The sequence below is a fragment of the Hakea prostrata genome, chromosome 10 (assembly GCF_041222555.1).
Source record: "Hakea prostrata isolate BN-2017 chromosome 10, UWA_Hpros_2, whole genome shotgun sequence".
Classification (NCBI taxonomy): domain Eukaryota; kingdom Viridiplantae; phylum Streptophyta; class Magnoliopsida; order Proteales; family Proteaceae; genus Hakea; species Hakea prostrata.
The window spans coordinates 24822145-24894233 of record NC_142609.1 but is presented as its reverse complement, the minus strand read 5'-3'; the positions used below and the strand labels follow the sequence as shown (position 1 = coordinate 24894233).

At 39.6% G+C, this 72089-nt stretch overlaps 3 protein-coding genes and 1 long non-coding RNA gene across 7 annotated transcripts; 2 read left to right on the top strand and 2 right to left on the bottom strand.

Moving 5' to 3' along the window:
- The first annotated feature begins 16213 nt into the window (after window positions 1-16213).
- Window positions 16214-21173, top strand: LOC149002343 (uncharacterized). Of its 3 annotated transcripts, XR_016170395.1 has the most exons (6): window positions 16214-16500; window positions 16572-17305; window positions 18240-18289; window positions 19412-19677; window positions 20395-20597; window positions 20683-21173. It is a non-coding gene; the product is annotated as an uncharacterized LOC149002343 (long non-coding RNA). The 3 variants fall into 3 exon arrangements; XR_016170396.1 differs by lacking the exon at window positions 18240-18289 and having other exon boundaries at window positions 16215-16500; window positions 20395-20556; XR_016170394.1 differs by lacking the exon at window positions 18240-18289 and having other exon boundaries at window positions 16215-16500.
- Window positions 21174-24594: 3421 nt separating this feature from the next.
- Window positions 24595-31016, bottom strand: LOC149002342 (eukaryotic translation initiation factor-like). Its single transcript, XM_089137746.1, has 7 exons — window positions 30447-31016; window positions 30245-30332; window positions 30038-30135; window positions 27009-27177; window positions 26742-26867; window positions 25046-25111; window positions 24595-24929 (listed from the first exon to the last, which is right to left on the bottom strand). Exons 5-7 carry the CDS (start codon window positions 26862-26864, stop codon window positions 24882-24884), a joined length of 237 nt encoding a protein of 78 aa, XP_088993872.1. The 5' UTR covers window positions 26865-26867; window positions 27009-27177; window positions 30038-30135; window positions 30245-30332; window positions 30447-31016; the 3' UTR covers window positions 24595-24881.
- A 2639-nt stretch (window positions 31017-33655) lies between these two features.
- LOC149002341 (cytokinin dehydrogenase 9-like) lies at window positions 33656-35750 on the top strand. The gene is made up of 5 exons (XM_089138692.1): window positions 33656-34360; window positions 34460-34587; window positions 34667-34927; window positions 35039-35301; window positions 35387-35750. Exons 1-5 carry the CDS (start codon window positions 33739-33741, stop codon window positions 35748-35750), a joined length of 1638 nt encoding a protein of 545 aa, XP_088994818.1. The 5' UTR covers window positions 33656-33738.
- Window positions 35751-36137: 387 nt separating this feature from the next.
- Window positions 36138-63782, bottom strand: LOC149002340 (uncharacterized). Of its 2 annotated transcripts, XM_089138452.1 has the most exons (3): window positions 63537-63782; window positions 53125-53271; window positions 36138-36623 (listed from the first exon to the last, which is right to left on the bottom strand). In XM_089138452.1, the coding sequence occupies exons 2-3, from the start codon at window positions 53153-53155 to the stop codon at window positions 36229-36231; spliced, it is 426 nt and encodes a 141-aa protein (XP_088994578.1). In that variant the 5' UTR covers window positions 53156-53271; window positions 63537-63782; the 3' UTR covers window positions 36138-36228. The 2 variants fall into 2 exon arrangements, with proteins under 2 accessions (XP_088994578.1, XP_088994579.1); XM_089138453.1 differs by lacking the exon at window positions 53125-53271 and having other exon boundaries at window positions 63537-63780.
- Between the last annotated feature and the right edge of the window lie 8307 nt (window positions 63783-72089).

Below are 72089 nucleotides of genomic sequence, written 5' to 3'. Positions count from 1 at the left end.
TCATGATTCATGAAGAAAACATGGTATGGTAGAAGAGGAACAACTAGAGATTGATAGATCATGGATCATGAAAAGAAAACACAGCAATTGACTACTAACATGATCAATATAGAAGATCCAAGGAGATCAAAATTCAAATCAGAAGTTAAACAAAGACTAGATCATGGTTTGATCATGATTCCTTCAAAAGCTTGCAATGATCATGGTTAAGATCATTGTTCTAGCCATTAATCCTTAGGATGATCATGAGAGACAAGTCCAGAGATGTTTGCAACAGAGAATGCAGCATCTCCTCTACTGTCTCAACTCAAAAAGGAAAGAAAACAGAGATGGAGGAGAAGAAGAGAGTGTAGACATACCTTTGATGCAAAAGGAAGAGTTTCGACGAAGATCCGTCAAGAAAATCACCAAGGATGCAAGGGAGATGACTTGCAGAGGTCTTTGGTTCGTTCCAAAGAGTTTGGAGGCAGCAAATACGAAGTAGACTCGAGATTGGACTTAAATAGAGCAAGCAAGACCTAATTGCCAAAGACAGCACTCATTGGTCGAGTGGATTGGTCAACTGGTCCAGTCGACCAATCAGTCGACCAATGCTGACAGCAATTTCAAAACAGGGAATTGAAGACCCAGATCAAATCCAATCCTAAAGGGGTTTTGCACACATAACAAGTGGCTTACCTAATAGGTAGAAATGCCTTCAAACCATGATAGAGAGCACTCCAAGTCCATCAACTAATCCGATCTTCATCAAGATTCAGTTTCCATAAATAGAACTTCATCTTCAACTCTCATGGATTCAAAGCCAGACACCAAGTCCTCCACTGGGATGGCCCAAAGCTGACTTCTTACTTTACTTCGGGTCACTGGACCTACAAATAACAAGGTTTCCGGGTCAAGGTTAGGGCTGGGTTTTACAAGTAGTCTCAGTCGCTCATCACCGGGGGGAATTGGGTCCTGCATCCCTCTCGGACAAATCCATGGTTGGGGGTTTCGGTCACCACTCTCTCACATCACCATTTGGTCTAAGTATTGGCGCATGTCAAGGTAAAGCCTAGCCCAATGCAAGTCAACTACTTAATCATATCATGTCAGTTCCAGATACGTCCATTCCTCCCCTCTCGGGATCCTTTCCGGTATCCTTCACACTAGAGTCACGGATATTACTCACCAAACTCATCAACCCTATTGGTCATCCACAAATGGTAAACAGGAAGCTCTCACGTCCCTCTCACAGATCATTTCACCGGTCTTAAGTGCCCGTGAGCCCAAGTCTAGCCATTTGCAACCCTACCAATAAATGGCCCCTTTCGGGTAACCGTAATGCAATTTATGTCCTCTCACGGAGTGGATACCGGTCTTGAGTGCCCACAAATCCACACTACTACCACGGGTTGTTCGGTCTCAATGCCCTTTCGAATCGGGTCTGATATGATAGGGACATCCTAGCCATACATCTAGACAAGTCCTATGTATGTCATCCAATAACCGGGAAAACGTCAATGGACACCTTCGGAAAACATCCCATACTATTCCCTCCGATGTCCAAGGACAAAAGCACTAGTAGGGTACCCCTCAATCCCAAGTTATACTTAAGCAATCACATGCCCAAGTTCATCATATCAGTTCACAAGATACAACATCATAATAAACGTTCAATTCATGACATTGACATAAGTCATCATACATCGAAATTGATAAACATGATAAGACATTGAAATAACATAATGTAAACACAAAGCTACTGTTGAAAGACATATGTAGCAAGTCTAACATGATAAGAATATGAAATAGAAACTATATTTACTAGGTTAAGAACACCAAGTCAAAATCCCATATCCTAAGTAATTACATCGGTAACTATCCTTACCTTGAATCGAAGAAGAGAATGGTCCAAGATTACAAGCAAGTGGCCCAAATAGTCTTAAAGTCCTAAACAAGCATATATGAAAGGTTAGAGAAGAAATCAGAACAATTGGAGATCAAACGAATCAGAACTAGGCAAAAGTTGTTGACAGCAACTCTATTGGTAGATACATTTGGTCGATAGTATTGACCAATAGTATCGACCAAATCAATTTTCGGACAGCAAGCTGGCTTTTTGGATTCTTGCCCAGATTTGGTCTTCCGGGTCTCGGATCGACACAAAACTTGGAGGATAGTCTAAGCACAACATAGGGGCACTAATGATCAAGAATTTAACATAATCCAATGGTCCATTTAGAAATCCCCAAATTGACATATCAAGGTTAAGAGATCATGGCATTGGCTACATCTTAATGCAAATTGGGGGAAAAACATGGGGGATTAGGTAGGGAATCATTTAGAAGTAACATTGAACTCATATGCAAGATATAGATTAGGTTAATCATAAGCTTCATCTCAGTTTTGGTAAATAAAGCAAGTTGGTGAGCAATAAATTATGGAAATGTGTAGTTAGTGATCATGAGGTGAATCAATCATAGTCATATCGTTGAAAACATCATTGTATGGGGTTTAGAAGGTTCATGGCAAGGTGTTTGCAAGGTTGCAGCACCTTGGTCATGGTCCCAACAGTAAAATAGAGAAAAGATGAGTGAGAAAGTGATTAGGAAAGAGAGAGTCATACCTTGAGAGTGGAACAAGAAGGTAGGAATGAGTGGTTGGCAATGATTGATGAAGAAGATGCTTCACCACTACCAAGGAGAAGTCCTTGAGAAGCTCTCCCACGTTCCCAGATGTTGAAAACGCTAGAATAGGGCTCCAGTCTCGAGGAATAATAAATAGAAAAGAATATTCCAGAGAATCTTTAAACTGGGTTCCAGTAAACTTGTTGGTCGATACATTTGGTCGATAGTATCGACCAAAACATGTTTCTGCAGAATTTTACAGAATAGTTCAGCAACTTTAGGTGTGGACTTGGAGGGCTATACAAGGTCAAATTGCATGGAGTTTTCTCCTACAGTTCACTCAAGAGGTTTAGTTTTAGGGAGTACCTTCGGATTATGCACAGGAGTCCGTTTGATATCTCAACTATCTCACTCTTCATCAGTGCGCAGATTCTAACTTAACACTGATAATGTGCTCAAGGAAGGAGCAGCATCATCAATGTCCATGTACTGGAGTTCCAACACCACGTCCTCAACCACCAGGGCCCACAAGTCCCTCCTACCACCACTTTGGGTCTTCGGACCTACAAACACAACAATGACCGGGTCGGGTCAAGGTTAGGTAAAAGCTTGATTTTACACCATGGCCAAGGTGCTGCAACCTTGCAAACACCTTGCCATGAGTCTTCTTTACCTCATGCATTGATGTTCTATCCAATCTTGCTATGATTTACTTACCTCTTGACCATTAACTATGCATTTCCATGATTTTGTTGCTTACCAACTTACTTTATTTACCAAAATTGAGATGAAGCCTATGATTAACCTTATCTATACCTTGCATATGACTTCAATATTGCTCCTAAGTTATTCCCTACCTAATCCACTATGTTTTCCCCTAATTTGTATTAAGTAATAACCAATGCCATGATTTCCAACTCTTGAACTTGATAAGCCAAATTGGGGATTTCTAATTTGACCGTTGGATGATGTTAATTCTTTGATAATTAGGGTCTCTATAGTGTGTCTAGACTATTCCCCAAGTTTCATATCGATCCGAGACCCGGAAGACCAAATTAGTGCCAAAACCCAAAAACCTAGCTTGCTGTCCGAGACTCTTTGGGTCGATACTTGTTGGTCGATACCATCGACCCAATGTATCGACCAATAAAGTTGTTGTCAGCAACTTTTGCCTAGTTTTGATTCGTTCGATCTCCGATTATTCTGATTTCTTCTCTAATCCTTCATATATGTTTGTTTAGGGTTTTAAGACTAATTGGGCCACTTGCTTGTGATCTTGGACCATCTTCTTCCCCAACTCAAGGTAAGGATAGTTATCGCTACAATCACTTAGGATGTGTGATTTTGACTTGATATTCCTAACATAGTGAACATAGTCTCTATCTCATGTTCTTACCATTTTAGACTTGCTACATATGTCTTATAACAGTAGCATTGTGTTCACATTTGTTTTATTACAATGCCTTATTATGTTTATCAATTTCAATATATGATGAATTATGTCAATGTTATGAATAGAATGTTTACTATGATGTTGTATCTTGTGAATTGATATGATGAACTTGGGCATGTGATTGCTTAAGTATAACTTGGGATTGAGGAGTACCCTACTGGTGCTTCTGTCCTTGGACATCGGAGGGAATAGTACGGGATGTTCTCCGAAGATGTCCATCGACGCTTTCCCGGGTTATTGGATGACATACATAGGACTTGTCTAGTGGTGTTTGGCTAGGATGTCCCAATCATATCAGACCCGATTTGGAAGGGCATTGAGACCGAACGACCCGTGGTAGTAGTGTGGATTTGTGGGTGCTCAAGACCGGTAACCACTCCGTGAGAGGACATAAATTGCATTGCGGATACCCGAAAGGGGCCATTTATTGGTAGGGTTGCAAATGGCTAGACTTGGGCTCACAGGCACTCAAGACCGGTGAAATGATCCATGAGGGGATGTGAGAGCTTCCCCTCTACTATTTGTGGATGACCAATAGGGTTGATGAGTCCGGTGGGTAATATCCGTGACTCTAGTGTGAAGGATACCGGAAAGGATCCCGAGAGGGGAGGAATGGACGTATCTGGAACTGACATGATATGATTAAGTAGATGACTTGCATTGGGCTAGGCTTTACCTTGATATGCGCCAATACTTAGGCCAAATGGTGATGTGAGAGAGTGGTGACCGAAACCCCAACCATGGATTTGTCCGAGAGGGATGCAGGACCCAATTCCCCCCGGTGATGAGTGACTAAGACTACCTAAAGAAGTATGGTGCTACGGCATAAAGCCTGTCTACCATAGATGATCAGCATACTTAGAGTAGAATCATATTGCATTATATGTCTCATATCATCTGCATTATTTTATTATTGTTATCATGTGGCTTATGTGTTATGGAATAACTACCTTGCTGAGTTCTTTTGAACTCATTCCTTTTCTGTTGCAATGTTGTGTTAGACTACTCAACAGGTGACTTTTCTGATGGTATGTTCCCCGAGGCGGACCCGGATACCCCATACTACTATCCGGAGGCTAGCTACCATGAAGACTTCGGTGACGGAACCGAAGAAGATCCTTTGGCGTATCAGGGTTAGCCCTAGGATAGTGTGGGAGCAGCCATGTTGGATCTCTATGGTCTTCATTTTTGAAGAGAACTTATTTATTGTGGAGGAGACTTATGCATAGCTGCCCACCCCCCACCCCCTTTCTTTTGTGCCTGTAAACTTGGAGGAATTGTAATAACTTTTGATTCATCATCATAACTTGAGATTTGTAATTAACTAGTTTTGACCTCACTTTCCGCTTGGTTGAAGGAGTGGATTCCACCCACTGCCATCTTAATTTTATCTGATAAGATATTTGTTTCTGCACTCTGGTTATCTTTGGTATCTCATTTTCGAATTCTATTATTATCAATTGTTTAGCTTGATATTGATTGTTCATGATTGTATTATCGTCAATGTGGGTGGTGTGGTCCCTGGACTATGGATCTTTGGGGTTGTGGATCACATCCCGGGTATGCCAGATAGGGTACCGGCTGGGTGGATGTGACAGTATCGCCCTGGCTCCCGTCATCTTCAATCTGAAGCTCAGAATTAGGCGCGGCTTCAAGCTCTTATCTAGGAAGAGGAGAATCTATGAAGTCTACAAGGTATGGATCCTCCACCACTAGTAACTCAGAAAGTCCCTCGGGATGGGGCATCCGGAGTTCATCAAACGCCAACAGGTCAAGGACTGAATGAAACTTCTTCATGTTCAGGAAGGTTGTCTATTGCAAGGCAAGCTTAAATGCCTAATCCCTTCCCTTCTTGATAGCAGCAACCAAGAGGGCTAGCTTTAGGTCCCCGAATTGAGGAGTGTCGAAATATTCCTTCAATACCTTTTGCCTCACCTCCTCGGGAGTACCCCCGATAGAAGAAGTAGCCTTCAAATCCTCGATCGTCTTCCTCAGCTGCTCGTTCTTCTTCAACGCCTCATCTAGCATGGTGTTAGCCTTTTCTAGCTCCAACGAAACTTTCCCAAGTTTCTTCCCAAGAGACTTGGTTTTTTATTTGTACTTTCCTCGGCTCTCCTTGAGCTCAGATTTCTGCTTCAGCAGGGATGCCACCTCCTCTCGAACCACCTCGAGCTCTTGCTTAGCCTAATGAGAACTATGGTTGGCCTGCTGACAAAGCTCCTGGGAGAGTTTCAACTCCTCCGACCAATGACAAGCCCAATCCATCACCTCAACAAAGCAATGGGCTGCCTCGACCAAGTATGTATGAAAACAACAAAAGATTACAAAAAATACAAGTATGGAAAAAGCTCAAGATGAAGGGGGCACGAAAATATACCTATATGCATCCGGGAAGAATACATCATCCCCGTCATCTTTCAAGTAATCCCGATAAAACGAGAGAGTGGACTTCTCGACCCAACGCTGAGAAATGGTCAAGTTTGCAAAGACTGAGTCCTGATCAGTCAAGGCCCATTGTGGGACAAAAGCACTCGAAGACCCGACAAGAGACTTGGGTTCCAAAATCCTCAACCTCTTGGTTGGGATCACCCGGGAAGAATCATCGATCAGGACACTACCCCCCCCCCCTTGGAGGGCGCAGGAGCAACCCTCTTCTTAGGACTTTTTGGAGGGGGCCTAACAGCAGCAGCGGAGGGCCTGATAGCAACAATAGTAGGGCCGAGAGTGGATCTCGGCTTAAGCGGAGGCTTCTTAGCCCAAGCGAAGGACATGGCCCCACTAGCAGCAGTCATCAACGCATCAAGAGGAACCCTTTGGGCACTACAAACGAAAGAAAAACACTCGGGTCACAGGCAAAAATACAAAGAAGCAAGACACAAAATATGCGCGAGGGGCTCACCTAGGGCAAAACCCCACAACTGTAGAACGGGCACATACTCCATGGAACATCCATGCACAGCACACAAGTCCCCCTCTACCCAATTTGTGAGATCCAGCCCAAACCTAGCTAGGACACCCTATCTGTTTTGGGTAAAGAAAGGTTAGTTTAATGTTACACTTGAAGTTAGACCTTGATTTCAATGTTCCATCTCCTTCTCTCTTTTCCTCTTCTTACTGTTCTATCTTGATGTTTGATTGTGGAGAAGGTGTTACACTACTGTAACTACCTATTCTCTAATCTCCTTATGTCTTAGAGTGAACCCCCAATCACTCTATGCATTCCTTGAAACCACATGGTGAATCTCTTCAATTCTTCATTTATTTTGATTGAGTTTTGGACAGCATGATCATTCTACTGTAGCTTCTTTCTAATTAATGTTTAACATGTTTGATCTTAGCCTTTACTTCTGTTCTAATGTATTTCATCTCTTTGAATCAATTCCCTTTTCTTTCTAGCCATTATAGCCTTCCATGTTGATCATTGATATAAGCATTCTAGTAAGTTTCTATTTTTGATTCCTCTCATTCTAGGATTAGTATTCTTTTGATTTTCTATTTAGTTATTCTTGCTGTGATTAGGAAGATGGTATTGCATCATTGCAAACACCTCTTCTATGATCTTTAAGGTTGTGAATCCATTCAATTCTAATGATGCTATGATTCCCCTATTTGATTTTCTACAAGGAATCATGGATATCTTCAAGAATGTATGCTTAATATTGTTTCTCTTGTGTGATTGATCCATTCTTATGATGATTCTTGCCTCTGATATGTTTTTGATATTCCAATAGAGTGAAGCCTTGTTCTCTCTAATTCTTCCCTTGAATCCATGGTGAGTTTGCTATGGAAAACCATGTTGTTTCCAATTTAGAAACTCATGTTCCCAAATTATAAAGTACTGATTTCTGACCATGGATGATGTCCAGTTCATGTTAGATAGTCTTGGTATGTTTTTGTGAGGCTCCCTTTCGAATTTCGGATCAATTGGACTTCAAACGAAGAAGTTATGACCAAATCAATGCATTCTGGCCTTGATGTCTCATTGGTCGATGGGGCCCAGTAGACCAATCAATCGACCAATGAGATCGTATTTTGCTAATTAGGTCGTGGCTGCTCTATTTAAGTCCAATCTCGGAGTTACTTTGTCTCCTCTACCTCCTAAACCTTGGAACGAGTTAGAGCTCCATTCCAATTAATTTCTCTGCATCCATGGTTGATTTCTTGCAAGAACTCAAGTAATCTTCTTCCTCTTGCATCAAAACGTATGTCTACACTCTCTTCTTCTTCCCCATCTCTGTTTTCTTTTCTTTTTGGGCTGAGACAGTAGAGTAGATGCTGCATCCTTTGTTGCAAACATCTCTCCACTCATCTCTCATGGTTTCCTAAGGATTGATGGCTAATATAATGATCTTAATCATGATCATTGCAAGCTTTTGAAGGAACCATGATCTTCTCTTTGATTTTCTTCTTGATTCGTCTTTCGATTCGAATTCTTATAGTCTCAAATCTGTTTTCTCGATTAGATTAGTGTACAATCTCTATGCTTTGTTTACTAGATTAGTAATCTATCAACCTTTGATTTTCCCTTCATGATCATACCATGTTTTCTTCAAAAACCCTGACTGTTACTTTTATGATAAGTTTTGTTTCCTTATTTGTATCTTTAGGTTTTGATCAATGATAGTGTTAGACTTGCTCTTTAGTACTAGTACACTGTCATTGTGGTTCATTTCTTGTATGGCGATGTTTCAGATCGCAAAATTCTGTTTTCGGATCTCGAACTCTGTTTTTGTATGCTACTGACTCAGTTAGTCAACTGATTGGTCAACTGGGTTAGTAGACCAATCAATCGACCAATGAAGACAGTAGCTCTTTTCTTTGTCTGTTTTGGTTCGTTTGATCTCCTGCCTTTTTTACTTCTTTCCTAATAAGGTATGTATACTTGTTTAGGATCTTCTTGCTAAGTTTAGAAAGATTCTCCTTGATTCTTGGGATTCTCTTCAAAGTTATATAAGGTAAGGAGGATTATTTCTATAATTACATAGATTGTGTGATCTTAACTTCTATATTACAATCATTCGGATTTGTTACCATAAATGGATTCTTTTATGGATACACTACTGATGTACTTACTTCAATTACAGTAGCATTACTTACTTGTATTCCTTAGTTTATAAATGTCTTTTATTGTCAATTGTATATGAGATAGATCATGTTATTGTATACTTTCTATTTGAGGAATTACTAAAATTGAGTATGATATGATTGACTGATGATTGTGACTGATTAGGTACGGTTTGGGATTGAGAGGTGTGCTTTTGACACTTCTGTCGTTAGACATCGGAGGGAATAGTATGGGATGTTCTCCGAAGATGCCCATCGACGCTTTCCCGAACTATTGATTTTCATATCTAGGGCTGTATAGCAGTGTTTGGCTAGGATGTCCCCGTTGTATCAGACTCTAGTCGGAAGGGTATTGAGACCGAACAACCCGTGGTACCAATGGGGATTCATGGGCACTCAAGACCGGTAACCAACCCGTGAGAGGACAGGAATCACATTGTGGGGGCCATTTATTGGGAGGGTTGCATATGGATAGACTTGGGCTCACGGGTGCTCAAGACCGGTAACCAACCCGTGAGGGGACATGAGAGCTTCCCGTTTACCATATGTGGATGATCAATAGGGTTGATGAGTCCGTAGTCAGGGACTATGAGGACTCTAGTGTGAAGGATACCGGAAAGGATCGCCAGGGGCGAGGAATGGACGTATCTGGAACTGAGTTGATATGACTAAGTAGAAGACTTGCATTTGGCTAGGCTTAACCCTGACATGCGCCAATACTTAGACCAATGGTGATGTGAGAGAGCGGTGACCTATAGCCCCAGCCATGGATTGTCCCAAGGGATGAAGGACCCATTACCAACCGGAGCCGAGTGACTGAGACTTTCCTAAAGTATGGTGCTATGACTTAAAGCATGTCTGCCAATAGAGACCAGCATACATAAAGTTAGATTCATACATACATTGTCTGTTTCATATCATATTGCATCATGTTATGTTCTTTAATCATGTGATCTATGTTATTGTGGATTTAACTTGCCTTACTGGGTTTCTTTCGAAACTCACTCCTTTTGTACCATATCTTTTGTTAGACTTCTCTACAGGTTCGGAATACCATGACGGTACGTACGAGGAAGCACAAGGTGATGAAGATGAAGACTGAAGAAGAAGAAGAGCTAACTGAAGATGTGGATTAGATTTCTCTTATTTCTTCTAGACTTTTATTTTAGTTGCATTAGCTTAGGGCTTTGCTTTAGATTTTGATCTACCTTCCGCTTATGTTTGTGGAGTATATTTCTGCTATACTCCACAGTTGTCTTTTGATTTGGTATCTTGTTATTCTGCACTCTGATATTCTTAGTGATCCTTCTGAGATCCTTTCTTGAATTTTATTATTAACTTATTAGAATACAATGATTTGTTCTTGCTTTTGATTATGTATTGTGTTAAATGGATATGATCGTTCCTAAACTTGATCTTTTGGGTTGTGGATCACTCCCCCGGATAATCCAGCTAGGGTATAGGCTGGGTGGACTTGGCAGGGTGTGACACAGTTGATATCCGGATGATGTTTGTCTCCTTGAGATTAAGATCAAACAGGGCATTCAATTGGTCAAGCTCCTCCCTCATCCTCTCCTGGAAGTCAGTGATAAAAAGGCTTAGGAGAAGAAGGACGAACAAACAAATAAAATTCCCTCCACTCTTTGGTAGTGGACGGGAGAGAATCCTGCTCAACAAAATTTCCTTGGAACTCAAGAGCCGAAGACGGTCTCTTAGCCAAGTAATACCAACCTTGCTGGGAATGGGGGCGAAGCTTGAAGAAACTGTGGAACAAATGGAAGGTCGGGACAATGCCCAAATTATAACAAGCCACAAAACCCTATGATGTTGCGCCAGCTATTCGGGCTAAGATTGGTTGGGAAAAGGGAGAAGTGATTCAAGATTTCTACAAAAAGAGCATGAAGGGGAAAATGCAACCCCCCTAAACACGTCAAAAATAAAGAATAAAAACCCCTCAGAGGATTATCGACCCAGTCATCTTTACCCGGGAGACGAACCTCATACCCCTTGGGAATATGGAAGTACGTAAGAAAGCGGCTTAGATCAGATGGAGTAAGGGAGCACAGGTAGAAATCAAGTCCCGAGGTCCCCTGCACGTAGTCCACATGCCAGGGTGTACACGGCTCGGCTTGAGCCCTAGCCAAGGCATTGGCACTTAACTTTTTTCTGTCAGGTTTAGGGGGAAAAGGACCAGGAGACCCACTCGGACGTCGAAGTGGAGGATGAGGAACGGAAACCCTAGATAGGGAATGATGCCGAGGCATGTCGTACTAATCTATATCCTAACAGGTTCTACCCCGTCCAATGGTGTCAACCATCACATGAGCTAGGGGGCTCATGTTACGGGAGGCATGCAAATGCGCTACACACACAAATGATCAAGTCAGATCTTTACTCGGGATATGCACCCAGCCGTTATTCGGTTATGTGATCGGGGTTCATCCCGATCACACCGGACGAATATAGTATGCTTCATTCACGCAAAGACCAAGAAGGTAAGAACGACACAAGCAACAAGTATATCCTAGAGACAACCGGGCATGCATGTAATCGAGCCCACAGTTGGGATTCTATCGGCTCTAAATAGGTAACTTATGCATTATTTAACAAGGACTCGCCCCTTGAGTAATACACAAACATTTTCTAGTGAATCCCTGAGCAGCACTTGCTCGGGACCTTAATCTAATCCTTGACTGACTTAGCCATCGGAGGTGGTTGCCCGGCATCCTAGTCAGCCCACGTCTAACCTCTTTTGCAGGTTTCACCATCTGCTTAGTAATCCGTCTAACCTCTTTTGCAGGTTTCACCATCTTCTTGCTTGGGAGATCACTCGAGAGTTAATATAACTAGGTCGGGACCAAGATAAGATCTGAGACACAACAATAAGAAAACTCAACAAGGGGGTTTGTTTAAAACTAACATTGTGTTAAGTATCGTCGAGGGGGGGGGGAAGAGATCCTTTGTAAAGAATAAATTTCAAAGAGAGTAAACTAATAGTCTATAAATCCCAGAAATGTACATGAAATTTTTAAAAAAAGAAAAAAAAAAAAAAAAAAAAGAAAAAGAAAAAGAAAAGAAAAAAAAAAGAAGAAGAAGAAAGAACTGAAGAAAGACAGATAAATACCACCACTTTCAAATCTCCCTTGGTCACTCATTTTTAAGTGAGACAACCCGGATTGAGCCCCTGTTACGTGCATAAATATCTTTGAAATTAAAAGAACCAAAAATATAAGAAAAAAATTTGAGAAAAAAATATGGAAAGAGATGAAATAAGAGAGAAAATAGATCATTTGTGATTTGTCGTGAAAATCAATATCTATCTACTCAACGAACAGAACTGATAATATTCTTCTTTATCATATTTCTTTCTTTCTTTCTTTCTTCTTTCTTCTTTCTTCTTTCTTCTTTTCTTTCTTTTTTTTTCTTTTGGTGTCTGAGGTTCATTCGGGCTAACTTGCGCACACCTTGATTACATCCTCAAAGTGAGCTTTGTCGTTCGCAAGGGTCGAACCCATGACCTGCCTACTGAGAAGTATGGATTCTACCACTCTACCCACCCTACATTGACTTCTTACCATATTTCGTTCATCCTACAATGTTGCAATTACACCTATTCTTCAAAATTCTACTGTTATCTCTCACTCACATAACTTCTTCAATACATAATTATAAATATTAAACCCAATACTAAATAGATTAAGTAGAATTAACATGATAATTAATTACCAAAATTATTATTATCTAAATAGAAATAACGAATGGAACCCAATTCCCATAATTATTTAAATAAAAATAACTGACTGAGGTACGTAACAGCTCCACTCTAGTGAAAAAGGATGAGTGAGTCTACATCCTTTGCCCATTGAGGTAGAGGAATGTACTCACCTCACACTTCTATCCCTACACATTTAGGAATGGGCTCACCTCTAAGAATGACAAAATAGATCCCTGAGAGAATTCAGATCTTTCACACACATGGAGAATAAAATTTTCAATCTACATAATTGGATACTTTACACATGTCTCATCTAAACTTAAAATCCTCCTTTTTAAGAAAATTCTAAAAATGTAAGAATTTAAATCTTCTCTTATTTCCTAAAGAGGAGGATTTTTAGATCAAACACGTGTTAAGCATCCAACTATGTGAATTGAAATATTCCACTTTATATGAGTGAAGGATCCAAACTCAAAACCAAAGCTAGGCTCCACTTCTAAACATACCGTGAAGATTGTGCAGGAACATGGTTCCCCACCCTCACAGCTCACGATGTGCAGTGCACATTAGACTGCTAGAGAGCAATGTAGCACGTACCAGGATCTGTGCCTATATGCAGCTATCACGGTCTACAACCATTATGTACTTAATACACATTATCGTACACGAAATCCATAGAACTCAAGCTTCCTGTTCGAACTTGATTTGTTCTACTTGTACCACAACAACTTGTATTTATACCATGGAAAGAAATTTCGCCGAAATATCGGCGAAATTCGCCAGTTTCGCCCCTGGAGAAACGAAACTAGGGGGCGAAACGATATTTACCAGATATCGCCGAGAAATCGGCGATATCTGGCGATATATCGCGATATTTCGGAAAAAATTATTTTTTTATTTTTTTTGTGTGTGATTTTTATACTATTTCTTGCACTTTTTAGACGATTTTCTCGTGATTGTATCACAATCTTACCAATTTTATCACAATGATTCAAGACTCAATAGTTAATGTATTAAATGTAATTTGGAAGAAAATCTATATAGAATAACTTATAAATAGAAAAACTTTTTATAGCAAAATCATCAAGATTAATGAGCAATCTTACCAACTATATTCTAGTGATCTAGTTCTCAAAAGTCAACATGCCAAATGGGGTTAGGGAAGAATATATACATGAAATAATTTATGGAAACAATTTACATTATGAAGATATTTTGTAATAGAATCGTCAGTTAATCTTTCCAACAATGTCTCGAATGATTTAGGCACGAGAAGGTAACACATTAAATGTGGCTAGGCAGGAGATTTAAATGGAAATATTTATTAAGAAATAATTTAAATTATCAAAGTCAACATGCCAAATGTGATTAGGGAAAAGTGTATACATGAAATAATTTATGGAAACAATTTAAATTATTAATGAATCTTATAAAAGAATCTTCAGAGTGATTTGATAATCGTTCCAATTATGTCCTAATGATGTAGGCCTCATAAGGTAATATATTAAATGTGACTAGGTAAGAGAATTTAAATGGAATAATTTTTAGAAATAATTCAAATTTACCACATATTTACATCAGATTAGGATAAGTATCAAATTTACCAAAATTATTGGTTAAAATATTCAAAAAATTGGGGGGGAATATTTGTGGGGGGGTGGGGGGTTTTTTTTGGGGGGTGGGTTGTTGGGGGGGGGGGGGGGGGGGGTTGTTATTTGTTTTTTTTTTTTTTTTTTTTAATAGGGAGGGGGGGAGGGGGGGGGGGTGGTTATGGGTGGTGGTTTTTTTTTTTTTTTTTTTTTTTTTTTTATGTTTTAGGGTTGGGTTTTTTTTTTTTTTTTTTTTTTAAAAAAAAAAAAGATTATTTTTTTTTTTTTTTTTTTTTTTTTTTTGTTTCAGTTGTTGTAATCCTTCAAAAATGGCCGGCAAATGATGGCACTATATACATAAGACACCATCATTTAGGTCTAAATTCGGCTCAATTAGAGCTTAATTTGGTTTAATTATCATTCTTATACATCCACACCATCTTTTTCATAACCGTCCTAGCCAGTCAATACTCTTATAATAAAGGTACGACTTTATTTGCAACTCTATTGTCTAAACTGGAGTCCATTACCCTCATTATAAAATTAAAAGAAGACAAAGCAAATAATTCTTATACATACATGCATATATAACAATTTTTGACACCCTTAGGGTCAGACATTAATTAATCTCTTAGGTTTTTTTATGGGAGAGAATGGTTTACTTGTTAACTTTCTTCTAAATCTTGAGCAACGAATGAAAGAATAGTGCAGCAGGAAGACAAGGAAGCATGATTAGAGTAGAATGTAAGTAAAATGGGGAACATGATAACATTAATGGATTATATATTAATCTCATAGGTTTCGATGATCCTAACAATTTTGTTTCCTCACCAACTCCTCGACAGCAAAGATTTGTTTAGTCTCCCTGGATGATGAGGAGGATGGCTGGTGAATTGTAATGTGGCATTATGGTGAAAATTTTTATCATGTGACATTTTTGTAGTTCATTTCAAAGTCTAAACCTATCCAAATGGCCATTTCTTATATTAGCCATTACCCAGATGGCATGAATCTTGTTTAGATTTCGAATTCTTTGAAATTACTTGTTGTAGACCCAAAACCATTAGAGGTCATGTATTGCTTCAGTCTTGTGGGAATTTTTCAGTGTAAGGATATTTTGGTCATTTTAAATTGAGAAGGGGGAGAAAAACACTTTGGTTATAATGCTATTCATCTTCTTCCTCATAATAAACACCGCATCTGTTTGGCCATAGACTTAACTTTCTAGTGAATCACGTAAAATTTTGTCTAATGTGTATGAAATCTTGCTAGGCTAGTGCCGCTGACGTGATGGTACTCGTGCCCAACATTGAATAGTAGCCATTCATTAAATCTTAGTCGCTTAAAACATGGTTCGTACGTTTCAAAGAATACCCAATTTCTTTTTCTCATAAGTTGGTTATACGTCCACGATCATGTCCGGTCACCTTCTCAAATCGATTAGTGCCAGATGAGTTGCAAAATTGTTTCTCATAGTATCTGTTATTATGGCTTGTCTTGGGTTTTAGCTTTTCTTTATCTTTTCATTGTTAGTTGTCCCCAAAAGACAAGTACCCATGCTTTAAATCTTCTTTACAAGATTCGCTGCAAAATCCAAGTCGAATAATGCTAATCTATCATGGCGTTTTGCTATTGTCAAGCGCAATTAATGCGCTTGACGGTTAAGCGAGCCGTCCGATCTAATCGGACGGCTCGCTTTATCTTCCCATTAAAATAATACAAAAAACTGAAATCCAGCTTTTTAAAACGTCGGTTCAAGTGACGGTTCGGTCCAGCGCAAACCGTCGGTTTAAGACGAGCGATTCGTATCCCATCGTTTTAAGTATTTTATACCTGATTCAAAATTTAACCTACGAATTCAAATTTTGAATCAAAATATACGGTCGAAAAACTGAAAACACAAAACCCAACCTCATTTCAGAATTATACCCAGCGTTTGCTTGAACCTCTGACGGAGAAGAAGAGAAGAAGCTTCATTCCAAGCTTTGCTCACATGAGAGATAACGGAGAAGAAGAAGAAGCCGTTGGGTTCTCGTTCCAGCGTTCTGGTCTTAAAAGAAGAAACACGAAATCGTATGTAAAAATTCTCTCCTAAAAATGCTCCTGGTTTAATCCCATTTCGAATGTCTAATCCCACATTTCAGGTTTGCAACGAAAACAAAAATCAATGGTTGCCTAGATGGGGATCGAAGAACAAATCTGGCGCAGATGTGAACAACAACTTACTCTCACTACAACTGGGTCTACAAACGGACGATGCGTCTCTCTTCAATCACTAGCTTCTGCAAGGGCTCTCATCTTTAATCTCTCAACATCCGAGGCGACAATTTCTCATATGCTTGAAAAATTAGTCCAATCTCTGCAACTCAACCGTGACCACTTCCTGCTTCCCCACGTATCTAATTAAACTCCTCTCAGATATTGCCCTCCATCACCAGCATCTCTCACATACCATAGCTGAAATCATCCATTCTTACGCGGTGGTGGGAGAAAATGCTTCGAAACTTACTACCCGACTCCTCTCTGCGCTTTTTACAATTGCAGAATCAAACGGAAACTTGTCATTGTTATCCACCAAATTGGAGCTTGGAGAGGGCATTGTTCGGTCGTTCTTTTTCAGTCCTTCTGTTACTGTTAGGTTGTGGTTTCTCTTCAATGTCGACAGGTTTCACATTCATCCACATCTCTTGGTTGCTTTGTTGCTTGGCTTTATGAAGGACCCCTACCCATTTGTGAGGGAGCTGCATTGTGTGTATTAGCCACTCTAAGCGAGTACACAGATGTTGAGGGACATGGCTTGATTGCAGGATGCTATGACATTGCAGTTGATCTTTTACTAGACAAGGATGAGTGCGTTAGGTTGGCTGCCGTTCGTAAGGTGAGACCAATTTGCTTCTTTTCCTTTTATTTTGTTACCTTGTAATGCTTATTACATGGCTTTTTCTTTTATGTTTATTTTTTGTCCATTCGCAGGTTGGCTTAAAGTTCTATACTTTTGTGCTTGTGTTACTTTTTTCTCTCTGCTTGAAGTATAAATTTTTATGGAACTTGCTGATTTTTCTTAAAATTCGTGTTATTGTGACCTTGTCGCTTTCTGCTTTCTGTTGTAGTGTTATGACTATGTAACCAACTCATCAATGAAATTCATAGAATTCTGAAGAATGTATTCAAGAGGATCACTGGCTTGATGCTTTGAATGAAAACAAGAAAAAACAAAAGTTGCCTTTTCCTGAGTCTGAAAGCAACACATGGCAGAGGACAAATGAAACAGCTGACACCTTTGGAACTTATCAAACTTATTCCTGAACCATAGCTGTCAGAGTACGTTTGTGATCATTCATTAATCATACGTGCTAGGTTGGAAAATCAAATCATACGTGCTAGGTTGGAAAATCAATCTTCCGTGTTCATATTATATCTTGGTATAATCTAGAGATTTCTGGAGATGAGTACCATCATGATCATGTTAATGGTAACATTGCTAATTTGCAAGTATGTTGGAAGAACAGCCTTGTTTCCCAATATTGCAGGTGAAATATCATGATTTGTATGGTGTAGGAAGGCTCTAGTGCATTTAATTTTGCCCTACTAAATGTGTTATTTGGTTGATTTTGTTTACACCGGTTCCTTTTTACTGGTTATATGTGGAGCTTATCTTAGGGGTGGCATTTGTCAAATTTGGACTCCACCTCCTTCATTGTTGCGTGAATGTCTTTGACAGTAATTGTTGTCTATGTTGTGTACCCTATAAGTATCTCAAATTTTCTCACTGTGATTCCAGTTCATTAAGTTGGGGGAAATTGTATTTGCAGCTGGCAGTGATGTGGATAGCACACATTGGTTTAATATCGTGTTTGTCCAGGTATTTATATGGATAAAACAACCTTTATGTAACACTTCAAGAGTTTCTTTTGATGTCTCTTTGTTCTTCTCTGTTAGCTTTTAGCCTTGGTGTTCTTGAAATGTCACTTATTTTTCTGCTAGAATTAAGAATGCTCAAGTTTTGAACTTCTGGAAAAGTCACGATTCTCATTGTGGAATAATGGAATCTCTTGCTTTTATTGGACATCGGAACCAATAGTATTTTTTTTGCAAACAACTTTTCCATTATTGTTAGAATTCTTGGAGTTATACCCACACGGCCACGCATAAAAGCAATTATGGAGACATATTATGATACATGGGGCTAAAAGTTGTTCCCTGAGCCATGTTGAGTAACTTCCTTGATACTTAAAGAAGTTGCTGCATGCATGTGTGTCAAATGGTCGAATCCAGATTGGTATGAGAAGGAAAGTAGTACTTTATAAATGTTAACTGAGATGGGAGCATGTTTTCTGATGTAGAATTAGAAATGGATAGAGCATATTAGAGACATCTTCTTAAAGCTCTAATTTTTTTGTAGTTTGACAAAGTAACTATTGTTGAGGACAAAATGTTTGTCTCATAATCGACCTAAAGTACGACAAGAATTATTAAATGCATAATATTAACTCTGCCTTTGTTTTTGAGTCCTTCCCTCTTTACTTGCTGATCAATTGCTTGATTAGCTTCTTCAGCAATTCCTTAGTTTCCCTTGATTCTTGAATCCTAACACAGCATGCTTGCTAAAGAATAAGGGAATTCTTGTTGCTATCCTTCTTTTTTTTTTTGTTTTGTTTTTAAACCATAGATCATGTTCTGAAACTTAGTGAATCTGGTGCTTTGTAATCTCATGCAAAGTCTCTTTACTGTAGTCATGCCTATTGGAAACAAATAGATGTTGAATCATCGGCTTCAGATTCCAGAGGTAGTTGTTTTTTTTTTGGGGGGGGGGTGTTCTGGGAAGACAAAGGAGGTAGGAAAAAAAGTAACGAAGAAGAAAGTACGAGAAACATGTTCTGTCATTGCACTCTACTTTCCTTTGAAAGGAGTCCTTTCTTGGATAAACTATTGAGTGTATTGTATGTATTGCATTACTTATGTCCTTTATAATGCTTGCTTTCAGCTTTGCACAATGGTAAGAGACATGAGTATGGAGGTCAGAAATGGTAAGAGACATGAGTATGGAGGTCAGAAATGAAGCTTTCATTGCTCTTGGGAAAATGAGGTTTGCATCTGAAGATTTACTGCTACAGACGCTATAAAAAAAAATTTCTTGAAGCTGCAAAAGATAAGAAAATTGTTGGTCAGCATAGCACAAAAGAATATGAACTACCAATAGCAGGTGCTGCTAGTGCATTTGTACATGGGCTTGAGGATGAATTCTTGAAGGTGAGAAGATGAAATATAACTTTAGTCAACTGCATTCTGTCATTTTACCCCATCCTTAGTCTTCATTGCTATTGTAGTTGAGATAGGAATATCTGGTCTCAGATTATCTTACAACACTGCTAGAAAAGTTTGTATTGGATGTGCTTGTGGTGGACATATTAGGTGGGTAACTGATTTTGTATGGCTTATGATTTCTGTCAAAAAAGTTATGCAATATCTGGTTATATCTCAAGTTTACAAATTGCATAATGGCCTCAATTTCATGCTCCTTTTTCCATTTTATATTTATAAGTTTTTCTTAGCTCAAATGAATAGCCATGAGATGCGACTATCAACACTAAATATGGTGTGTTCTTATCAATTTCCCTGTAGAATTGCATAAATGAAGCTTTACTTGAATAAAAATCCAAACCTAGTACATGATCTTGTTCTTCTCAATTCAATCTACCTTCTGAATTTTAGTTAGATTGTCTAGACTGTTGTGTGAGTATTTTTTTGGTCCAACATATTGGTGTAGAAGGCTAGTAAATGTCCCAAGGCTGTTGTGCACTTGGTGTATGGCATGTCACTGGTGGTTGTCTATTGTGGTAATTCAAGTGACTGGGTGCATTTGTTTTTCCTGTTTGGTATCAGTTTCATTTGTGCTAAGTTGGTGCACAATTTCCTGTTTGACTTCATGTCCCATCTCAATTATAATCACATTTGTTATCTGGGCAGGGGTTGGGTACTAGCACATCAAAAGAAGGCAAGGAATATTTCAAAGATCTTCAGAAGAACAAGAAGGATTTTTTATGGGCAGATGAGCAAGATGGAGAAGCCATCGAGCTTGCATTCAGCAAGAAGATTGAAGCAAGGAAGAGCTGGCTCAGGCAATTTGAGGTTTAATCATCTCAGTGATCCACATTGACGACTTTGAAAAAGTAAAGATATTAATTAACAGCATTTGGAAGTTAGGAATTGTATATCCACCAAATTATGATGTTGCCGTTCTTTCTCGTTTTGCAGCCTGGTACTTGATCAGCCACGTATGTGATCAGTGATTCAGAGAGCGAGGAAGAACCTGCTGGTGATTCTGATTTTGAGGATAATGAAGAAGATTCTGATTAATTCTTAATTTCTTTGGTCACCCCAGAAAGACTAAAGCAGGTTTCAAATCTTATTGGTTGTGAAACTAGTTTGAAACCTGCTTATCTTGTAATCTACATTCTTATCTAGTGGATCTAAAAAAACTTCTTCCTTCAACTAATTACCATGAAAAATAAGATTTTGAATAATAACAATGGCAGGTTGTATGTGGTACTTGTGATTGTACCTTGCCCTAGAGGTGTATGGGTTCAAAATGGTGTGTTGGAAAGAAACAAAACTCATTTGTAATAAGTTGTTTATGCTTTAATTTTTGCGTGTAATGTGCCATCTCAATATTAGAGCGAATGAGTGATATGGTTCTCACCACTGCCTATCTAACAAATTATGTGGTTGCAGTTGTTTGCCATGGACCTACATTGCCTTCATACACTTTTGATTGTAAAAAATTATGAAATCCCACAAATTTATCATTTTAGATGTTTGGGGTCAAATGTACATGAGAAATGTGATGTAGAGGAAGATCATCTGTAGAGTATGAAAATTGGATTAGCCAACTGAGAGATGCCTCCTATGTTCTATGTGATCCGCATTTCCTATAAAGCTTAAATCAATTCATTAAACATTTTAAATATTTTGTTTCAAATACAGTTTAAATTTAACTTGTCTCCAATGAACAAAGTGAGTAAAGCCGTCGAATGTGATGTCTTTTTGTTTAGAACACACTTTGGAGGAAATGGACATACTTTGAAATTACGTTCCTTTTTAAACGGAATGATGACACGGAGTCGTTCCGTTTAAATAGAAACCATTCCGTTTCGTCTATTGGTCTTATGAAACGGAGTAGTTACGTTTAAACAGAAACCATTCCGTATTATCTATAGAGGATGACGAAACGGAGTCATTCCGTATAAAAAAGCACGATACCGTTTCGTCTATGGGTCTTATAAAATGGAGTGGTTCCTTATAAAACGGAATAATTCCGTTTCGTCTATTTTAAAACAGATTGGTTCCGTTTAAAAAAGAACCACTCCGTTTGGTAAATTAGTCTTCCGAAACGGAGTGGTTCTATTTAAAAAGGAACCAGCCCGTTTCGTTTGTGAGTCTTATGAAACATGGTGGTTCCTTTTAAAACGGACCCATTCCGTTTCGTCTATGTTAAAACGGATTGGTTCCGTTTAAAAAGGAACCACTCCGTTTCGTAAATGAGTCTTCTAAAACGGAGTGGTTCCGTTTAAAAATGAACCATTCCGTTTTATCATTGGGTGTTATGAAACGGAGTGGTTCCTTTTAAAAGGGATCTATTCCATTTCGTCTATGTTAAAACGGGTTGGTTCCGTTTAAAAAGGAACCATTCCGTTTGGTAAATGAATCTTCTAAAACGGAGTGGTTCCGTTTAAAAAGGAACCATTCCGTTTTAACACTGGGTCTAATGAAACGGAGTGGTTCCTTTTAAAAGGGATCCATTCCGTTTCGTCTATGTTAAAACGGGTTGGTTCCGTTTAAAAAGGAACCATTCCGTTGGTAAATGAGTCTTCTAAAGCGGAGTGGTTCCGCTTAAAAAGGAACCATTCCGTTTCATCTGTGAGTCTTATGAAACGGAGTGGTTCCTTTTAAAAGGGACCCATTCCGTTTCGTCAATGTTAAAACGGGTTGGTTCCGTTTAAAAAGGAACCATTCCGTTTGGTAAATGAGTCTTCTAAAACGGAGTGGTTCCTTTTAAAAGGGATCTATTCCGTTTCGTCTATGTTAAAACGGGTTGGTTCCGTTTAAAAAGGAACCATTCCGTTTGGTAAATGAGTCTTCTAAAGCGGAGTGGTTCCGTTTAAAAGGAACCATTCCGTTTAACATGAGTCTAATGAAACGGAGTGGTTCCTTTTAAAAGGGATCCATTCCGTTTCGTCTATGTTAAAACGGGTTGGTTCCGTTTAAAAAGGAACCATTCCGTTTGGTAAATGAGTCTTCTAAAACGGAGTGGTTCCGTTTAAAAAGGAACCATTCCGTTTCATCTGTGAGTCTTATGAAACGGAGTGGTTCCTTTTAAAAGGGACCCATTCCGTTTCGTCAATGTTAAAACGGGTTGGTTCCGTTTAAAAAGGAACCATTCCGTTTGGTAAATGAGTCTTCTAAAACGGAGTGGTTCCGTTTAAAAAGGAACCATTCCGTTTTAACACTGGGTCTTATGAAACGGAGTGGTTCCTTTTAAAAGGGACCCATTCCGTTTCGTCAATGTTAAAACGGGTTGGTTCCGTTTAAAAAGGAACCATTCCGTTTGGTAAATGAGTCTTCTAAAACGGAGTGGTTCCGTTTAAAAAGAAACCATTCCGTTTTAACACTGGGTCTTATGAAACGGAGTGGTTCCTTTTAAAAGGGACCCATTCCGTTTCGTTTATGTTAAAACGGGTTGGTTCCGTTTAAAAAGGAACCATTCCGTTTGGTAAATGAGTATTCTGAAACGGAGTGATTCCGTTTCGTCTGTGAGTCTTATGAAACGGAGTGGTTCCTTTTAAAACGGAACCATTCCGTTTCGTCTATGTTAAAACGGGTTGGTTCCGTTTAAAGGGAACCACTCCGTTTGGTAAATGAGTCTTCTGAAACGGAGTGGTTCCGTTTAAAAAGGAACCAGCTGGTTTTCTGATTTTGTATTTCAAACACCGGCGAAAGAGGGGCGAAAATTCCGTCCGGACTACTAAATCCGACGGTCGACCGATGCCGGGGTCGACATGCATTACCAACTTTAAACACAAATTCCATTTTCTCCAAAATGCGGTTGAAACAATAACACATGGCATTCTTGAATTCCCTGGTTGTACGGCCATCGACGGCTTTACTAACTTGGTTAAAATAAAAGTTATATTTTAACTGTATTTCAAATTGGGGTCAATTTATAATGTTCTAATATTTACGTTTGATTCACAAGATTGGTGCTTTAACTGCCACCATACAACATGGGCGTTCATAACTACCACCATACATGATCAGTGAAGCTAGTAGGTTCGGGCTCTTGCAGATTGAAATATAATAACTAATCGAGAGTTGGACCAATCATGGAATGCAACACATTTCTATTACATTTTCAAATTTAACAGTTGGACCGCATTAATGGCGCATGACAGTAGCAAAATTGCAATCCAACCAATACTGAATGATATTCAAGCTCCATAGCATTGATGGGGGGCATCATAAGTTTCATTGAGATCCATAGGCAGTGTAAATTGACAATGTTGAGAACTCGGTTCTTGAATAATTGAATTTGTTTTCTTTAAATGTGATTGGGCAAGTGAATTTTTAAAATGAAGTTCTATTATCCAGAAACTCCCGATTCACTTACATGCCATGCAAAGTTGATAGCTTAAACAAGATTTTTTTGTTTTTTTTGATAAGCTTTTCTTATGTTGCAGCTATCTATGGGATGCCAGCACAAGAGGACTAAAGTTGAAAAGTTAGAATCTTATGAGGACAGGAAGCTTTGGAGCAACAAGGTTTGCAACTTCTACTTTCTTTTCACCAATCCGTTTCATAAAATTCATATACCAAACGGAATGGTTTTTGTTTAAACGAAACTACTCCGTTTCATAAGACTCATAGACAAAACGGAATGGTTTCTGTTTAAACGGAACGACTCCGTTTCATCATTCCATTTAAAAAGAAATGTAATTTCAAAGTATGTCAATTTCCTCCAAAGTGTATTCTAAACTAAAAGACATCACTACTCCGTTTTGATTGGCCAAGGGGAATTTCTCAAGTAGATCCAGAGCAGCTGGTGCAAAAGCCATTACATATATAGGTCATTGTCCACATTATAAAATGATAGAGGTGGGAAGACGACCAAAATAGACAAATGTTCAATTTTATAAATCTTAATCGTATGGAAATCACCACAGAAGAAGACACTGACAAAGCATAAAAGTACATAGTAGAGTAAGTTGTTTTACAATACAGACTCCAGGTAGCTTTTTGTGTAGCAGATCAACAAGAAAAATGATAGTAAAATTGTCATCCCAGTTTACATCTCAGAGCACTCCTCAACCCAAAACCCCAAAAGAGAAATCCCAAACCCAAAAACAAGAAGCCAAAATTGTTCTCACACTGCATCAAAAAAAGAAACCAAAATTGTTTCCTCACACATTGTATCGGCCTCTAGTTGATTTTTGACTCCTTGAATCATCCTGCAATACGCAAATGGGTGACTCATGGGTTAGAAAGAGGACAATCAATAAGCATGAGATGGAGATGGTATCAAATAAGGATGTAATGTTAGCATTCATCACCAAACTCCACTCACATGGAAGCTATATGTTATCTTATCAGTAACGTCAATAATCTCCTTCCATTTCCTCCCAATGCTCATCTGCAGAAAGAAAAAGAACCAACACAGATGGAAGTCAAAGATGTATACATAACTAGCGCAAAGCTTTTCTCTTTCAGGTTATCTGCACATAAAAATGATTAGAACAAGCGGGAGGCATCAACTTTATGCTGTCATTAATTCCCAACAGACGTTACAACTACATACTACTAAATAAGCATCCTCGTGTGGTTGTTAGGAACGTGGGGAAGGAAAATAAAAATTAGGTCTTCAAAGTGAGGTGAATGAAAGTGAAAACAAATAAATGTTTAATGAGTGATCAGTCCCCCCCCCCCCCCCCCCCCCCCAAAAAAAAAAAATACCAACAAAACATCCGACCCAGTGATCTCAATCTTTGATGCATTACTGTCAAGGTATTTAATCCTTTTAGGCTTTGTGTTTTGTGCCTTAAAGTTCTAAAATTAAGACTTTATGTTTAGCTGCTGAGCTTTAAGGGATACACCTTAAAAGTGTGCAAGAGACTAGTAACAAACACAACCAACATGATTGTTAATATAAAATGCAAAAACACAGGCCCCTCACCAAGTCGTGAAATATCAAGTATTTATCACTTCATTGGGAGTGGACTTTTAAGAAAGTCTCATGTATGTGTTGAAAAGACGCAAAAGAGACATCTGATACACATGGAGACACTTAACAAAACACATGGATATGCTGCAAAATATCATTTAGAAACATAAAAAAATTAATGAGGTAATTAGGTCTGAACGTAGGACATTAGGTCTCAAACCAACATCTATCACATGTCTGACCGTTAGGGGCTGCATTATGATGTTGTCTAGATGTTACTTTGAAGAAAACGGATGGTTAACAACAGAAGGAAATTATGCCAATACATGGGGGTAGATAATTGCATTTTACATTGAAAATCGACATATATTCAGTCTAGACCATGCCCTTCCTATCCAAAGGTTGGATTTGCCAATCATCCTTCTGCTGCTTACACACGACATTTCCTATAAACAGATGAAATTGGTGGCAATTTAGGAATAAGATGTGAAAGTTTACCATTCATAATTTTACTATTACAACCGATTAGGTTTTTGTGTAAGATAGAAATTTTGACTTTGTTTACTCTTACATACAAAAGGATCAATGTTAAGACAAATACAAAAAATCACAAAACAACAATCTAACTATAGTAACTATTTGGTGAGGGTGTATAATTTAACTGTGTTCTTTCCTTTTAATGGGATAACTATGTACATCACTACTCATAGTAAGTTCTACGCTGATGGCCAACCTGGACTATTTTTTTTGGACATTAAATGCCCTTCTACTGGGGTATTTGAGTATCTCCATTTGTTTCATTTCAAGGGCCATATACGACGAGTGGCCCAAGTTGATGTGGATAGTAGATCTCTCTATCCACAGTTGAAAAGAAAACCTACAAAAGAGAGGTTTTCCTATTTTGTGGTTTTTTTTTTTTGTGTGTGTGTGTGGGGGGGGGGGGGAGCTGGTGTTGTGTGTTTAACCAAGACAAAGAATAGGTTGGCTTCAGAAAATTGTAATCCATAATCTAATTAATACTACTAAATTCAATGGATACCAAGAATGCAGATAAAATAGATGGATACAGATAGAGGAGGCAATCTTCTTCTACAGACATTACCTGAACAGCTTCATTGGAAGTTGCTTTAGTCCATAATGCAAGCTTATCCTGCCTCTGGCGCACACTTGCAACTACTCCACAGATCTCATCATTTTCCTCAAATTGCTCACCAATAAGCGCCATCAACTATAAATGAAACCATTACTCACAGTTTAATTATACCAGCAAGGAGCTTAAAGGAACTTGTTAACCCGCCGCCCCCCTCCCCCGGCCAAATTTTTTTTTAAATAAATAAATAAAGCAGGAAGAAGAAGCGAAGGTTCTTACAGTTTCAAGCCACGTGGCATCGAGGTTGGTCTTTCTGCTGCTAGTTACAGTCCACTTGCCTCCATTAGCACATTCAGGGTCTTCCCACTTGGGCTCGATCCCAGCTTTGAACAAATGAAAATCGGCATTTGCGGGTAACTTACTGGGTCAAAATATTTGATCATACAAACTGCATGGAGAATGAAATTTTCAGTTCAAAAGGTAAGCATCAAAGCAAAGACAGGATTTGGGTAGAAGTAGAAATCATGGGTTGTATCTATGTTCAGTAAACTCGGAACAATTAAATCCCAACTATAGGGTGAATAATTGCTTTCAATAGGGATAAAACACGGTATATCAGTAAATGTAATCCAACGGGAAATCTTAAATAGGTTCCGATCAAAATAATAACCACGCAGGAAGAAGAGAAAACCTAAAGATCACTGAAATCAAGCTGTATAAGATATTGCATGATACTGCATAATTTTTTGACAGAAATCATAAGCCATAAAAAATCAGTTACCCACCTAATATGTCCACCACAAGCACATCCAATACAAGCTTTTCTAGCAGTGCTGTAAGATAATCTGAGACCAGATATTCCTATCTCAACTACAATAACAATGAAGACTAAGGATGGAGTAAATTGACAAGTCGTAGTTGACTAAAGTTATATTTCATCGTCTCACCTTCAAGAATTCATCCTCAAGCCCATGTACAAATGCACCAGCAGCACCTGCTATTGGTAGTTCATATTCTTTTGTGCTATGCTGACCAACAATTTTCTTATCTTTTGCAGCTTCAAGAATTTTTTTTTACAGCGTCTGTAGCAGTAAAGCTGCACAGACTACATATCTAACTTTAACCACAATTCAAAATTTTTGATTCAATAAACATTTATGTTCTGCTAGGACATGGAGACTCATGCCCCTGCTAGGACTGCTCCTATGGAGTCCAACCATTCTAAGCATCAATAGATCACATACAAGAGGGTGGTGGCCCTGATAGGAATTATTTATGTTCTCTTCCGCTTTTTTAGACTTTATCGTGACTTCTAGAATTGACGTTTAGAAAAAGAGTTGTAAACCTTGGAAGTTTTGAATTCCTATTTTCTTTTTAGTTTGATATTGTTTATTCCCAATTTGATACTCTTCAGGAATATTCTTTGATACTTAGTATTAACTAACTATTAGACTTACTGTAACTTGATTATGATTATGTTATTATGTGGAATGGTTGGTAATTGTGTGTGAATTTAATCTTGTGATTGTGAATCACTCCCTCAGGTATTTGGGTAGATCCGATTCCGGTTGGGTGGATGTGACAAATTAGGTCAAAGGCTTTGAGACTAACAAAAGGTGAAGATCAGATGTGGTTTGCATGAAGTTAATAGTGGGAGTTTAAGGAGGCCAATAGAGTAACAAAACAGTTTCAGAGGTTTAAAAACCACCTGTAACAGATAAGAAATAGAAGAGAAACAAGAAGCAAAAGTAGAAGCAGCAGTGAGAACAACTAAACTAGTCAATCTACCTTAGCATGTAGAAAAATCCACCATCACCACCATGAATGATAACTAACCCAGGAATCCACAGCATGTAGAGAAATCCATCTTGACCACCATGAATAATGAATCCTTATGGCATCAGCAAAGAGATAGAGGACCATATTCATTCTGTTCTATTCTGAAGTGAAGCAGCAAGTATATGGTGCACGTTACTTAGGCCTAAGTAATTGCTTACTAGTGTAAGTAGGTAAGTATATAGTCCTCAAACTAATTATATGGAACTAACAACCTCCTCCACCTCAACGCGTTATCCACAGAATTCTTAATTACAAGTGTGGCTTCAATAGACAACATAAAATACCTCCTAGCCCATTTAACCACTCAATTCTTAGTGAACACTACCAAAAGATGCATCAAAAAGTAATCCTGGATATGCCTAAAGAAGAGAGTAAATGGGAGAGGAGAAGCACAATCATCAACCAAATAGTGGCTGTAGCAACGCACACAACAATCACACCAATTTTCAATACGATTTAATTCTATACCACAGCAAGATTACAACCACATATATATAATTAACCACTCCCAATAAAACAGAAATTGACTACAACTAGTAAACATATAAAATGGAAATATCAGCAAACAAGGAAAATGAAAAAGAAACTCTAATTTTGTATCAAATTCTATCTAAAGCTCCGCAAAATTGATTCAATAAAGAACCAGGCCTTCTCCAATTCTTCAATCTGCATCAATAAATATATGCCAGCATGCCAAGCATGCATGTAACACTTTTGGGGTAAAAACATTAAAATTAATATATTACAGACTAAAAATATTAATTCAAATGTCAGAATAATCTTTTTATGGGATAAAGGTAACCAAGGTCGAGACTTCAGAGACTTAAGAGAATAAAAATGACATAAAAGAAGGTGAAGAGTTGTCCGATCAACCATATCACTGGAGGAGTAGGATTTTGATTCTAAAATCCAAGGTTTTGAGTTACCAAACGAGATTCAGGATAGGCTACTAAAAGAGAAGGTCCATCAGTTATCTCTGACACTCAAAATTTTTGGAGCTTTCCAATTTGGCAATCCAACAACTCAATTCTGTTCCACAATCTTGCCCCATGCCCAGAACTATTCTGTAATTTGGTATATTTTTCATTATCTTTCTTTGCAATGTAATATCCTAATCAGGTTCTCATCCAATCCCAGGCACTCTTCAAACAGAAAAGCACTCCCTTATCGGGCTAAGAAAGACAAACCTCAGGATCTATGGTTCTACACTTCTGCTATGCTAATATACCCATTATAATGGACAACATGATGCTAGTTATAGCTTCACGCATTTTCCATTAATTCCATGTTTGGAATCCATTATTTTGGTATACTCTAACAAGATTAAATCAAATCCTTTATCCCTTTAAAGAGTCAAACTGCTTGCTTGTGAATCTCACTCAGCATCCAGATTCTAAACGAAGTACGAATTCTGAGGTTAAATATCAAAGCGTGGTAACTGGTAAGAATCGAGTACTTCTCATAATCACCTCGTTAGATTCTGAAGAAGACATTTCCGTAGTCCACAGGCTTTCCAAATTATAATATGCTCTGGCTTTCTTGTCAAGGGCGTGAACGATCACCGTGCCTGCTTAAGAGTACCACCCAAATAATAAAATTTAAAAAGGCAACTCAACAGAGTAACCCTAGGGCGAAAGCAAAATAGAGATTCAGATTTCAATAAATGGAACGCGTACCTGAATCGACGACAATCCATTTACCTCCTTCTTGTCCTTGGACGCTAGGTAACAACAAACGCTAAGCCCCTTTCTGCTTTTGCTTCACCTAGTGATGATCAAACACCAGGGACACCAAATTATCGAGGAGACATCGTGTATCAACAGGAATTGAGCAAGAACAAGATAAATAATGAAACTAAAGATCTGATAATTCTCGCACCCAGAACAGTCGGAAATCTGAAGTATCAGTACAGGACCGAAACACCCAGAAGAAGGAAAGCAGCCCAAGCTAATAGAAACCCAGTATAAAAGACTGGTGGAAACCAAAGAAACAGACGAAGGTTTCCAAGCTTCGGAGAGTTCGATCAAGATCGGAATCCTTTTCTTCTGCGCCAATGCCACCCGCCAAGCCCAACAGCCTTCTTGACCACCACACCTTGAAGACCAACTAGCACGGATTTCGTCCGATTGTTTCCAGTTACAATCACTTTAGTGTGACGAGGAAGCACAGAAAGTTCCTCAAGAATCGTTTTCTTCAGAGCTTTCTCTGAAATCAGGGCCCTAAACGAAATTAGGGCGTTTTCTTCTTCAAACTGCTACTGCTTCTGCTTCTTCTTCTTCAACTACTTATTCTTCTTCTCCAAGATGCGCAGCTTCGATCGAAAATCAGGTGTAACACCAAAAACAACGCTGGAACGATTTGGATTCTTGTTCAACCTGCTGCTTCTTTTTCTTCTTCTCCAAGATGCGTTGGAGCTTCTATCGATATCACGAAATGAGGTTTGGAGCTGTGAACAGTTTGGGTTTTGTGTTTTTCAAAAGATTTTGAAGATCGTATATGTTGATTTTAAAATTTGAAATCGTATATACTGTTTTGGATTGTATATAAAACGTATCCTCTCAATTGAGTCGAACCGCCCAACTTGAACCGTTGGGTTATGTTAGACCGAACCGTCAGCACCAAAACCCACGCATTAATGAGTTATAGCATTATTTTAATGACAAGATAAAGGCACCGTCCGATCTAATCGGACGGTGGCAACAAGCACCCCCCCCCCCCCACAACACCGACCCAAAGAAGCCCCGAGGAGACACCAAGACAACAACCAAAAAAGCCAACACCCAAAAACCCAACAACCAACAACCAACCCACAACCCCCACCCAAACACGAAACAACCCAAGAAACCAACACCACCAACCCACACCCAAACAAAACACCCCAAAAACAAACCCAACAGCACCCACAAAACCCAAAAACAACAACAAACCACGCACCAAACCAAACCAAAACCAACAAAAAACAAACCACCCAAAGAGCAAACCCAACCACCACACCAACAAACGAAACGAACAGAAAACAAACGGGAACAAGAACGAGACCCAAACACCCAACAAGAAGACACCGAGCCACACCCAAAAAAACCCCCAACGGAACGACACCGCCCAAAACCACCCAAAAAAAAAAAAACAACCAACAGAGAACCCAGCGAAACAAAAAGAGACAGACAAAAAGGAACGCGACCGAACGACGACAACCAACCCCCGCCGACGCAGGAACAACAAACGCAACCCCCCCACCAGAAGACAAACACCAGGACACCAAAACGAGGAGACACGGACAACAGGAAGAGCAAGAACAAGATAAAAAGAAACAAAGACAAACCGCACCCAGAACAGCGAAACGAAGACAGACAGGACCAAACACCCAGAAGAAGGAAAGCACCCAAGCTAAAAAACCCAGATAAAAGACTGGAAACCAAAAAACAGACGAAGGTCCAAGCCGGAGAGTTCGACAAGATCGAATCCCCTCGCCAATCCACCCGCCAAGCCCAACAGCCCTTGACCACCACACCAAGACCAACAGCACGGATTTCGTCCGATTGTTCCAGTTACAATCACTTAGTGTGACGAGGAAGCACAGAAAGTCCTCAAGAATCGTTTCTCAGAGCCCAAATCAGGGCCCAAACGAAAAGGGCGTTCCTCAAACGCACGCTCGCCCTCTCAACACACCCCCAAGATGCGCAGCCGATCGAAAATCAGGGAACACCAAAAACAACGCTGGAACGATTTGGATCTTGTCAACCTGCTGCTCTCCTCCCAAGATGCGTTGGAGCTCACGATATCACGAAATGAGGTTTGGAGCTGTGAACAGTTTGGGTTTTGTGTTTTCAAAAGATTTTGAAGATCGTATATGTTGATTTTAAAATTTGAAATCGTATATACTGTTTTGGATTGTATATAAAACGTATCCTCTCATTTGAGTCGAACCGCCCAACTTGAACCGTTGGGTTATGTTAGACCGAACCGTCAGCACCAAAACCCACGCATTAATGAGTTATAGCATTATTTTAATGACAAGATAAAGCGCACCGTCCGATCTAATCGGACGGTGCGCTTAACCGTCAAGCGCATTAATTGCGCTTGACAATAGCAACTCCCTCTATCATGACCCCCCCCCCCCCCCTTCTTTCTCTCTCCCCTTCCCGCCCTCAAGAGCTGTAAAATCCAAACGTGGTGTTCAGTAACAAGGAAAAGTTGTTGTAAATGCAAAGACAAATAGAATAAACAAGAGGATTCTGGGGCTAATCCAGCAATGGGATGCGTAGCTTTTTAGGGTTTCCACAACTCAAAGCTGTCATCTCCTGCAACTGCACTTCTTGCCCCGGCTAAGCTAGTTCCTGGGAAAGGCTGGAAAAGTGAAGAACTGGGAAGTGGGTCTGTGAAGGTCCCCCTCCACTTAGGGCTACCCCACTTCTTAATCCTTGTAGCAGATGGAGAGATCAACCATCTTAGTGTTCTCTCCATTCAAAGGTGTCATTTTTAACGGCCACTTCTCTCATTCAGGCCCTGAAACAAACACCGACCCCTACTGAGAATCACATGTCACATTGCCCCACCTTTCCAACAAACACTAAACTCTCTTCTGACAGCAAAAAAGGGAGGGCCGCCTAAGGACAACCCCTCCTAACTATTCAATTCACTACTAATTAGTAGAAGAATCTAATGGACATACTTGTCATTCTCCAGTAAAAGTATGTCATATCAATCACTAGATCCTCATGAATCTACTGCTTGGATCATCGAAGACAATATCTCTTCTGAAAATTGCAAAATTATCCTTACCTTATATTATCTACTCAAGAAGAGATTCTGAAACATGTTGGTCACTGATGGAAAAGGTAGGAATTTGGTTGATGATATGACGAATGTCTTCAAGGAGATTATGTAAAATCTCCACTCTCAACCAGTTTAAGTGCCCACAGAGAAGAACAAAAGTAATTCCAAAACCTCTCCCCACCTGTGTAGGCAGTCTACATACAGAGTCTTAACTACTGAAAGGGTTGACTAGCCAACCAAGCCTCTTCTTTAAATTCTCTCCTCTGGTTTCTAGTTTCTATGTCTCTTCAAACCTCTCCCTTTCCCTTGCTCCAACAAGTCACAAAAAGAGAGAGAGAGAGGGGTTTTTGAATCTTTGAGATCTTTCTTCCAGTTTTTGCCTCCTTCAGTCAATATGATATTCCTCAGATGTATCGGGTTGTTGCTGTTGAGCTGCTTAGCAGCCAGGATACACACATTCTCCAACTCCCCTTCAATCATCTCTACTGCATCAAATTTTGAGTCATCCATCGTCTGTTCTTCACTGAAGATGCTGAAACTTGACGGGCATTTTTCTTTTGATAATCTTCACCATGCAGCCATAGACTTCGGAAACCAATCTCATTCCTTCCCGTGTGCAATTCTACATCCGGAGACGGTCTCTGATATTGCTATGACCATAAAACATATCTTTCATTTGGAAGCCAGCTCCATTCTTACAGTCGCGGCTAGAGGTCATGGCCACTCAGTTCAAGGCCAGTCACAAGCACAACGAGGAGTTGTCATCAATATGCGATCACTCCAAGAACCTGAAATGAAGGTCCATGCTGGAGAGCTCCCTTTCATAGATGTTTCTGGTGGTGAATTGTTGATAAATATCCTCCAAGCAAGCCTGAAATATGGGCTTGCACCAAAATCTTGGACAGACTATCTCCATCTCACTATTGGTGGAACACTATCCAACGCTGGAATCAGTGGCCAAGCGTTCCGGCATGGACCACAGATCAGTAATGTCTACCAGCTAGAGGTCGTCACAGGTCTGTTAGAACATTTCAACACAGCATGCTTTTATGCTTTTATGCCTACAATGAATCACACATATACCACAATCATGTGAACTCAACTGCATGGTGCAGGAAAAGGAGTAGTGATGAACTGTTCTGAGAAGCAAAATGCTGACCTCTTCTACAGTGTCCTAGGAGGACTGGGTCAATTTGGGATCATAACCCGTGCTAGAATTGCTCTTGAACCAGCACCCAAAATGGTATATGACCAATATTCTCTCTCTTGATATTCTCTTTTCTTTATATTGATCATTAACAAAGAACCCATCACTTCAACAGGTGAAATGGATAAGAGTTCTGTACTCAAATTTCTCCATATTTTCCAAGGACCAAGAGTATCTAATATCTTCTGAGAATACTTTCGACTACATTGAAGGATTTGTGATCATAAACAAGACTGGTTTACTTAATAATTGGAGATCTTCCTTCAATCCTCAAGACCCATTTCAAGCCAGACAATTCAACTCGGATGGTAAGACTCTTTACTGCCTAGAAATGGCCAAAAACTTCAACTCAGATGAGAATGACACCAGCAACCAGGTTAGAGATGTCATCACCCACTTTATCTCTCTCATCAGTTATGTCTTAAAAAACACGTGCACAATGTCAACTTAATATGATCTTCACTACCTTTTCCTCTCTTGCTAACAGGAAGTGGAGAGCCTCTTGTCTCAATTAAGCTATATCCCATCAACGCTCTTCTTAACAGAGGTCCCCTACCTGGATTTCCTAGACAGAGTGCATGAATCTGAGATAAAGCTGCGGTCAAAAGGTCTGTGGGAAGTTCCACACCCATGGCTCAATCTTCTGATTCCAAGAACGAGAATCCATGAATTTGCTAGCGAGGTCTTCGGAAACATCCTTAAAGATACCAGCAATGGCCCCATCCTCATTTACCCACTCAACAAATTCAAGTAATAGTTGAAAAAACTCAGTTAGCACCGATGCATACCTTCAAAAACTTGACATCTTATGCTTTTCTTTGTCCATTTTTTGCAGGTGGAATAACAGGACTTCTGTAGCAATTCCAGAGGAAGATATTTTCTACTTGGTGGCCTTCCTTTCTTCAGCAGTACCTGATTCCAAAGGAACTGATGGTTTGGAACACATTTTAACTCAGAACAAAAGAATTCTAGACTTCTGTGAAAAAGCCCACCTTGGGATGAAGCAGTATCTACCTCATTACACTAACCAGGAAGAATGGCGAACCCACTTCGACCATCGTTGGGAAATTTTTGTGCAGCGAAAATCTGCATATGACCCTCTGGGTATCCTAGCCCCTGGCCAGAAGATTTTTCAAAGGCAATACCATTCTTATAACACTGCCCTTCCATATAATCAACACTCACAAAGAGGGTTATAGCATTTCAACCCAGAATGGCAGGGTATTGTACGATCCTCACCACCAAATTAAAAAGAATCTCTGAGCCTCAACCAAAACTGTTACAGAAAAGGGAATGTTGCAGGATGCTTAAATTAATTTGATTAAGATGGTCACCTCAAGTATGTAATTAGTAAATTGGATTCCTGAAAAGACGCAAAGATGTTGCAAGAATTAGTAATCACTTAAGTTTCTTAAGAACAAGAATCGACACAATTTTCATAATCCTAAACTTACAATACCTTAAAACTCACTGACATTTGCAAAAGCTATACCTCTCAAAGTAAAAACAAAACGTTAGATAATACACGTGCCATGTGCATATCTCAAGGTTAAAAAAAGCATCAGTACCAAAAAAAAACATCTACCAAATACCACAGTACCACTTCAGTAATTTAAAGACTGTACAAGTGATCTATTTGTTCGGTATGACTGTGAAGTCGGGATAAAGCATCATCATTCATCTGACATTTTTAGCATCAGTCCATCCGAGACCTGGCCTGGAGATTTCCCCCTGTGGGTCTTCGTAGTCACGGGCATCACGAAGGGAAGCTTCAAAGTCAGTAGAATCAATTGCGACAGGAAGAAAACTGCTAATATCGTCTCTAGCACCAAACCCACCAGCTTTTATAATATCATCAGCTGTTACGGAGGCCTCCATGTTGACCTCTCCAGCTGTCTCCATATCAGCTGAAGCAGCTCCTTGTTCTACATCATCCCCAAGACTGCTTCCTGCTTTGCTAATCGTTGTGGTATCTTCTGAAGTACCAGAGTCCTTTCCTGAAACATCTTTCACTATCATCTCTCGGTTATCAGATTTTGCCACCCCATTTGTCATGCTATCTTCCTTCTCATCTGATGCAATAAATGCACCAAAAACGTTAAAATTGGCACAATATACCTTAAAATTGCAAAACTACCTTTGAGAACGAATGAAATAAAAAAAAACCCACAGTATATTCTGCTAGCATGGAATGAACAAGGGCAGTTTCTCATAAAACAAGAGTACATCCTATTCAAATTGCACCAGAGATTATTCCGTCAGCAACTTCAACTAGGATAAAATTACAAACAAATATAATAACACACACAAAATACAAAGTATTGAAAAAGTCATCTCAAAAAATTCTAGAGACGAGGAGATAAGATGGGCTTTATAGCACACGCTATTGGCAGTTGTGGCTCTAAACGGTTGCCATGTTGCAGGCCATTCCAGGCCAATAGGACCAGATGAAGGGGGCATACTCTATTCTTCACATGGAAAATTCCATCCCCACTTCAGTCATTTGGCACACCATGTGGTATCCTATTTTATCTTTTCATTGTATGTAGGAAAGTTGCCCTCTTTTCCCCCAAGACTCTGTTTGTGAGGAAGCCTTCAGCACTAGTTTGCCCTTTTTATTGTATTGTCACAATAATCTATTATATTTTGAAGTCATGATTTTTATCATTTTCCTTTTCTTCATTTAAGGATTGTAGTCCATCTGAAATCTTAGTGTATAATTGTGAAGATTGTTGCCTACCTATCAAAAATTGGGCCCCATTTGACACGTGTAGCATATTTCGCTAAAACTATTGCTACAGGAAGAAGTTCGCTAGTGTTGCACATATACTCATATCTTTAGCAGCAAAAAACGAAATAATTATCATTAGCAATCCCACTTGAAACAGAACTCTGGAATGCAACATGGTGTTTGAGATATTCAGTTTATGGCAACAATAAGATTTCAATTCTCAACCACCAAAGTAAACCCCAAAGGTACATCACCTAGTATAAGAGAAAAGCTACAATTATACTGTTGGAGTCTACTAGGAGTCCAACTCTATTAGAGTTTTTATTCATGTAATTTTCTATTTTCTTGTTACCCAAGTAAGGGTATTTATGTAATAGTGTTATTTCTACTTTATTATAAATAAAGGGCTTGAGATCACATTGATCAAATTAAGCCATTCTATCACAATCGACTTTCTCAACATGGCATCAGAGCCTCGAGACGATTAGGGAAGAACAAAAATAGAGAAAGAAGAAGAGAAGAATAGAAGAACCACACCACCGCCGTTGCTTTTGCTGCTTCCTCCTGCTCTTGCAACACCGGAAGAGAAAAAAAAGAAGGAGAGAAAGCAGAAGAAAAGAAGAACCACCACCGCCATCAATCGTCCGTTGCTACCGCCACTGCTTCCTACGCCTCAACTCTTAAAACAGTGAGTTTAACTCTAGATTTTTTCTTAGTTTCTGGCGTTTAAGTCTCATTTTCATTGCGGAAGTCCCTGTGATCGCGATCAAATCATTTAGAGTTCCATTAGACTTGGGGCTTCTTCTATGGACGCGATCTACCGTAGGCCAAAGTAAAAACAGAAAAACTGATGATTGAAGGGTTTAGTTTTTAAATTTGCATTCTTTCAGGGACCTATTGGTAAATTAGCATAGTTTCAGAGACTAATGTGTAATTTTACATTTTTAGGGACTTGTTTGCAAATTTACATAGTTTCAAGGACTTGTGTAATTTTGCATATTTTAGGGACCTTATTATTGTAATTTTCCAAATTTTCAAGGGCTTATTTGTAATTTCCCATATTTATAAAATGGTATTCTTTATAAGCATTTTTTGAATCCTATCATTTATTTGGGTGGTTTGGCATTTGCATTTTGCAACGTTTCAGTTACTTTGAAGGGGTGAAGACTTAAGAAGTGCAGACAATTCTTTCAACATGGCAACTACCGATGGTACTACTGCTCCCACTGGATACGAACATTACCCTACTCTTCATTCTCTTTCAGTAAGATTTGATGGCATAAATTATTTAATCTAGTCTTGATCTGCTTACCTGACTATTGCCAGAAGAGGACTAGTCGGACACATTACGGGCACCACTATCAAACCTACTACCACAAGTGTTTCACACGATAAATGGATATCAAATGACTCTTTTATTATGTTATTCCTTTTGAATTCCATGCATTCAAATATTGCCCAGGGATACCTACTACTTGATACTGCAGCCCAAATCTGGAAGGCTGCTACTGAAACATATGGACAGTTGGGAAATGATGCATAGATTTATTAGCTACAAAAGAAGCTTCATGAGACTACCCAAAAGGAACTAATTGTGGCCCAATATTATGCCGAGTTGCGATCTCTTTGGCAGGAATTGGATCATTATGGGGATTATCACCCCACTAACCCAGATGATGTGACTACTTATAGGAAGCACGTTGATAATATTCGAGTATATGACTACTTGGCAGGTTTGAATGTGGAGTACGATCATATCAGAGTGCAAGTATTAAGTCGTTCTCCTTTCCTACACTAGAACAGTCTTATGCTCTTGTTTAGTGTGAGGAAAGCCGTCAATTAGCCATGCTTCATACTCCTATCGTGGAGAAATCAGCCTTACAGTCTGTTAGCACAAAATCTGATTCGACTAAGGAGATTGTCAAATGTGAGCATTGTCAAAAACCATATCATACCAAGGCCAAGTGTTGGAAGCTCCATGGGAAACCTGCTAATTTTGAGCAAAAAAGAGCACAAAGAAGGGGAAACTGAAGGCTAATCTTTCTGAATCAGTTCCCGTAGACATTGGTTTTTCACAGGAGGAGTTAGCTACTCTACAACGTATTTTGCAGTCTTCAACTACCGGTACTGCTTCTACTACTGCTTCATCCACTACCCATACCAACTCCTACCTTGCTACTTCAGGTAAACCTTCTATTGGCTACCATGTTTCTTCAATTTCTGCTCTCTGGATCATTGTTACAGGAGCCACATATCATATGACGGGTTCATCCTCTCCTTTCTTACATTATGTTCCAACTTTTGAAAAAGATAAAGTTCGAATTGTTGATGGCTCCTATTCTTCCATTGCTGAAAAAGGGAGCATTCAACATTTTTCATCACTTTCTTTATCTAAAGTTCCCTCTTTCTCTACTAACTTGTTCTCTATCAGTAGTCTTACACATTACTTGAATTGTAAAGTGATTTTTTCCCCATCTTACTGTATCTTTCAGGATCTGGTAATGGGGAAGGAGATTGAACGTGGTAAACTAGACAATGGACTTTATCTGTTGGAGCCAATTGGAGGGTCTACTTCTGCTTTGACTGCATCTCCTAATCAAGTCCATTATGTAATCTCAAACCTTCAGCAATGGCACCGTAGGCTAGGTCACTCCCCTCTAGAAACTCTTAAGATAGTATTTCTTGATTTAGTTTCTTCTTGTAAAAAGGATAAATTTTTTTGTGAAGCCTACATTTTTGCAAAGTAGACTCATTCTACTTATTTACCTTCTCTTCATAATAGAAAATCTATTCCTTTTGAACTAATTCATACTGATGTGTGGGTCCTTACCGACGTTTGTCTATTACAGGCCATAGGTACCTTATTACTTTTATTAATTGTCACACTTGTTCTACTTGGGATTTATCTTTCAAAACAAAAAAAAAATGAGGTTTTTCGATGTTCTCGTGATTTTCATAATATGATTAAAACTCAGTTCAATGCCACTATGAAGTTCCTTCACAGTGACAATGGCACAGAGTATATTGATGATGAATTTCAGAGATATATCTCTGACTCTGGTATAATACATCAGACCAATTGTGTTGATACAGCTGCTCAAAATGGGGTTGCTAAAAGGAAGAATCAACATCTTTTAGAGATAGCCCCATTCACTTTTGATTGCTATGAATATCCCTGACCAATACTGGAGTAATGCTACATTCACTGCCTCTTACCTTATGAATAGGATGCCCAGTAGGATACTTGATTTTAATTGTCCTAATGAGCTTCTCCAGGGAACTACTTCTTTTGTTACAAAGGTTTTTGGATGTGTATATTATGCCAGAATCATAGCCCATCAAAGTAAGTTGGCTCCCCGCGGCCTACACTGCATTTTTCTAGGGTGTTCTGCTACTCAGAAAGGGTACAAATGTTATCATCCTCCTTCTAAGAAAACCATTGTCTCCATGGATGTAATTTTGAATGACTTGCACTTACTATACACCTTTCCAGAGGGAGAGTCATAGAGGAGAGGTGTTTTTTCCAACTCTAGACCTTTCTATCACACCACCACAACACAACTTAGGAATTCAATAAGTGTTTCCTAACCAAGGGGAAACTTCAGCCAATATACTTGAGGACTCTAATTCTCCCCCTTCGTTTTCTAAACCATGTGAAGAACCTGGTCAGGGGGAGACCACTCCTGTGAGACACACTATTGAGGTCTTTCAAAACAAGATTGACCAGAAAAATGAGGTGCAGACTTATCAAAGGAAGAATTACACCAGCTAAAGCAGGTGGAGAAAGGTGACATGTTACCACTTCAGTCTCATGCTCCAGAATCAGATTCTATTGTCCCCTTAAGGTATCTTCTTTTGATCTTCCTATTGCTATTAGAAAAGGAGTCAGATCTTGTACTCAGCATCCCATAGCTAAATATGTTTCTTATGACTCTTTGTCTGACTCTTACCATGCTTTTATATCCTCTCTATCATCTATATATGTTCCTAAAAGTTGGCAGGAAGCCTATACTAATAAGAATGGAAGGCAGCTATGGTAGAGGAAATGTAGCAATGAAGAAAAATGATACGTGGGAGTTGGTTACACTTCCTCCAGGAAAAAACCCGTGGACTGTAAATGGGTGTTTGTGGTTAAACAAAATATAGATGGATCACTCAACAAGTTGAAGGCTAGACTAGTTGCAAAGGGTTTACCCAAACCTATGGGATTGATTATCAGGAGACTTTTGCCCTTGTTGCAAAACTAAACATTGTTAAAGTTATGTTGTCTATAACTATGAACAAAGACTAGAACTTACACCAACTAGACATAAAGAATGCCTTCTTATATAGAGAGTTAAAGGAAGAAGTCTATATGGAAATCCCACATGATTTCTCCGATGACAACACTGCAGGGAAAGTTTGTCGCTTGAAGATGTCAATTTATGGGTTAAAACAATCTCCTAGATGCTGGTTTGGACGCCTCCTGAAGGCAATAACTTCTATTGGGTACAAGCAAAGCAATGTTGATCATACACTATTTGTCAAGAAGTTAGGTACTAACATCACAATTTTCATTGTTTATGTAGACGATATTGTCATTACAGGCAAAGTTTAAAGGACTTTCTTGGCAGAGAGTTTAAGATTAAAGATCTAGGGAAGTTACAGTACTTCTTAGGGATTGAGGTGGCTCGATCAAAGAAGGGTATATTCCTATCCCAAAGAAAGTATGTCCTAGATTTATTATCAAAAGTGGGAATGTTGGGGTGTAAAGTAGTTGATACCCTTATTGAAGCCGGAACTAAACTTAAGAAAAAAAGAGGGAGAACCAATGGACAAAGGAAGATACCAAAAGCTGGTAAGGAAGCTTATTTACTTGTCCCACACTAGACCAGACATCACTTATGTCGTGGGGATAGTAAGCCAATTCATGCATAATCCATATTTAGCTTATATGAAGGTTGTTACCAAAATACTACAATATTTGAAGGGAATTCTTGGAAAATGAATACTTTTGTCACCCAGTGATAATCTAAGAGCAGAAGCATACACTGATGCAAACTGGGGTGGATCTCCTGACAAGAAGTCAATTTCAGATTATTGTACCTTTGTTGGAGGTAATCTAGTTACTTGGAGAAGTAAAAAAAACAGAATATGAACTATGGTTCGTGGAGTTTGTGAGCTACTATGGTTGAAAGGCTTGCTAGAAGATATTGGAGTCCAAGTTCCAAACCCTATGATGTTCATCTGCATGCCTTTTGTGAGGTCTAAAGACCAAGTGGCAAATATTTTCACTCAGGGTTTGAAAAAAAGAGATTTCCTTCCTATTGTCGGCAAGTTGGGCATGACTAACATCTATGCCTCAACTTGAGGGGGAGTGTTGGAGTCTACTAGGAGTCCAACTCTAGTAGAGTTTGTATTCATGTAATTTTCTATTTTCTTGTTACCCAAGTAAAGGTATTTATGTAATACTTTATTATTATAAATAAAGGACTTAAGATCACATTGATCAAATTAAGTCATTCTACCACAATCGGCTTTCTCAACATATACCAATTCAGGTAGTAAAGACACCATCATTACAGTGCAGTCGATCAGATTCCCAATATTTTCATTTTGTTCTCAAGCTATTTCTCTCCTTGAACATTTTCTAACATGTTATCTCATCTATTATAAATAAGGAGTTATGGCCATAATACTCTACAGCCATATTTCATAATTTCTCACACGGTATCAAAGCAACGCTCCACATCAGGATAGCACTACCATGGACCACCTCCTTCCATTGTCTCCTCTCTACTTCTCAGTTCCAAGCACCATTACCACCTTCTCTATCTACCACCACTTCCACCATCTCCAAAAGAGGCTGTTCTGTTCTAGGTCACATCTCGCACTCAGTCCTCATGGTGGTGAGTGTTTTCTCTCATAAAGGGATTTTTTGACCTTATCCATGGTCCAAATATTCTTCTCTGTTATGTGGGTTGTTTTTGTCAGAACTCAGTTGGTCTTAACAAGCAATTGTGGTAGACTTTGAGATTTCCACAGCCTCCACTGGACGTAAGTTATCAATTGGACTTCCTTCCATTCCCTTCAAGCTCAACTAGATTGAATGTGAGCAATTATTTGATGTGGCCAGTCTTCCTACCTCGCCATTGGTTCTCGAGGTCTTTCAGCCCACATTACAGGCACATCTGTTAAGCCTACTGCTGCTGGTCTTCTCAAGAGAATAAGCAAACCTTCACTTTCCTTGTAATGTCTTATCCCATCAACTCCAAGGATCCTAAAATAGCTGAAGGTTATCACTTCTTGATACTGCTGCCAAGATTTGGAAGACTGTCATTGATGCCTATTCTCAGGTTGATAATTCTACTCGATGTCATGACCTCCGCACAAAAGTTCATGCCATCAAACAGGAGCGAACCCTTTCCCAGCATTATTCCAAATTGCACAGCATGTGGCAACAGTTGGATCTGTATGGGTCCTTTACTGCTAACTGTGATGTACCCTTAACAAGGGGTTCAAATAAGGGCCAATGCTGCCTGGAAGTTAGAAAAAAGAACTAAATAATTGAACTTCATGTAAAGGCAGTGAAGGGGATTTTTAGGGCTTCTAGGTCTGACATGGAGATGATCTAAGAATAGGAAATATAGATCAATGTTAGGACCCTTATTCTCTGGCAAAAGCCTAATACGTCCCTGGTGTTTCAGGCAATAGTTCTCTCCTCACCAAGGCAATCACTAAGTCCCAACTGGAGCAACTAATGGAAAATGAAGAAAATCAACAACGAATAATGGAAAATGGACTTGCAGTGAAAGCACAAAAACCTATTAATATCCCTCCATTAATCAACCAACACCATAACAAGACTGTGAAGGCTGAAGCAACCAACACGACACACCCCAATGAACTCCCCGAGTTACTCATCCAAGAGTCTTCCTCTTCCCGCAAGCAAACTTGCCTACACAAATATTCAATCCCCCGCCCCCCCGGTGGCATCCCTTGAATCCTACTATTTAATATGACCCACAAAGGAATCCTAACCAACCCCCTTTCCACATAGGCCAGCATGAAACTAGCTGCTCCCAAATAGGATCACCCATTGCTGCAGCTGATTTTGTCAGTCAAATGTTCGTCGGGTTTGATCCCCTGTAGCACCTCAATCCCCTATGGGGTACACCCTCGCATAGTGTCTTATCAATACATCCTCTGTTCAGCTTCACCTTGCCCTCAATGTGAACTCAGTCCTCCAAGTAGCATAGCCACATCCATGCCCTTGACACCTCCCGTCTCTAAAACCGGGTCCTCTTCTTCCTCATGCAATAGCAGGACTTTGAGTTGCTTGTAGGGAATTAGTGGGACTTGGAATGCATCGCAATGAAAAGACAAGCCTTTGTCCGTCTTTACCTTTATTTCCTCCGACATTAACCTGCATGAGCAACTGTTCCTTCCGACAGTAGATGTCACCGCTTGAGAAGATGGAGGGACCAGCAGGTTGGTCGTTGTAGGGTTTGAATGAACCTGGACCAGCATGGTCGAACCATCTGGGTCAGATTCAACTTCATTCAAGTGGCCAGACGTTGAGCTGCGCTTTGGCTGATGGTATTAACTGCACTAATATTTATAAGCTTTTGGGTTGCACCATGGGCCGAGGAAATGGGCCGGGCCCCTTCACCCTTTTGGGAGCCCTTCACCACCCAGCTTTTGGCTTCTACTAACTAGGCCAGGTCCATCATCTGGCCCACGGTTTCTGTGTAAACAAACGAAGCTCAGCCCTGAGATCCTTTCCTAAACCTGCCATAAAGGCTCCTCTCAACTAATCGTCGTCCTTAACTCCGGCAGCTACCACGAGTGACTCGAAGGTCTCCCTCTGTCCCTGCGACATGTTGGAGAATATTGACCAAGCTTCCTGTGCTTTCCTCAATTGTGGCAAACCAAACTGTAGTACCATCCCTTTCCTCAATCCATCCCCAAAGGTGATCAGATCCTGCAACTTGCCAAACTGCATCCACCCTAACACCACCCCATCAAAGCATATGGTCACCTACCTAAATTTTTGTCGCCTTCGACCCAATAGAGGTTGAAGTAGCCTTTAACCTTTACAATCCACCCAATCAGTCATTGCCTGAGAACATCTGCAAATGTTGAGGAAAGAACTCCTGGTGACCTCCTACTTCTCCAACTCACTATGGTCCATCCAGGTTTCATCTCTACAAACTATCCCCAAACAAATATTGGGGAGCTCTTGGTACTCAATCCTCAGTTACTTCCAGCGCCAGCATGTCGACTTCAATTACTTTCCCACGCAGCAAATATGCTTGCATCTCTTCCCTGAGCTAGTGGTTACATTTCTCCTTCATGTGCTGGGCTAGGGGCCCGAGCTTAGGATCGAGGGCAAACATCTGCCCTTGAAGTTCCTTCACGGTGGCTTGCAGATCATCCACTCCTTCCATTCTACATCTAGCCACCCCTGGATCAATGTGCTTTGATACCACATTGTTAGGACCCTGTATTCTCCGGCAACACTCTGACAACACCTAATACAGCCCCTGTATTTCCGGCAATAGTTCTGTCTTCACTGAGGCAATCACTCAATCCCAACAGGAACAACTAATGGAAAATGAAGAAAATTAACAATGAAGAATGGGAAATGAACTTGCAGTGAAAGCATGGAAACCTACTAATATTCCCTTCATTAATCGGCCAACACCATTACAAACTGAAGCAAACAACACGATACACCCCAGTGAACACCCCCAGTTCACTCACACAAGAGTCTTCCTCTCCCCACAAGCAAGCTTGCTTAAACAGTACTCAATTCTCTACCATGTCCCTTACTTCCTACTCCCTAGTCTTACCCAAAAATGAATCCTAACTAACCCCCTCTCCACATAAGCCAGCATATGAGTGACTTGCTCCTGAATAGGGTCCAACAATCCGTCCCCTAAGCTGATTCTGTCCCCCACGAGATTCCTTATAGCCCCTCTATCCCCTATGGTGTACACCCTTACATTGGTGTCTTATCAGTCGTAATGAATGACTTTTGAGAGTTTCAGCCTATTCTAAGATCTATATTTTAGAGGTTAGTTGATGAAAATTAGGAACCCTAAAATTCAACAGGACTAGGGTGTTGACCAAAAAAAAGAAAGGGGGGGGGGAGCTAACGAGGTTAACCTAGATGACAAACTACAAAGGAGGGTTAACTCTCAAGTATTATAACCCAATGAAGTTCTTCAAATGAAGGTTAACTGACAGTGATGTAACCCAAAAAAAAATATACATTTGCAGGTTTAATGCAGGTTTTGGCCTAAATCTAACAAAGAAGGGTAGAAGGAAGGTCCTCACCTTGAGAAGAGTGATGAAGATTCCTTCCTAGGCCACCAACCTGCTTGGTGAACTGACTGAGCACTACCTAACAATTTCTGACACGGGTGGTTGACTCCTGCCTAAGTCCCCAACTTGCTTGGTTATCAATGGAAAGGCTGCCCAGCAGTCTAAAGAAAGGAAGAGAGGTCCGAGACCAAATCTTACAAACAAATCACACAATTTTACTAAAACTTAGACCGCTTTACACTTCCACGTGAGGGTAATTCAAAACGGAATTAATGATTGAATATATTCTGTCCCTAATGGGAGTTGAACTCCAAGCATGACTCAACCACCTAAGAATTCCTAACTAACTGAGAACTTCTGAAAATGACTTAATGAGTCAAATCAAGGTCTGTTTGCCTGAATTGAAGTACTGAATAAAAAAAGACAAGTTTGCTCCTAAATAAAGTTGGGCAGAGTTACAAGTTTGTCCCTACCTAAGTGAAATAACTAACACTAAAAGGACTATGTCAATGGGTAGCAACTTCATGGTCCCCCTTTGGCCTTCATATTGCAGATATGTCTTCAGACCTGCATCAACCCAAAATTAGTGTTACTGACTCTTATAAATTCCACGTCATTGATTTCCTTACTGGCCTCAATATCAAGTTTGATTACATTACGGCCGTTGATTTCCTTACTGGTCTCGATATCAAGTTCGATTACATTACGGCTCACATCTTGAATCGTTGATCACTTTCCTACACCTGAAAAGGCAATGCAATTCATCTAGTTACCTATGAACAATCTGCCATTTATTTTGGTATAAAGAGTTCATCTCATGGATGTTTCTTGTGGTAACCATAACCTGTGGTGTGACTTTGGTGAGAAGGAACGACATACATGCAACAAGTACCGGTTATTCCATTTTTTTTCCTAATGATACTCCAGGATGTGGGTAGAGTCATTCTTGTTATATAAGAGCAAACCAGACTCTATCTGAGGACGTAGCGTCTTAATAATCCTTTCTCAAGAGGAACTCCATCACACATATTATCTAATGACTCAAATGGATCTGCTACATCAGAAGTGAAGAATACTTATGTCGTTCTGCCAGGACACTCTGAACCACTTTATTCATCTTCCTCTGACCAAGGCATTTTCATTTGTGGATAGTACCCCCGTCATGTCTGTGCTACTGGCCACATGACCAGTTCTCACGCTCAATTTTCCCAATGATATCCTTTCTTCAAGTAATAACTAAGTTCGTGCGGCTAATGAATGCCTCTTCTGTTTCTGGTAAGAGTACCATGAAGTACATTCCCTCATTATATCTTTCCTCTTCATAACAAGGGACCTTAAATTGCAAGGTAATTTTTTCATTTCCTGATCATGGCCTTTTGTCAGGACTTGGTGATGGATCATACAGTCAGCTGTGGTAAAGTGGCTGCTGGTCTTTACTTGTTTAATAGTTCTCAATCAACAAATGGTCTCTCAAGCTACTCTACTTGACTCATTTGCATCTTGCATCCACATTACCTGAGTTACAACACCACATCGTCATATGGGCCTCCCTTAGGTGTCATATCTACTGTATTTATTATTATGCTGAATAATTTAAACCCAACAACTTTTATGTGATGCTTCCACTTTGAAAAGCAAACCACAGCTATTTATCCTATTTTTGGTAATTGAAGTTTCAGTACCTTTAGGTTTAATTCATTATGATGTATGGGATCCTACACATGTTTCTATGTCAAGTTTCACCGGTTTGTAACTTTTATTGATTTTTAAAAGCCATACCACATAGGTAGTATCCTATGTACCAGAAAGTTGAAGTTTTCTCAAGCTCCGAATTATTCCACAAAAGGTCCAAATTCAATCAATGTCGAAGTCAAGATCAAGAATTCAGATATCATATCGCCGAAAATTTCCATGTGGTCAAGACCAACGAGACCTCAATATTTCAGCCAGAATCTCACCGATACCTGGTACAAAATCTGCCAGGTTTTGGTGGGTCTTATGCAAATTTTGGGTCTCATTCTTCTTGGACAACCTATTTTAAGGCCCATAAACACATATCCATGGTTAGTTTGATGAAAAAACAACATAAAATGGTCTTTAAGATTCGTGCATGACTTCTCAACTGTGGGTACTTGGGCAGAGGGATCAACCCTGTGTTGGAAAACAATCTCCTAACCCAAGTTGGTCAGATCTGCATCTTCCTTCCAAGACTCGGAAATGGTTCAGGAGGAGTTGGTTCCAGGGTTGGATTGTTAATGTAATGGTGTCAGTTCTCAAGGGGCAATACTTTTTCCCCCCAGCCTGGTCACTATCTCCGTTACTTATAAAATCATCCCTGAACTCGTCATTTCCTAGACTTTCTACACTAGGTGCGGCCCATTGAAAGGAAAAAAGAACAGGAACAAAATGAAAACGGAAAGGAAAAATGAAAGAGTTTGGAGACTCACTGATTGCAGGAAAGAGACTCAAAGTGGCAGATCAGGAGCTGGATATGCAAGCTAGACACCGGGAAGACAAGAACCGAGCAGCAAGAAACACAAGAGCTTCGAACATACTGGGAGTTTCATAAACAAGAAACGAGGAAAGGGACCCCCTATTTATATTATACTCAAAGATGGATGGAAGATGAATTTAAATGGATGGCCCTGGTTCCATTGTACAAAAATATTAGATAGGGCACAACGGTTCACATAACTAAGGTATCATGATGGCACCTGAACCATCAGGTCACGTAGCAACTGTAGATTAGCCTGGAGAATGCGCAAGCAGTTCGAGGAATCAACGGTCACTTCATCTTTATGATGACCGTTAGATTTCCTGAGCACTTGCCAAACCACTTGCATTCATGGTGACTCTTCAACTTCTCCTAACGAAAGGCATCCCAATCAGCCCAAGAGAAACCGAAGTGTCTGTCAAAGGACATCAAGCAACAACAACACTCCGAGATGCTTACACACTAGGGATTAATATGCCAACCCGACCAAGAGTTGGCGGGACAGTGGACTAGGAGGCTTGTGTTATACCCCTTTTCCTAGTCCCTAACAGCCAGTCAAGCCAAGCTCGCCTTTTCCGACAAACCCAACCCGGAGCATACTAGGGGGGCTCGACCCCAAGAACCCGAGTAGGCTGTACAACAGCAGGGAAGGAAAGGGATTGGCATCATACCAAGGATGAAGACTTGGCAAACATTTCATGTAAACAATGGAGCCTAGGAAAGGCCAATCAGTTCAGGAGCTTAGCCATAATTTAGCCCAGAAAAAACATTAACCACCAAAGGAAGGGTTTGCTGGCTAAGTAGCGTATCCACTTTAAGCAAGAGATCCAGCGCCAAATCAGAAACGGGGGGAGCACATCCTTACTTACTTGGGATAAGGCTGCACAACAAACTCCCCCAACTCTTATAGGATTCAATTGAGGAACCCTAGAAGGAAGGCCATAACAAAAGAGGACCTAGCGACCAAGAAAGGAAGGAGATCGATGCCAGTTGGATGATCCAACAGCTTTTATTGATCAGGTTAAGCTATTTAAACCCAAAACTAATTCATTTGAAACTAATAGACACTTTGCTCATTCCTACTAGTTGTGCGACTGCTTGGTCCAGAGCCTTTCTCAACCCCAAAAATCTGGGGTAGTGTTGCTTCTCATTACTGCTTGATCATTGGAGGCGGCTTTCTGACCAGCCAGGTCGGTCCGCTCTCACTGTTTGCTTGGTGATCAGGCTCCAAACAGATCCATATCTTCAGCAGGTTGGTTTTGGACTCAACACTTATAATTAAAATATTCTATGTCCAACACAATAGAAGTATGGAAGAGCTTAGGAACCCATGGACTAGTTTGGTTGACTAACCTGTTTAATAAGATTATGAGCACAGGGGAAATGCCAGATGAATGGAGGAGAAGCGTCATGGTTCCAATTTACAAAAATAAAGGAGATATTCAAAGCTGTGATAACTATAGGGAAATTAAATTGATGAGCCATACTATGAAATTATGGGAGAAAATTGAAACTTGTTTGAGACACTTAACTACAATTAAGGAGAACCAGTTTGGGTTTATCCCAGGAAGATCTACAACGGAGGCTATGTACCTAATTAGGAGACTTATGGAAAGGTATAGAGAATGTAGGAAAGACCTTCATCTAGTATTTATTGACCAAGAAAAAGCTTATGATAGAGTCCCTAGAGCGTTAATTTGGCAAATACTACAGAAAAGAAGTGTTGCAAGTAAATGTGTAGATATAGTTAAAGGTATATATGATGGTTCGGTGGAAAGTGTAAAAATAGTGGGGGGACAAAGTAATGAATTCTCAATCACAGTTGGGCTACATCAAGGATCAACTTTAAGCCCATATGTATTTGCACTTGTAATTGATGAATTAACCAAAAACATTCAAGATGAGGTCCCTTGGTGTATTTTTTTGCTGATGATATTGTGTTTATTGATGAGACTTGAGTGGGGATTAATACCTATTAATATTAGTGGGTGGGTCCCACTACAATTTGCACCATAGGTGGCGGCAAGATGGTTATTTAGTCTAAGATGACTACTCCTCTATTTAATTGAGTCTAAAGAGGACTCTAATATTCCCTCCCTAAGATGAGTCTAAGGAAAACCCTAATTAAAGAATTAGGGTTGAGGGAAAACATTATAAATAGAGGGATGGAAAACCAAACAGAAACACGTGATTTAGAATACTCTCCCATGCTCTATGAATTCTCCAAGCTAATCCTGAACCTCCAACATTGTGGTTCGCCGATTTGGAAGCATGGAAATAACCTATAGAGTTCACAAGCTGAAAGAAGGGAAAGGGAACGCAAAGAGGCACCTCCAGTGTCTAGATCCATTGTAGAAAATCACTAAGGTAAAGGATCTAAAACTCTTCCTTTTCATTGATTTAGTTTAACATAAATTAGAATCATGGAGAGTAGCTTTGGAATCAAAAGGCTTTAAACTAAGAATAACGAAGATAGAATATCTAATTTGTAACTTTAGTCATGATCGGGTAAACGATGAGGTGGTGACACTTGATAATAAGAAGATTTCTCAGAGTGATTTTTTTAGGTACCTAGGTTCAATCATAAGTAAAAAAGGTGATTTAGAGAATGATGGTTCACAAAGAATTAAAATAGGGTAGATGAAGTGGAGAGGTGCGTCCGGGGTCTTGTGTGATTGGCACATTCCATTAAAACTTAAAGGAAAATTTTATAGGACCGTTTTTCAACCAGCTATGATGTACGGTGCAGAGTGTTGGGCTATTAAAAAGTATCATATAGATAAACTCAATGTGGTAGAAATGAGGATACTAAGATGGATGAGTGGCAAAGCTATGATGGATAAGATAAGGAATGATCATATTAAAGTTAGTTTGGGAGTTGCTCCCATAAGTGATAAGCTTCGAGAAAGTCGATTGAGGTGGCACAACCATGTTCAACGGAGACCTATAAATGCCCCTGTACAGAGAAGTGATATAATCCAGATTGAATGAACTATAAAAGCTAGGGGTAGACCTAAGATAACCTTAAGAGAACTGGTGAGAAAAGATATGCATAGCTTAAGCCTGGTATCTAGCGTGGCCTCGAATAGAACTGATTGGAAGGCAAGAATCCATGTAGCCGACCCCATTTAGTTGGGACAAGGCTTATTGTTGTTGTTGTATGTCCAACACAAATAATGTCTACTACTGGCAAGGTAGGTGGATCGATACCACTACAAAACCTCAATATATTAAGAACACTTATACTCAAGTCCTTCCATCAGCATAGCGCCTGGTTCCTTGTTTGAGTGGGATTAGGACTTAGTTAGAGTTTTATTAGGACTCCTAAGCCCTGTTTTGATTTTCTTTTCCTTTTTTCTTTTTTTTTTTTTTTTGGGGGGGGGGTGTTTCCTATTTGGTTTATACTCGTAATATTAGCTTATAAATAAATCTAATGCCATCGAGTCTCATCCAGAGTCTTCACAATTTCGAGTGAAGCTCCACAGCAATATTATGGACTATTCTCTGCTCTCTCTCTCTCTCTCTCTCTCTCTCTCTCTCTCTCTAGTTCTGGTTCTATTTAGAAGCATTAAGCAAATCAGTTCATAATTATTTGCTCCAGCTAAACTAATGTGGTTCACAGGCTCTCCTTCAAAGCAAAAACCGCAACTGAATAAGCAAGTATTGCCCATAAATCTTATATGACTAGAATTGCTCACGGTATTAAAACTAACTAGTGCATATAGGTGGATTGGATGATCAATCTGAATCTTCAAAAAAGGGTTCCCAACAAACTTTCTCTTTTGTATAACTTTGAATAAGTAAATTCAGTATCACATCATCTAAGATCTGAACCAAAATTTTAATTTTTTTGGAAACCAGCACATTCTTTAAGTTGGTAGGCTTTATCATCCCATTAAGAAAACACATACACTAAGGGAGAGAGGGGGGTGGAGAGAGAGAGAGCATGTGATTCCTACATATTGCAATTTAAGTAACCATAATTATGATGAGAGTTATCTTTGGAGACAACATACATATGTGGCCTTTAAGATAATACCTTTGATATGTTCAACTGTAACATGTTCCATGGATGCACCAAAATTTGGATAAAAAAGACCTATTTTATTCTACAGTTTCTCTGCTCCCGAGCACCTCCTGAAGTCTTTGAGATTAAACTTCAAACCAATATTTGCATCACAACTCTCTGGAAGTAACAAAAAAGACAAGTTACACTCAGGAGACGGTCTTTTCTTTCTTTTATTTTTTTTTTTTTTTTTGGGGGGGGGGAAACACTTGGGAGACAGTCATTAGGAAAATGTATCTTCAGCATACAGAAAATGGAGGTGAAGTCCAGACATCAAGGCCAACAAGAACAGAACAGTAATGGAATTTTGAGTTGAAACAATATTTAGTAAAAATTAACAATTTACTCGTACATAGTCACGAGCATCCTCCATACTGCATGTGATAATAAGTAATATCAACATGGTATAACTTTCAGATCCAAAGCTTAGTGTTCATAACTACTCCCTCTTAAAACCATTCTGCACATAAGACATCTGAGCAGCTAACCTAGACGAGAATATAAAGGGACATAACATCCAATATCTCAAAGCCACCAGAGGTATTTATGTCTGCATAATTACTTCTACCTGGATGTTTCCAGAAAGAGAATAATAAAAGATACTCCCTCTGCCATTTCCCACTTTTTTGACCTTCACCTTCTTCCTCTTTATGTCATCCCTGTTGACTCTTTCTTAGATTGTACACCACTCATCCATTCTCCAACCCCATTTAATAAAGGTATTAAATTCCACATCCCTGATCAAGGAACAAATTTCGGTCAAAATATTTTGACCCAAGAAAATGCCAAAATTTTTAGGTTTCAACTGAAATTTCAGTTGAAACATATGATTTTTTTTTTATTTCGACCTTAGGTTTCGGGCCTTATATGACGTCCATTTCATCTAATTTATTGGCTCCTACCTATTTAAAGCATAATAAACACAATGGAACAAGTATTTTGCCCAAAAAAAAACCACTGAAAATTTATCATTCAAGTATACTAACAAATGACTGGTTCCGACAAGTACAAATTGTATTGCATACAAGCATAGAATCATCAGCATACATGAATTGTTTGATAGAATGGTTACATATACAACAAGTCAACAAAATAAAATGACCAACTAGATCGAGTGATGGTGTCTCACAAAAATTAAGTTGAAGCCCATGTAACATATATACATATGTATTTTGAAATAATTTAGAAAATAATTATTCAAATCAGAAAATGAAAAAAATGGCAGCAAATAATAAAAAAGTAAGTTTAACAAAACACAATCATAGATCATAATCTAGGCTAAACATATATTAATTTCAAGGCAATACAAGATCATTTAAGGCATGAACAAAAGAAAAATTTTTAAAAAAGGGAAATTTGGAACTGATGGGTATTGCTCATGCTTCACATTCTATTGCTGTTGGAGTTTCCTTTGTAGCTGTTGTGGCTTCGGAGGTGTTTGGAGGAAAAAGATGAGCAAAAGAAGTGCTTGAAGGCAAAGGAGTCATGAAAATTAGGTGAAAATGGGATGGAAATCCATAAAAACTGAGGAAAAACAAGTTAGCATGTGGAAATGGTCGAAATTTTGGTCAAGATGGTCAAAACCTCTAAAATGGTCGAAATCTCCGAAATTTCGATCGAAACCTATCACTTTTCCGAAATAATTGGAATTTCATATTGGTTTTCAAAAATGCAAGCATTTCGAATTTCTTCTATGCCCCTGATCCAGTAATGATGGCTTCAAATACTAGTTTCATTTTCCTTATATTTTTTGTTCAATCTGTGGTTTGGGAGTTCAGTGGTCTTGGGACAGCATAGGTGCCTAACAACTAAAGTAGTTATATGGACAGTTAATTATGTTGGGTCCATTTAAGGAGAGTAGCTGGTTCTACCTTTCTTTTTCCTTAATTTAGGGAGTTGAAATAAAACCCATAAGTGTGGGAAAAGTTATAATCAGAATAGGGTGTATATTAACCATTTTATAAAACAATGAAAAGTCATAATCAGATTAGGAATGTATAAAAAAACAATGTGATATAGCCTTAGTTTGTGGTAAAATTAGAAATTTATGTTTAAGGCCTTTAGAGAATGAGACTAGGGTGAAACCAGGTTTAGGTTAATGGGGATTGCAACAGTTTGAACTAGGGCTAGAACCACTGGTGGGAAGAGGACTTTCTGAAGTTAGCGCTTTTGGGGAAAAGTAGGGCTTGTTAGAATTTTTGGGATGGATGAGGGTTTGGGGCTGAGGTTTGGATTGAGTGCTAGGGTCAGTCAGTTTGCAGATGTTTTCCTCCAAAAATCCCTATGTATTTAATCCAATCTCTATGCTGCCAGGGCCCATCATGCCCAGGACAGGAGGAGGAAACCTTTCCAGATACAGATAATCAGCTGGCTTATCAGGGTGTGGCCAGGTTTGGGCTTTCTGTTAGATATCCAATAGCTCCATCCACGGAAGCTGTTTGCACTTTCTCAAATCTCAATAAAATTGGTACACAGTTCTGATAGCTCACTTCTAAAACCGCTTAACCATCTCTCTATGATGTAACCTGGGCTGGCCGTCTGGCCCCTATAATTGGAGACCCAAAACTTAGACCCAAAGAAGCCAATCTAAAGCTGGCCGAATCCCCCTCAAGGGCATTTTGCCATTTTCCAACCCTTTGAGGCTCAATATAGGTCTAGATAGAATTCCCTCGATCCAAGGGTTATGGATTAAATTTTATTTTTTCTATTTGGGTTAGAAAATTTTGAGTTACAAAGAGTTCATTAAAAATTAATTAGTTATGGATAAGATCCCTTATCCAAGAGGGTTCTTATCTTTTAAGAATTTGATTGGGAGTTGTTTGTTCGAGTCCTAAGTTATCTTAAATTAGTATGTGTTTTTTAAGTTAAAAGTTTAATTAAGCATGTGTTTTAGTAGATTCCAAATCTAGGGTTGGGGTCTTGTAGTAATTTGATTCCATTTTGAGTGTTTTGGTCAAGAGTTGGGATACTTTTAGTAAATTGCAACCCAAGTCAGAGTCTCTTTCTGAAGGTTATAAATAGCCCATTAATTCAATTGTAATTTTCAGTTTTGACAAATAAAACTTGAGTTGAAGAAAGGACCCAAGAGAAGTCGTGGGTTTCCCCAAGGCAGAGGCCTGCAGCTGGATTGTGCCATTGATTTCTGCAGTTTTGGAAGTTCTTCTTCTCCTTCAAGCTTCAGCAGCAACCTAACTCAAGTACCTACAGCAACTCAAGTCTTCCCCCAAGTAAGTACAGGCCCTCCCCTCCATCACAACCCATCCTAGCCCCTTCCCTCTCAATTTCAGCAAGCCTCTACCCCTCCCCCTAGCAACTATAGCGCCTCCCCATTCCCTTCCTACGATACCAGCAACCACCCATCCCCTGTAATCCCTTAATTCCCCTTCCCTAGTCTCCTTTCTTCTGCCCTTCGGTCACCCCACCCTTGTGATATCAATCCTGCAGTTAATCCCTAAGTTGGATCACTGTTTTCTCAGTTTTGAAGTTTCTGCACTTATCTTCTTCACCTGAAGTTCTGCAGAAATTTTAGAAACCTCTGAGAACCCTAGTTCAGATGATTCAGACCAATTCTTAAACCTCTGAATCATTAAAAGCTCTCTCTGCATTACAAAACCAGCAAGACAGACCCAAAACCTACCCTAACCTACCCTAACCCTAATTTTTAATTTAAGTTCGAATTTCAAATCTGGAATTCAATCACAGCCAAACTCAGATTTGATTTTCAGTTACAGCAGAGTTATCTGAAGCTCTAGAATATCCTTAGACCCCTGAAACACACATCCCTCTTGCTGGAATTCCTGGGCAACCCAAAGACATAGACAAATTCCCTAAATACCCCTAACCCTAGATTCGGGTTTACATCACTGTATCTTTACTCTAAGCCTTGTGGACAACAAATTAAGGCATTAATGTTGCTGTAATCTAAACCAAAATTACATTAGGAGCCTAACCTTATTGCCCACCCCTTCCTTAGTTTTACTACTCTCATTGTATCTCCTAGGCGGTAAACCCCTTGCCATTCCTATTCCCATGCAATGTACCAAATTAGTCTGCGATGTGGTCACAAGTTTTACACAGAAATAATTTGAAAATAATGTCTACATGTGATAATAGTTTTTATATTCAGCACTTAAGAGTTCACAGAGCAGTTTTTGCATGTCTGTCCCTTAGATCAAATTACAAGACTAAATTGCGAAAAGATTACCCATTTCCCATTTCCATTGCTGAAACCATGAAAATTGATCTCTTCTCCCCTCATCCCCTTTTCTTAAACCATGATGCACCAAAATGATACACTTTGCGAGCAGTTTTTTAACACAATTGGCCACAAGTGATCGAAGTTTTGGATAATAAGCATGTTGACAATACCTTATGAATACAGTTGCAAAACATGTGTATGCAGTTAACAAATACCAAAATAGTTTAGCTCATAGATGGCAATAAAACTTTCAAGGTTGCTGAAAGAGCGCGCCATCAACTATCACATGCACTGCAGTGATAACAGACAACCATAGTGACATTGAACAATTAGTTGTATCCCATGCTCACTTCCTTCCCTGCCACCCACACTCTGATACAAGCTTGAAACAGTAAACCATCCAAGCTCGACTCTAGAAGCAATGAGATTGAAACGAGGTTGTGTAGAATAAACAAAGGTTAGCCTAAACGATTTTTAGGACTGTTGCAGCTTGCATTGGTAATGGTGGTGAAGGATCCAGTTATTAACCGCTGCATGTAGGAAGCTTGAGGATGATGATGATGGTGATCGATGAATTAATTAACAGAACTACTATATATAGAAAATAAAAGATTGCTTTGGCTGCTAGAGATCCACCAGAGCCCAGCTTAGGAGTCCATCTAGGTCCCTAAGAGATCCACAAGGAACATCTCAATGAGAGGTTTTTTTTAATCCATGGTTGCCTTCGAGAGAAACCAGATTCACATTATATAGAGATGATAATCTTGATTATAGCAAAATAGTATCAAACAGACCTCCTAGAATTCCAGAGCCTTCTTTTGAAATGTTTCATACACCGATAACAACTCATAGATACGGAAAGTACCCTGAAGACCTGGGAACTCTCCCTAAGATGTAGGGCCAACAAACAAGACTTCAAAAAGCAAGACTTTCTAAAGGAAAACAATCAGTGCTGAGTAATCTAAGAGTCAAAGATATCCTTTGTGACAGAGATGTAGGTTCTTCCATTTGTCCACCAAAATTTGCTAGAGGGAAAATATTATTAAAGTCCTAGAGCATTACAATGGTTTATTATTGGCAACCAAAGATATATTGGGAACATTAGGGCTGATACAGGGTTGAGTTGGGCCAGGCTTTTTAAAACCTTAATTCTGACCGTATACACCCTAACCCAGCACTAACCCTGATCCCCAACCCTACAGGATTAGGCCAGTTTGGGCCAGGTTGGACACCTAACCTTGACCTGGCCCTAATCTTGTCCCGGATCCTAGCCAACAATCAATAAAGCAATGCATAAGTCCATGTTGTCGCCCCACTTTTACCAAAACTAACCTACAAGGTGATATGTTCATGCCAGGTGGGCCCTAGTCAAACACTCAACCCTGACCCAACTCTGACCCTAATTAGAACCACTCTGGCCTGGACCTGACCCACCCCTCAAGGCCAGAATTTTGAGCCCAAACCCTGTTCCATCTCAAGGGGGCCAGCACAGGTTAGGACCATTAGAGCCAAACATACACCCCTAGGAAATTTAATCTGCAATAACTTTGAGGAATTTCATAAAGGGGACACTAATCTACACCCTCACAGAGATCTTATATAATATTCCTGCCATTGGTACTGATGAAGATTTCAGTACCAATTTCCATTAGCTACTTGATCTTATAATGAGATTCATATTGCTGGTTTTGGTACGGACCCAGGGAGTGCTCCTGAACCTGATGGGTTCCCTGCCTTTTTTTCAATAAAAAAATGTTGGATATTGTCGACTGGCATGTCTCAGCAGCAAAATTTTTGGACTAAAAGAATTATTACTAAGGAATTAAATCAATTTTCATCAATCTTATTCCCAAGGTGGATGATGCATCTAAGAATTTTTTTTTTTTTTTTTTTCCCTTTCTTTTTTTGTTGGGGGGGGTGTTTTGGTAGGGTTCAGGGTGGAGGGTTGTTTCTGATCTGTCCTACTTGCGTTGCCAATTTTCTTTCCAAAAGAATTCCTAAAGATTTTGCTATTAGACTGTCTTCCCTGTTGTCCAAGCTGGTTTCTGTCTGTCAGGATGTTTTCTAGATACAAAAATTTTATATCCTCTAATATTTGCATGGGTTTGAGATGGTCAACCTTCAAGATACTAGAAATCAAAAGGGAGCGTAGCCATAGAAGTTGGTATTCAGAACGCATATGACACCCTGGTATTAATCAGATCTGGATTAAAGAATTCATTAAATGCTGCTACCTTCAAAATTTTCTATTTTAGTCAATCGTGGGCCTATTAGTTCTTTGAAGTGAAAAGGGGGCTGAGGTAAGGGAATTCCTTATCCCTTCTTCTATTCATTTTGACAAAAGAGGTGTCGAGGAATCACTCAACTGTGTATGGAAACATTGTTCACGTCACTGTTCATGTGACAGTGTTACAGTCCTTTATTTAGTATATTGGGAATGCTTCATAGAAGATTTGTGGGGCCCAAAATCAGATTGCATGAAGATTTTATTCTTGGGAGATTTAGGACCTTGGTTTAGTTTCTATTTCAGTAGTTCCCATATTAGTTATTTATGCATGTGGCTGAAATATAAAGCCTAGTAGTTTCTAATTTTAATTAGCTTCTATTTTCATAAGATTTTATTGTCACTAGTTATTAGAATATTAGTTTCTATTTTTAATATACTAAGTTTCTATTTCTTTGTCAAGCTCTAGCCAAGCTATAAATAAGCCTTACATTGCAATAAATAAAAAAAAGAGACTTACAGAATAAAGAGGGAAAAAAATAAAGTAAAGCTTGAGCTTTGGGCATTTGCAAGCACCCTCTCTCTCTCTCCTCTTCTCTTCTTCTTCTTCTTATGAGTGTTCTTCTCCTTCTTCCCTGTCAAAACCAATTCGTCTGAGATTTCCCCTTCTTCCTCCTATCTTCTTTACAGTTCTTTCTTCTCCATCTTGTCCCCCATTAAAGGTCATCTCAGTAGCACCTTCAACGCAGCATAAAAGAAGGATTGTTGATGTTCTGCAGAATCCTGACTACCGCTTCCCTACCAGATATTTGAGTGTTGAACTGTTTAAAGGTTGTGTGAAGAAGGTCTTGGTTATGCAATTGGTAGAAAATTTTAAAAGCAGGCTTGCAAGCTGGAAATATCACCTTCTTTCAGTGCCAGGAAGAATTGAATTGGTCAAGTCAGTGATAACTAATATTCCAGTTCAACACTCTGTTGTGCATCTATGACCAATGTCAACCATTAAATTGATGAGGTGAACATGAAATTTTATTTTGAGCTGACACATGGATAGTTCCAGAGCGATTGCTATATGCTGGTAGTCTGTTTGCAAATCCCATTCCAAAGATGGGTTGGGTATCCTACAACTAAGAGATGTCAACCTAACTACCTTAGAGAGAATTGTGGTGGTTTATTAAAACTGATGATTTTACTTAGTATAGTTTTGACAGAGACAGTTACTCTCCAAGGAAGGTTGACCAAAATCTTTCCACCCTTCCTCCTCGTAGTATAGTTTTAACAGAGGCAGTAACTCTCCAAGGGAAGGTTGACCAAAATCTCTCCACCCTTCCTCCCCCCCCCCAAAAAAAAAAAAAAAAAAAAAAAAAAGAAAACCCTAGTTGATACCCCAAAGAACCGATTCGTTGTTGTTACCTGGGGCCTAGACCACTCTTTTTGTAAGCTCCCGGAGCCCCCTGAGTTGTAGTGTCCCACCGGCCACCTCCCCTCTTTTTCTTTTCAGCCTGTACATTCTTTTGCTTTTCTTTTAATATACTACTCATTCATCCCAAAAAAAAAGGTGACTGCAGCATTTTTATGGAGTGACAGATTTCTATTGGATTCTTCTACTCTAGAAAGAAATCCAGAGTTCCTCAGGAACCACTATTTGCTAAAATGGGCTATTTTACTAAAGATGGTATTTGGTGTCTTCCTGCAGTCTATTCACAAAGACGAAATATATTTGAGCTAAGATCCACTATTTTCCTATTCCCTGTAATTGTGGCAGATAGATGGATTTGGAAACCTTCAACGCAGGCCTCTTCACCATGGAGTCTGCCTAGTGGTCCTAAAGAACAGGAGTGTATTTCCAGTTCTCAAATCATAATTGGGTTATAGCACCCCTCCAGGAGTAAGTGGCTTTCTACTAGAGATAGCTGCACACCTTCCACCGATGAGAAGGTAGGTCACAAAGGTGTAGCCTTGGCATCAAGATGTGATCTTTGCTATCATGCAGAGGAAACTACCCATCGTAAGTTTTTAGACTAATTTTTCTCTCTCCACAGATTAAGTTGGGAGGTCTTTCCTTTGATTCAAGATCAATTCGACTTGGAGAAGAGCAAGATAAAGGTAGTCCTTGTAAAACCTGCCTCGATGATGGCCATTCGTGTCATACTATATCAGATTTGCTTGGAATGAGATTATCAGAGATATGAGTCATATGACAATGGTATACTATGCCAATTTAAAGTGGTCATGTGTTTGAAAGATCAGACCTCTGCTTGGCCTATCGAGATTGCTTCCGCTTGAGAGTTATTGCTTTCTTAAAAGCTAAGTCAGCACTCCATCAGATGCAAAACTAGCTCACCATTTGAACTTACTCGGAATCCACCTACAAGCAGTTGCCTGAAATTGAATATTGATGGCTGCTCCCTAGGAAATCCTCGACATTCAGGAGCAATGGGTGTATTCAGATGTCAATTGGTGGCTTCATCTAAGGATTTGACTCTTACATGGAGGTAGCAAATAACACAGAGGTCAGGCATGCCTTTTGGCTGCCAATGAGGCAATGCAACATAAAATCTCTAATGATTGGATTGAAAGTGACTCATAAACGAAAGTTGGAGCAGTTAAAAGGCCAAAATTTCCCCTGGGTAGTGAAACAGCAGTAGCTTTTAATCTCCCATTTCATTAGCACAATATCTCTCAAGATTACTCAGTGCTTTCAAGAAGGTACAAATATAGCAGGTTCATTTGCAAGAAGCCAGCCCTGCTCTCTTGGGATGCTTGGGGTCAGCCACATTAAAGATTTACTCAAGTTGCTGGTTTGGTTTGCTGTTTGATTTTTTTCTGTCTCTGAACTGATAGCTATGCCAAAGTTAGGGAAAAATCAAAGTAGTGTCTAAGGAAGTATCGTCTTGTACTTCTCTTAGTTTTTGTCTTGTAGAGATGTAAAAAAAAATTCCTCTTTCATTCTTAATAATTCAATTGCTGATCTTTAGCCCTGAAAAGGAGAAAATCCAATGCTGTCCTGGAATGTGAAGAGTTCTAAAAACTTCAAGACCGGCTAGTGGCTATTAGACTTCTACCTAGAAACGTGAAAGGACACTTAAGTAAACCTAGTAATATCAAGAGACTATTTGAACTGGATAACTACATCATGGGATTTGTGTAAGCCCTTGCCAGCCCCCACTTCCCATAGAACAAGCAAGACTAGACCTTGGACTGGGGAGCATTATGATGATGCTCCATATTAGCTTAACACATGAGCATGAGTAAAGGAGTTTCCAAAGGGATTAACTGATAATCCCCGCTGATGTTTGGGTGTGGATTGGTGCGATTTCAGCAAGAGGCACTAATAAACAGTTGTAGCTTACAACCAATAACCATCCAGGCAGATGAGATGAAACAGGAAACCTAAACCCCAGAAAACCTAGATACAAGGAAGTGCTGGTTTAAGTATAGACGTGGGAAAAGGAGAGCATAATACTCCATAAATACTTAATTCGCCAACAGAATATCACAAGAATTTGATCCCAGATTAATCTGAGATAAAGAGAAATTGGTTCGCAGATATGCTTCATCTAAACTCATAGAGCCAGAAACAAAATTAATTAGGCTCTCCACTTTTCATAGTTGTTGAGCTAACCTACTTTTTCTTGAACAAACAAAACTCCATTACACTAATAAACCCCAAAAATCCATGTTCGATTGACATAGGAAACTAGAAGAATATCAACAAATCAATAACAGAATAGTTACAATAACAATATTAAAAATTATTCATCTCCACAAATTGAAGAAAACTGAACTCCATGATAGAATATAATCAAGCCAAACTGAACAATTCTATAACCAAAAAGAAAAACCATAAAACCCAAAAATAATTGTAGTCATTTTCAAGTAATAATAATTAAATAAAAGTAAAACAAAAATCAAACGACCCGTATAAGAAATCATTGTTAGTATTAACAAGAGTACTGGCACCTTAGTAATAGGTTTGAACAGCGACCCTGACAGAAGATGGTAAGCTGTCGTCCTTCATTTTTTGTTCTCTCTTCGGTTCCCTCTTCTATTTTAAAAGCTCTCTGTAATCTGTTTCTAATAATGCTTATCAGTCTCGAGTGTCGCAGATTTTTGAATCGTCGTGTCTGACTGCCTGTACGTCGAAGAGATGGATGAGTCGACACGTGAGTATGATGTAATTCGCGTATCTGCAACGCTGGCTGGTGTTGGATATCTACCAAATGGAATAACCGAAATTACATGTTTAGCCAGTGTGAACTTTCTCTTACCAAAATATTCATTGTGAGTCTAATTTCACAAGATTGCGAAGGGGCTTTTTAAGCCGGGGGATGGGGATATTAATATGCTAAGCGAGAGTCGAATCCATGACCTCTTCACTAAGAGGTGTTGGTTTCAACCACTAGAACAGCTTTGCATTGGCCGCTCGATTTCTCTTTATCAAAAAAGTAAAAAGAAAACAATCAATTTTTGAGATATAAAAACTCATCGGTCAAGAAGCCACATTTGAAGGCTAAGTCAGCAAATGAACTTAATCATAACTCGGCTAATTGCCAGAGTAAATAATGAACATAAATGTTGAGAAAACGATTTAGATACCTCGTAAGGGTGTAAGATATTTGTTTATATAGGTTTTACCTCTGATTTCCGACCATTGGATGTATCCAGTATCCTTATTGGTGACCATTTGATTGTAGGGTTTTACCCTTAATATTCGGGATCGTGACTGTTGCCAACCTTAGCACGATCCCCTCTCCACCTCAATGGCAGTTACCTTCCATAACTTGATTACGTATCCCGTGAGATTCGGGATCTCGTTCGTGGCTCATAACTGTCATGTGGCTTTTCCTTTATGAACGTAGAGATTAGGTCAAGATTGGTCTCGATCGTGGTTTAACCGGGCTTTAAGGCCCGAAACTGGTTGGATCGGGTTCGGTCTAATTTTCTCCATATCACTTGCCCCATAGATTGAGCGTCCGGGTAATGCCCTTGCCCGGATGCTTGGCTTGGCTTTCTTCCTACCGATCGTGAATGAAGACGGTCTTGTCGAATTCGGATAACTCCGCATTTAATGCCTTCGACACTTGTTTCCAGCGGTGTGCCGTCGAGCAGTCAGAACTTCTCGTTTCTTACGCTCAGTATGCCACATAACGCTTAGAGAAGTGTTGTGGAGAACATATAGCTCGAGGGGGCCCCGGAGACGAACGTACACCCCCACTCGAGATAGAGAAGTCTTCTTAAGGGAAGTCCTCTTAGGAGGATTCTGAGAATCCCTTCTGAAGTAAAACACATACCCCCTCAAGACATGTGTCTTCTACATGCTCGGGAGGAACGATGACCTCTCATAAGAGGCACAGAAAACCCCCTCGGGAGGAAGTTTATTGACCCCCTCGAGAGGAAGCATATTAACCCCTTTAAGAAACATGTTCGGAATAAGCTTAAGAATCCCACTTGGACTAAGTCCAAGAGTGACGTTGAAGACGGCCAAGTCTAGAGAGTTAGTTACAGATAACTACTCAATAAGGTCGTTCCGAGAATTGGGGAGAGGAGCTATCGGATAACGGCTCTATCTGGTCTGCCAAAGAAGGAGCCGTAACTCCAAAGATATTTCACTTACTCTTCAACTGATGATCCGAAACTCAAGGAAGCACCGCCTCCAGGTATCTTCTATATAAACCCACATCCTACATGGAGAAAAGTATGCGATTCATCTGATCAATTATTCATTACGTTCTTCAGAACTCTCTCAAGAACTCTTATAGTTGCCTAGGCTGACTTGGGCATCAAGATGCGGTTCCCGGCCAAAACTTGGCCGGTCCATTCTTGTTTTCTTGGTGAGTGCAGGCCTCAGCTATTCCAACTTGGCTGTAGAGCTCTTAAGGTGGTCATCTCAGTATCCGGCCCTCGAAGAAGTTCTAGACGCAATAGGAAGTGTTGCTATCACTTCCTTGTCGCTCGAACCGTCAGCTATTAATAGCTGCCATCATTATGCTATAGCTCGAATCGTCAGCTATCAAGAGCCGTTGATGGTCTTGAATCTTGACCATTGATTGATCCCACTCGAACAGTCGTGTGATCTTGTTTGTCAATTGGACTCAATATTGTTCATCCATTCTTCTTTTCACATCTATAAAAGGATTTTCCCTATTCACCTCTTCATTCCACTTCTCTACAAATTCATTTTCGCTCTAGAAGTTCTTCTCTTTGCTCTGAGGATTTCTAGTTTTTGCCTTGCGAATCAAGCTTTGTTCTACCAGTTTCAGCTTCTTCTCAGATCACAAGTAAGTTTCTTTCACTTTGCTTGTTATTCTGTTCTTCTTTTCGTGCATTTGAGTAGCCTGCTCCACTTCTCTTAGCTTTTTTCTTCAAAATCTCAATTTTTGAGCCTCCTGCTTCTACTCTATTCCACTATGGGTAGTGATAGGACTTTGAATGATGACTCCATCGATCGTTTGATGGATGGAGAAGGTTTTGCTGAGGTAGCAACCCCCACTGCCTCTGTTGAACTTTTAGGCGATCGGGATGACAAGGTCACAGATCGCTGGTTGTGTTCTGACCCGGTAAGCCCTAGGGACCCCCCAAGAAATGTACCTGACGTTCAGGGAACTTCTTCCAAGAAGAGGAAAGCCCCCAAAAGACTGACGGCTGGGAGTTCCCGACCGTCAAAAAGACCTTCCAGCAGCCCTTCCTACTATGTGTCACACGTTCTGTCACATCCACCCAGCCAGTACCCTTCCTGGCATACCCAGGTATGTGATCCACAACCCTGAGGATCAAGTATCGAGGAACCATGCCTCCCACGTACACGATAACACAATCATGAACAATATAATCAATGTAATGTCATATAAACAATGAGATTAAGACAAGATTTAAAGAGATAATATAATTAGAGTGCGGAAGTAAAAGATACCAATGTATATAATCGAAAAGAAGAGAGTGAGCGGAAATCACTCCCTAAGTTGCAGCGGAAAGTAGTTCGAATATCATAAGGGTTTACAAACCAAATCTCAAAAGATAGAAAAAAGATTTAAACATCTAAACTAAGACTTCTTCAGTCTTATACAAAATATCCTCATAAGTGTAAACAAAAGACACTAGACACGGCCGCTCCCACTCTAGGGTAAAGCTAATCCTGGAACACAGCATAATCACTCACGGGATCTTCAGAGTAATCTTCATAGTAGCCAACACCCGGAGGGTAGTATGCTCATCAGTGGTCTCCTCATAGTGGGGGCCATCAAGTTCTTCGACACTTGTAGGATAGTCTAACAAAACATTGCACAAAAGAAGCGAGTTCAAAAGAACTCAGCAAAGCAAGTTGTTCCATAATAACACAGATACATGATACAAGACATAACATGATGCAAGATGATATGAAACAGATGATGCGAATATGAATCTAACTCTATGTATGCTAGTCTCTATGGTAGACATGCTTTAAGTCATAGCACCATACTTTTCTTGGGTAGGTTCGGTCACTCGGCACCGGTAGGAAATGGGTCCTACATCCCTCGGGACAATCCATGGCTGGGGTTTAAGTCACCACTCTCTCACATCACCATTTGGTATAAGTATTGGCACATGTCACGGTAAAGCCTAGCCCAATCCAAGTCATCTACTCAGCCATATCAAGTCAGATCCAGATACTTCCATTCCTCGCCCCTGGCGATCCTTTTCGGTATCCTTCACACTAGAGTCGGTATAGTCCCTGACTACGGACTCATCAACCCTATTGGTCATCCACAAATAATAGACGGGAAGCTCTCACATCCTCTCATGGGTTGGTTACCAGTCTTAAGAGCCCGTGAGCCCAAGTCTAGCTATTTGCAACCCTACCAATAAAGAGCCTCTAACAAGTATGTGCAATGTGATATATGTCCTGTCACGGGCTGGTTACCGGTCTTGAGCACCAACAAATCCACATTACTACCACGGGTCATTCGGTCTTAATACCCTTCCAATTCGGGTCTGATACAACAAGGACATCCTAGCCAACACCACTAGACAAGTCCTATATATGACATCCAATAATCCGGGAAAGCGTCAATGGGCATCATCGAAAACATCCCATACTATTCCCTCCAATGTCCAAGGATAGAAATGTCAAAAGGACATTCCCCAATCCCAAATCATACTTATCCAATCACATTCTCAATTCCATCATATCATACACAAATGATATTTTATATATGAAAAGATATATAATGTAACATGATCAATCACATATATAATTAACAAGAATAAGTACTCATGATAACCTAAATGATATATAACATGGTACTACTGTCTTGAAGTACATACAGCAGTCATTTGATGTTAAGACTATAACAAAGAATGTAAATCTACTAAGTTTCCAACATTGCGACAAGATTCACATAATCCGTGTAGTTATGATAATAACCGTCCTTACCTTAAATCGAATAGAAGATAACCCCAAGATCAATTAGAATAGTCCCAAGTTCAGTACTTGCACCCTAGACAATCATATGTGCAATATCAGAAGAAGAATCAAGCAAAACTGTAAAATCCGGCCTTATCCTAACCCTGACCCGGCCCGGATTTTATACTGTTGTAGGTCCGAAGACCCGAAGTGGTGGTAGAAGAGACCTGTGGGCCCTCTTAGTGGATGATTCGATGCTTGATGCGGAGCCTATGGACATTGACAATGATGCCCCTCACTTGAGCACATTGTCAGTATTGGGTGAAAATCTGCGCATCGATGAAGATTGAATTAGTTGAAGCACTTCCCGGAACCCTGTGATCAATCCGAAGGTATTTTCTGAAACTAAACTTGTTGATTGACTTGTAGGAGAAACCCCCGCTCGATTTGACCCTGTATAGCCTCCCGAATCCACTCCTGAAGTTGTTGTCATAGCTTGGTCGAGTGCTTGGTCGACTGACAGTCGACCAGCCAGTCGACCAAGAGTAATGGAATTCGAATTTGCACTAAATCTCTTCCCATTTTGCCCCTACCTTTTTGGAACTCGTGAATGAGGACCTAAACTAATTGGCACTCTAGAGCTCGAGGTTGGACACTCTCTTGGGCTATTCCTTGATGTTTGGGAAGATCTTTGACTCCAATCATTATTGTATACACTACTCATCAACTCAAGGTATGATTTCTTCTATTCCTCTTCTAATCTATTCATGTTTCTATCAATTAATGATCTTGAAACCATGGCTGAAGTGCTGCAACCTTGCAAACACTTAACCATGAGTTTCCCCCCTTTCAATTCCTTAATCCTCCCCCACTCTTGCTATGCTATGATTCAAATGAGATTAATTGCACTCCATCACTTTGATTCTATTCAATCTAACCTACTTTGATTCAAATCTGATATGTAGATGCATGATAAGCTTAGACTATAATGAAATTAAGATTCTAGCTTGATTCTTAACACTCATTTGATTGATTCCTATCATCCTTTACAATTTCTATCAATTCCAATTTAATTCTTGCTAAGTATCATATAGAACCTAAAATTTGATTTGGGTATTTTTGATTGAACCGTTGGATCATCATGAAAATTAGTGTGTAGTATCCTCTTACACAATAAACATGCCCTCCAAATTTCATGACGATCGGAGCACCGGAAGGGCAGTTTCGGATCAAGTTTCCATTGCTGTCTTGAAGATAACAAGTCTTGGTCGATTGCTTGGTCGACTGTCTCTTGAAGATAACAAGTCTTGGTCGACTGCTTGGTCGACTGACAGTCGACCAAGCCAGTCAACCAAGAGTTGTTAAGCCCTATACTTAGCCAATTTGATCCGTTTGAACCCCAATTGATCCGTTTGAACCCCAATTCAATTGCTTTCTTCTCTGACATTAATTGTATGATTATCTAGGGTATCAACACTGATTTTGGGACCATACTTGGTAATCATTGAATCTATTTACAACTTGATTAAGGTAAGGATAGTCGTTAACTCAAGTATGTTAATTATATCAACATGCTTACTTTATGGGAACTTAATGGTTATGTTCATATGAGTATTCCTTTACTATACATGACTGTTATATGTTTTCTTATCAGTGATAGAATGTATATATCATTTAAAATATCATGTTCAGTTTTACTTTATGATTTTATATATGATCAATCATGTTATGATATGTATTTGTTTATATGAGAAATCATTGAGTTAGTATGATATGATGAGATTGAGTTTGTGATTGACTACGTATGACTTGGGATTGGGAAGTGTCCTTCCGACACTTCTGTCCTTGGACATCGGAGGGAGTAGTATGGGATATTCCCCGAAGGTGTCCATCGACGCTTTCCTGGGTTGTTGGATGACATATATAGGATTGTCTAGGTGTATGGTTAGGATATTTTCCCTTGTCGTATCAGACTCGAATCGGAAGGGTATTGAGACCGAACGACCCGTGGTAGAGTATGGTTGAAGGGCACTCAAGACCGGTATCCACTCCATGAGAGGACTTGAACTATACTGCGGATACCCGAAAGGGGCCATTTGTTGGTAGGGTTGCAAATGGATAGACCTGGGCTCACGGGAGCTCAAGACCGGTAACCAAACCATGAGAGGACGTGAGAGCTTCCCGTTTACCATTTGTGGATGACTAATAGGGTTGATGAGTCCCTAGTCCGAGTTGGTCGGTGCCATAGGATACGCTAACTCTAGTGTGAAGGATACGGAACCGAGTTGGTCAGTGCCATAGGGAAAGTATCCGGATCTGACATGATATGACTGAGTAGATGACTTGCATTGGGCTAAGCTTCGCCGCGACATGCGCCAATACTTATACCAATGGTGATGTGAGAGAGTGGTGACTAAATCCCCAACCATGGCTTGATGAGGACCTTACCCAATTACCACGGCAGACCCAAGATATCTTATGATTGAGGGGGAGTGACTGACGACCCAAAGAAGTATGGTGCTATGGCTTAAAGCATGTCTACCTTAGAGACTAGCATACTTAAGATTATAATCATATTTCATCATTGTCTCATATCATATTGCATCATATTTTGACTTGTGTTGGATGAATTGTGGATTATGAAACGACTTGCCTTGCTGAGTTCTTTTGAACTCATTCCTTTTGTGCAATTTGTTAGATTATACTGCAGGTAGAGAAGACCTTGATGGCACGTCCTATGACCAGAGCTATGATCCCACATACTACACTTCGGGTGATGGCTACGCGGAGAGTCAGGATTGCTATACCGAGGAGGATTATAGTGCGTACCAGGGTTAGCCCCACATTAGTGAGGGAGCGGCCACGTTGGGTTTACTTCATCCACACATATGAAGAGGATATCATTAGGATAAAGGAAACCTATGTGTAGGCCCCATTTCCCTGGATGACTGTAATCATTTGGATATTCTCTCTCTAGTTCCTATGGATTTGTTCATAACATTGGTTGTAACTTAACTTGATTTACCACTGTTCCGCTGTTGTGAAGGAGTGACTTCTGATCACTCTTTCTCTTTGAGGTTTTGTCACTTAGAAGTTGATACTTAATGTTTCCACACTCTGATTAATTACCCTTTTCTCATTCATTTGATCTATTTATTGTTTACTTTATACATTGATTATATTGTTCATGATTATGTTATCGTGTATGTGGGAGGCATGGCCGCTCGATCTGGATCTTCGGGTTGTGGATCACATCCCGGGTATGCCAAATAGGATACCGGTTGGGTGGATGTGACAAAAATGGAGATCGAACGGATCAAATCGAGCAAATACAACAATGCTGTGTTTAGCTGGTCGACTGACTCAGTCGACCAAGCAGTCGACCAAGTGAACAGTGTCGGGGCTGAATATGGATTTTTGGTTTGAAACCTATCTTCCAGAGCTCGGATCACTCCAAAATTTGGAGGGAATGTTAGGAACAGTAAATGGTCTAATTAAGAATCCCCAATTTGAAACCCTAGCTTCTATATGCTAAACATCATGTTCTATAATGAAATCGATTGCAATTGCAAGGAACATTAGGGAATCAGTTAAGGGAATGATAAGCAATAGATTAGAATCATATACTAATAAGAAATCAGACATCATACTATACAAATCAGTTTAGGCTATGAAATCAAGTTGCTATGAAGAGAATCATGAAAATATAAGGTTAAGAATCAAAATGGAAGCATAGCATAGATGGATTGGGAGGGGCTTATGCATTTGCAAGGAGAGAATACAAGAAGAGGTGGTTGCAAGGTTGCATCACCATCTTCATGGTCTCCACAGCAAGAAAGAGAAGAGGTGAGAGTACATTAGAGAGAGAGTGAGAGAATACATACCTTGTAGAAGAGATTGAGTAGAGAGACAATGATTAATGCAAGAATGCTTCACAACTTCCAAGGAGAGGTCTTAGGAGGCTCTCTCCATGTTCTCAGTAGGCTAAATGAATAGAATAGGGTTCTAACTATGAGGTGTCCTTATGTAGGCATAAAATAATCAAGAAAATTACAATTTTCGTATTTAATAACCAGCTGGTCGACTGGGCCCAGTCGACCAAGCAAGAACAGCAACTTGGATCAGGGAATTGG

Bases quoted from the DNA above. Each gene is read 5' to 3' on its own strand.
- LOC149002340 (XM_089138452.1), bottom strand. From the start codon at position 53,155: ATGGAACATGTTACAGTTGAACATATCAAAG. The intron at 36,624-53,124 runs GTATTATCTTAA...TTATTGCATCAG, and splicing joins TACAGTTGAACATATCAAAG to ATGAGAAGGAAGATAGCATG.
- LOC149002342 (XM_089137746.1), bottom strand. From the start codon at position 26,864: ATGGCGCTTATTGGTGAGCAATTTGAGGAAAATGATGAGATCTGTGGA. The intron at 25,112-26,741 runs GTAATGTCTGTA...TTCTTTCTGCAG, and splicing joins CTTCCAATGAAGCTGTTCAG to ATGAGCATTGGGAGGAAATG. The intron at 24,930-25,045 runs GTGAGTGGAGTT...TGCGTATTGCAG, and splicing joins AGATAACATATAGCTTCCAT to GATGATTCAAGGAGTCAAAA.
- LOC149002341 (XM_089138692.1), top strand. From the start codon at position 33,739: ATGATATTCCTCAGATGTATCGGGTTGTTGCTGTTGAGCTGCTTAGCA. The intron at 34,588-34,666 runs GTATATGACCAA...TCACTTCAACAG, and splicing joins TTGAACCAGCACCCAAAATG to GTGAAATGGATAAGAGTTCT. The intron at 35,302-35,386 runs GTAATAGTTGAA...CATTTTTTGCAG, and splicing joins TACCCACTCAACAAATTCAA to GTGGAATAACAGGACTTCTG.